The sequence below is a fragment of the Euprymna scolopes genome, chromosome 27, assembly GCF_053919585.1.
Source record: "Euprymna scolopes isolate OS-2025 chromosome 27, ASM5391958v1, whole genome shotgun sequence".
In the NCBI taxonomy this organism is placed as follows: Eukaryota; Metazoa; Mollusca; class Cephalopoda; order Sepiida; family Sepiolidae; genus Euprymna; species Euprymna scolopes.
This window is the reverse complement of record NC_136508.1, coordinates 109974472-110046560: the sequence shown is the minus strand read 5'-3', so window position 1 is coordinate 110046560 and position 72089 is coordinate 109974472. Positions and strand designations below refer to the sequence as shown.

Here is a 72089-nt window from a genome sequence, read left to right as displayed (position 1 = left end):
TCTTGCCAGCTTTCAGAGTACACTTAGCACACTTATCTTATTGATGTCATTGGAAAAAGTGTAGACAATTTTCAGTAGATGATCTAAATCCTTATCCGAGCTAGCATACAGCTTAAGATCATCCATGAAAAATAAATGCTTTATTACCTTGGAGGATTCTCTTTGGCGGCTGTAGCTTAGATTATAAGCACCTTGGTGTTTTATTTTCCTTCAGTCGAAGTTCTTAGAAATCAAGGGGCCCACGACCTGGGGCTAACACTTGAAGTCTTGTGTATTTTCATATGGCTTACTAAATGTGATTTTCGAGAACAAGAATATCCACAAATTACACAAGAATGTGGCTTTTCTCCAGTGTAAGTTCTCATATTAGTCACGATTTTTTTAAAAAATCAAGACGTTCTCTTTTTTTATTTATTTTACTTCAGTAAGTATTAAGAGATCAAGGGGCTCCCTCCTGGAGCTAACACTTGATTCTGTTATGATTTAAATTTATATCCGAGGGCTCTTTTAAGAATAGATGATGTTCCCTTTATGGCTGCTATTTGTATTTCGTTACAGCTTGTGAATTCTTATATGGGTCATTAAATGTGATTTTTGAGAAAAAGAATATCCACACACTTGACAAGAGTGTGGCTTTTTTCCAGTATGAGTCCTCATATGGCTCACTAAATTTGATTTTTGAGAACAAGAATATCCACAGATTTGACAAGAATGTGGCTTTTCCCCAGTGTGTGTTCTCATATGGTTCACTAAATGTGATTTTTGAGAAAAAGAATATCCACATACTTGACAAAAATGTTGTTTTTCCCCAGTGTGTGTTCTCATATGGATCACTAAATTTGATTTTTGAGAAAAACAATATCCACACACTTTACAAGAATGTGGCTTTTCCCCAGTGTGAATTCTCATATGGATGACTAAATTTGATTTTTCAGAACAAGAATATCCACACACTTGACAAGAATGTTGTTTTTCCCCATAATGAGTTTTTATATGATTCACTAAATTTGATTTTTTAGCGCAAGAATATTCACACATTTGACAAGAATATGGCTTTTCCCCAGTGTGAGTTCTCATATGTTTTACTAAATTTGATTTTTCAGAACAAGAATATCTACACACTTCACAGGAATGTGGCTTTTCCCCAGTGTGAGTTCTCATATGGCTCATTAAATGTGATTTTTGAGAAAAAGAATATCCACACACTTGACAAGAATGTGGCTTCTCCCCAGTGTGAGTCCTCATATGTTTCACTAAATCTGATTTTGTAGAGCAAGAATAATCACATCCTTGACAAGAATGTGGCTTTTCCCCAGTGTGAGTTTTCATATGTTTCACTAAGTCTGACTTCTGAGAACAAGAATATCCACACACTTTACAAGAATGTGGCTTTTCCCCAGTATGTCTACTCATATGTCTCACTAAGGTTGATTTGTGAGAAAAAGAATATCCACACACTTCACAAGAATATGGCTTTTCCCCAGTGTGAGTTCTCATATGTTTCACTAAGTCTGATTTTCTAGAACAAGAATATCCACAAACTTTACAAGAATGTGGCTTTTCCCCACCGGGAGTTTTCATATTAATCACAAACGTTTATGACAAGAATATCCACACACTTTACAAAAATGTGTCTATTTTTCAGTGTGAGTTCCTATATGTTTTAGTCAATCGTATCTGGCAAAAAGATTATATCCACACACACACATGTTCTACGTGCGGAACCTTACAGATGATAAACTACTTCGTCATATATTTCAACCAAGATATGTGTTTAATATGCTATTACAAAAAATTTATCGTTTATAAAGTGTTACTTTTCTAAAAGATATGTTTAGAGTTATAGTTTCCGATATTAAAGAAAATATGGATTTTTTAAGTCACATACTTTTATGATTCCTTATATTTGAACATTACACACATTTTTTCTCAAACATTTATATTACTTTCAAGTCGTGTTTTTTAATTTTTTTTTACATTTTCACCCCAAACAAGGCAAATTGCCACTTTGGTTTAGGGGGCTACTATCAGGGGCAACAACTACTGGGGTACTATTTAGGGATTTGGGCAGCAAGATGTTGGTTCACGTTACACTTGAACTTCTGCACGTCATTACTGTTGGGGAAGCAGGGACCTTGAATGGAATTCCAGAGTCTAGCGGTTCTGGGGAAGAAACTATTGGAGTAAAAAGATCTTTTACATCTAGGGATCTCTACAGTGTGGGGGTGGGATTTAGCAGCCTGTCGGGTTTGTCGAGGGTGCTCACGTCGTGGGGGCACAAGTGATTGCAGTCGTGTTATGATTTTACCACTGTTTAGCAAAATTCATTAAATAGTATTGTCCAGTATAATAAATTTTCTCACAGATGTTGCAGTAGTGTTCCAAATAAAGTAATAACTGTTTACAGCTTAATGTTTAAAGATCATGATTCTCCATTAAAATTGAAATAGGGTTCAATCCGGAACATCTGGAAAAAATAATGAAGTTTAATATTTTTATTATTTGCATTCACATATTAGTATTCTGTTTGATTATTGTTGTCAATATTAGTAGATTGGACCACAACATCTATTTTTTATTTAATCTAAAACATTCATATAAACACATCACAAAAATGACCGGATATTTTATAACTTGACAAAGAGTAAGTCGATACAAATGTTGATTAAGTTATTATCTAATTGAAATCATATGTAGTGTTTTGTTATGATTTTCATCATAGTTTTACATTTGCATAGGCATTGAGTATTGTTGCAACATATAGGCGGCTGAAAATAGCATAACAATCATCTCAGACAAAATGTTAAAAAATAGTCTTTAATCATATGTTTAAGCTTTACTTTGTCCCATCACTATGATCTATGCATGTTTTACAAGTAATTTCATAGAACGTGATGTGATGAAAATATATAGTAATTGTATGGTGAGCTCTTAGCCGGCAGGAGACCTCAGATTTAAGATGTGTGTAAAAGGGACTTAAAATCCGGCAACATCAACCCTGTGGACCTGGAATTTTCCCACTGCAGATTGTGACTCCTGGAGGGTTAAATAATTTCAGAACATTAAAAAGACTCCATTTTATAAAATGTGCTCTGATGAAAATACATAGTAATTGTACACTATCGCTGTAAATACTTTTATAACAGGTGTGTAACATATCAACGTGTTGAATGTTGGATCTTTCAATATTAGTGACTAAATATTTAAATTACTGTGAACAGAAAACTAATATTAAACCTAACCGTATTATCATGTAGTTTTAGTCACATATAGAACCCTTTCATTAACGTTCATCGTTATTATTTAGGTTTTTGCCAAACATTTTAGTACAATGCAACTGCTATGTAATTGTGAAACACAAGAAGTTATCTGTTATTTATCTGTCGGTCGAACTATCTCGATAACTTTGTGTATCTATCGATCTAGCTTTCTATTTTGATATCTACGTTCATCTATCGATCTTACTATCTATCTATCTTAGTATATGTGTATCTATCGATTTTGCTATTTATTTATATATCTATGTGTATTTATCGATTTTGCTATCTATTTATTTATTTATATATCTATGTGTATTTATCGATCTAGCAATTTATTTATTTATATATCTATGTGTATTTATCGATCTTACAATCTATTTATTTATATATCTATGTGTATCTATCGATCTTGCAATCTATTTATTTATATATCTATGTGTATCTATCGATCTTGCAATCAATCTATTTATTTATTTATCTATGTGTATTTATCGATCTTGCAATCTATTTATTTATATATGTGTATCTATCGATGTTGCAATCTATTTATTTATTTATACATCTATGTGTATCTATCGATCTTGCAATCTATTTATTTATATATGTGTATCTATCGATCTTGTAATCTATTTATTTATTTATATATCTATGTGTATCTATCGATCTTGCAATCTATTTATTTATATATGTGTATCTATCGATCTTGTAATCTATTTATTTATTTATATATCTATGTGTATCTATCGATCTTGCAATCTATTTATTTATATATGTGTATCTATCGATCTTGCAATCTATTTATGTATTTATATATGTGTATTTATCGATCTGTCAATCTATTTATTTATTTATATATCTTTGTGTATCTATCCTTATCTAGCTATCAATCTAACTGGCGAGTCAAACAAGAGATGAGATGCTTTGATAAAAGTTGTCAAAACATTATTTAAATAGAAAATGAACAAGCTGCATCGGAAGTTCTAAAAATAGCTGACTGGAAGTACGTGTTTTTTGTTACATGTTCTAGTTAGCTGAGAAAATAGTTGAGTTGGAATTTGGACGTCAAAGAGTATGGACGGTTTAACAAGTCGCCCCTTTCACCAGGGAGGGATCTGACGTGTCTCAAAAATGGAGACTAATAGAATTAACCACCCAAGCAAAGATACTCACTTTCCATTCTTCGGTGGTCGACACCTGGAAAGTGAATAAAAACTATATATAAAACCGACCATCATTTTGGAGTGAAATGTATTCATTCAAACAGTTTCCAGCTTCCCTCCAAGAACAGATGAAGTTTCAGGTGGACCAAAAGACCAACGACGCAGTTGATAAATTATGTTTAATACGTGTATGACACATATACACCCACATAAGAACATTTAGGTCACAAAGATTACTTGGGTTTAGAGAGTGAAGACCCCACAATAGATATTAGTAACATGACCCGTACACATGCTCAAACTCCATTATAAAACATAAAGTCTTGCTCTTCATCATCCCATCAAATTGTCATCATATTTGCTCATCATTTTACAAATGCTGTGGCGACACATAACTAGCAACACACCGGAAATGACCCGTCAGTTTCTCGCACACTGAAAATACAAGTACTATGAGTAAGTCTATTGGGCACTTCTGGAAGGTCACTTCCAAAAGTGCCCAATAGATATAAAATAGATATAAATAAATAGATAGCAAAATCGATAGATACACATGTACTTAGATAGATAGATAGATAGATCTAGTACTGAAACGTTTGGTTCCTGTAGTCAGCATTCCCTCAATTTTTGTAAGTAAACATCCACGTTGGCCATATGCACGTCCACATACTCATTTAGCTCCTGATAATCCATAAAAAGCCGCACTTCTGTTTGTTCTCCTGAACAACAGCCATGATTAGAATTAGACCCTTTGAAGGCCAAGTTCGTCCTCAGAATATGGTAGGAGCCAACAATTATCGATCCACACCTGAAATTTGTGATCATATTCCTCACAAATTAGTGTTCCTATTTACAATGCCTCCCCACGGGACATAGTTAGACACCAGGGTCGTTTTTTAATGTGGAGAAAAGGAACAAAAATAAAAATTGTCTCAGTCGTGAAGGATTTCTCCTCCACTCACAGAACAAGAAATTGAAGTGCAGCATCTGCAGAAGAGATACTACACTTTGATCTTTTCCTGAAGGCCAAGCTCAACATAAGTGGAGGTTGGTCACCAGTCCTTTTCATAATGTGGTCTACTTCTGCGCGTTCTGTTCATACTCTGCGGAGAAGTCAGGCTCGGTAATTGTCATTGCTGAAATGTAGAAAAGTAACCTCACCTGCACTAGACACAGCTATTCCTCCCAGTCACTTGATTGCATTCTGCCCAAGCAATAAATCAAATCCCAGTAAGTATCTTCCAACAACATCTAGATTTATTTAATCTAAAAAAATTATAGAAAACACATCACAAAAATGACGGGATATTTTCTAACTTGACACAGTAAGTCGATACAAGTATTGCTTAAGTTATTATCAAGTTGAAGTAATATTTAATGTTTTGTTATTATTTTCATCATAGTGAGAAGAGTTATATTTCTATGCCAATGCTTTACGTTGTACTAAGGTTCACTTGCACAATTCCTATTCCACAGCATGACTTGCAGACCAGTGACTGTGTGCATCCAGTATCCACTAGTGCTGTACACCCGGTAGTCCGTTGATGTGAACAGTGATAACCGGCAATGTGCCATTCACACCAATTTCGGAGATGAGATTGGCACTGAATTCTCGCCTGGAAAAATTGAGCAATGTGTCCTCACCGTGATAGGTTTTTAGGGCTTGACACCAACATCTCTTGCTCTGGAACTCTCGTGCAGTTCTTTATGATGGCCGAAATAGCTTGACACACCAAGTGAGCACCCCCTCCCCCCCAAAAATGTATTTATATCAAAAGTAACAGCACAGTCCTGAACAAATCTGTCCACTTGATCCCAAACAATACCGCCAAATCAACATGCCACGCCACTGAACACTATCGTGGAATCAACACAGATGTTCCTGAACAACACCGTCAACCAACACGACATGCCATGAACAATATCGCTTAATAAACACGCCAACAATATCACTGAATCAACACACCAACAATATTGTTTAGTGCCGTGGTGTGTCAATTTGGCGGTATTGTTCAGGATTGCGTGAACAAATTTGTTTAGGACCGTGCCATCACTTGTGATATAAAAATATTTCTTGGCGCTCTCTTTTCCCTCGTGAAGCTATATTAAATAGATTTGTTCAGGTTTAATTCAAGTTTCACAATTTTTATTATTTATTAAATTGTTAGGTGGAAGCACAAAATATTTACAAAACACCTTTCCCTCTCCATGTTAAGAATGGTTTTCAAAATAATAACATTATTATTTGAGCAAAAATGCATAAGTACCAATGATTTCTATTAAATACACAAACAAACATAATTAGAAAGGATATTGTTTTTGAATACATAGTAATATATGAGCAACATTTTATTTCATGTAATTATTGCATTGTTAATTCAACTTGTTGTAGGCCTCTTTGTGAATGTTGCCGTTTTGATTTTTTGGTTATTAATGATTTTCTAGAACATGAATATCCACACACTTGACAAGAATGTTGCTTTTCCCTCGTGTGAGTTCTCATATGTTGCACTAATATCGATTTTCGAGAAAAACAGTATCCACATACTTCACAAGAATGTGGCTTTTCTCCAGTGTGAATTCTCAGATGATAAACAGCGTATGCGCCGCCTGACAAGCACATCGGAATGACACACTCAATGCTTTTCACCCTACTCAGCTGATACATTAGTTTAACTTTCTACAACCACTCCACTATTGACTGTCCAGATTCACTGCCATCAAATATGAGCCATTATGGCCGAAATAGCTTGACACATCAAGAGAGCGCCCCCCCCATATGTATTTATATCACAAGTAACAGCACGGTCCTGAACAAATCTGTCCACTTGATGCCGAACAATACCGCCAAATGAACAGACCACGACACCGAACACTATCGTTGAATTAACACACATGTTCCTGAACAACACCATCTACCAACACGACATGCCATGAACAATATTGCTTAATCAACATGCCAAGAATATCGTTTAGTGCTATGGCATGTCAATGCAGTGATATTGTTGAGGATTGGATGAACGAATTTGTTTAAGACCGTACCATCACTTGTGATATAAAATATTTTTTAACGCTCTCTTTTCCCTCATAAAGCGATATTTAATAGATTTTTTTCAGGTTGAATTTGTTGTAGGCCTCTTTGTGAATGTTGCAGTTTTGATTTTTTGGTTATTAATGATGTAATGCGGTCTTACTGAAATTGTTTTACTGAAATACATTCACTTTAATTTATTTTTATAATAATCATTACATAATTAATGATTAAACAATAATTATGTTTTAATGATAATTTAATTTTTAAAAATTCTTTTACAATAATTATATTTTTATAATTAGTATTACATAATTAATAATGAAACAATAATTATATCTTTACGATAACTTAATTTTTAAAACATCTTTTAAAATAATTATATTTTTTACAATAATAATTACATACTTAATAATTAAACAATAATTATATGTTTTAACGATAACTTAATTTTTTTAAATTCTTTTACAATAATTATATTTTTATAATTAGTATTACATAATTAATAATGAAACAATAATTATATGTCTTAACGATAACTTAATTTTTAAAACATCTTTTAAAATAATTATATTTTTTACAATAATAATTATATACTTAATAATTAAACAATAATTATATGTTTTAATGATAATTTAATTTTTTAAAATTCTTTTACAATAATTATATTTTTATAATTAGTATTACATAATTAATAATGACACAATAATTATATGTTTTAACGATAACTTAATTTTTAAAACATCTTTTACAATAATTATATTTTTTACAATAATAATTACATACTTAATAATTAAACAATAATTATATGTTTTAATGATAATTTAATTTTTTAAAATTCTTATACAATAATTATATTATTATAATTAGTATTACATAATTAATAATGACACAATAATTATATGTTTTAACGATAATTTAATTTTTAAAACATCTTTTACAATAATTATATTTTTTACAATAATAATTACATACTTAATAATTAAACAATAATTATATGTTTTAATGATAATTTAATTTTTTAAAATTCTTTTACAATAATTATATTTTTATAATTAGTATTACATAATTTATAATGAAACAATAATTATATGTTTTAACGATAATTTAATTTTTAAAACATCTTTTACAATAATTATATTTTTTACAATAATAATTACATACTTAATAATTAAACAATAATTATATGTTTTAATGATAATTTAATTTTTTAAAATTCTTTTACAATAATTATATTTTTATAATTAGTATTACATAATTTATAATGAAACAATAATTATATGTTTTAACGATAATTTAATTTTTAAAACATCTTTTACAATAATTATATTTTTTACAATAATAATTACATACTTAATAATTAAACAATAATTATATGTTTTAATGATAATTTAATTTTTTAAAATTCTTTTACAATAATTATATTTTTATAATTAGTATTACATAATTAATAATGAAACAATAATTATATGTTTTAACGATAATTTAATTTTTAAAACATCTTTTACAATAATTATATTTTTACAATAATAATTACGTAAAATGTTAAATATTAGATAAAAAATAAAAAATAAAACGGAATTTTCTGGCAATTTTTTAGAAATCACATACGTTTTACGTAAATAAACACATTTTTCACAAAAAATTTAATGTCACATTGAAAAAAAAAAGTAATTTAAAGAGATTTTTTTAATCAAAGATGCAAACGTTTTTTAATCACGTATTAATTAGCGGAATCAATATTTTTTATTGGATTGCAATAAAAAGACCTTTATTTTCATGTTTAAGATTATTTTAAAAGCTATGCAAATAATATAAACAGTTATTGAATGGAATATTTTAAAGTTTAAAAGAAAGAAAAGAAAAACTTACCTTTCATTCCAGGGATTCAATACGAAAAAAAAAAAAAAAAATCGGGATGTATTCGTTTTTTCGTTTGTGTTCAAAACAGAAAATCTGTTTTGTTTGTTATAATTTCTTTAGTAAATTGATACAACTTTTGTTTTGTGTGTCCAATTCATTAAGAAATAAAATATATGAAAATATAAAAGAATCAAAATTAAAAGATGAAAAACACGATTTTAACTAGAAATTATTTAAAAAGAAAATCAACTGCTAAAGAACAATAAATTTAGGTTATCGTAAGACGGTGTAATCATTATTTTGTTCCTTGTGTAAAAACGTCCGTTGATAAGTTGTGTCGAATGGTTTTTCTATCAAGTTTAGATTTTTATCAATGATTAAGCATTGTTGTGATTTTTTTTTTGTAATTTTATCTTTTTTGAATTCAATTCATTGAAAAATAAAATATTTGAAGATATGAAATCATATTTTCTTTTCATTATTTTGCTATCGACCTCAAAATCAACAGAGAATGTAATGATTTGGTTCTTACTGATTGCGGTGTCATGTTAGTTCTGTGCAGTTCTAGGAGGTCCGTCCGCCAAAGTTTTTTTTCTGTCTTTTAGAAGGGGCTAGGTATTGCTAACTGCCTGATGCGATCTTATCGGGGAATACTGACAGGGCTACCCAGAGTGCCTCTCGTTGTCCGATTATGTTTGTTTCATTACGGGATGAACCTTATTAAAAAAGACATCAGAAGACAAGATACATTTAAGAGCAAGTCCATATATTTATTTATTACAAACCACAAGGGACGCAACTCTTGTATTGTTTTATATTAAAGAGTTGACCAAAGGGGACATAACTCATAATATGACATCCCTCTTTTCCAAAGAAAAATAAAACAAAAACAATAAAAATTACATAAGGAAGGAACCTTGACACTAGTACAATAGTGTGATTGTCCAACTAAGGGCTGTTCTCATCATAAGAAAATTTTTGGGGTGGTCTTATTATACGACCGGATCTGGATACTTTCTGAGATCCAGGATGAGTGTTCAGTGTTTTGTGGGGTGTATTTGTACCGGGTCTGTCATTGGTTGTGTTGGGGCTGGTATGCTCCATGGGTATACAATCCGTTGACGAATCGTTCGATTCTGGGGTCATCATGGGTGTGGCTGCATACGTTTTGGAGTTCAGCCTTGTTGCAGACTTATCCATTCTCAGATGTCTGCGGTTCCTGCGAAGTGACTTCCCCGATGGAGTCTGCACCGCATATGATCTTGGTTCGACACATGTCTGTGTGACGACTGCTGGAGACCATTTGCTGGAGTCTGGATCATATACGCGGACGTGTTGTCCTTCTTGTATCACTGGTAACTCTCGGGTGTGTTGGTCATAGTGAGACTTTTGGTAGGATTGCCTTTGATAGAGGCGAGTTGCTGTTTTTTCTTTTTGGGTCTAATTGTTGGGGCACTTCACTGGTAAGTTTCCCCACCAGCTTTCGGTTCTATAGCAATTCACCCGGTGACGGAATTGCATGGTCGATTGGGGTTGACCGTAAACACAGCAATACCATGTCTACATCACGACTACTTGAGGCAGCCTTTGCATCGCTGATTTTATGGCTTGTATACAGCGCTCGGCCAGACCGTTTAATTGGGGGTATCTAGGGGATGATGTGACGTGTTCAAATCCCCATTCACTTGCAAATTGTTTGAAAAGACTGGAGCTATAGTGAGGACCATTGTCGCTGATGACTCTTTCTGGGATCCCTTGTTCATCGAATATCTGCTTTATTAGTTTGACTACTTCCTGACTGGAAAATTCCTTTAATTTCCTCACAAAGGGAAACTTTGAGTAATAGTCCACCATCAGCAGGTAATTGTGACCTTCACTGTGGAACAGGTCAGTGGCCACTACTTGCCAGGGCCTTACAGGAATCTCATGTGGCATCAGAGGTTCTGCACTCTGGGCTTTTTGGTGCTGTTGACATATGGTACATTGTTGTGTGATGCTGTCTATATCTTTATTAATGTTGTGCCAAAAGACACAACTTTTTGCCCGCAGTTTGCATTTTTCCATACCCTGATGACCATAATGGATGTTTTGTAGGATTTCCTGCTGCATCACTTTGGGTATAATTACCCGATTACTCTTCATCAAAATTCCATTTTCGATGGCCAGCTGATCCCGATACGACCAATATGGCTGCAAGGTTTTGCTTATTTCCCTGGATGTATTGGGCCAGCCGTGCAGGATGGTTTCCTTACGTTCACAGAGTATAGGGTCGGCTTTCGTTGCTAGCTTTATCTGTGTTATTTTTTTAGCAGAAAATTGGACAAAGTCAACTCGGATATTAAGGTCGATCTCCTCGTTACTCCTTCTGTTGAGTAGTCGGGAGAATCCATCTGCCAGGGTAATTTCCTTACCTGGGCGATACATGATGGTCATGTCATATCCTTGTAGGCACAGCAGCATGCGTTGCAAACGAGGTGGAGCAGCAATTAGATTTTTTAAGCTGATCATTTCCAACGGCTTGTGATCGCTTTCTACTTGGACTTTGCTTCCATATAGTTTTATGTTTTGAAGCGCTCACAGCCAAAAAATTCAGCTAAAAGTTCGCTCTCTATGTTCACATACTTTTGTTCTGTTGCTGTTAGAACTTTTGATGCGAATGCAATGGGGGTTCCTTCTTGCAAGAGTACTGCACCTAGACCCTTGTTTGAGGCGTCTACCTGTAGGCTTGTCTCTTTCATTGGATCGAAGTAAGCGAGAGACATTTCTTTGCAGATCTCATCCTTTATTTTCTGCATAGCCTTCTGGTGACTGGTACTCCACTGGTACGCTGCTTCTTTTTTTAACAGATCTCTCATGGGTGCAGATAAGTCTGATAGGCGCGGAGGAATGGTGACAAGTAAGTGATGATTCCCAACACTTTTTGCAAGTCTTTGACGTTGGTAGGGTTGGGAAGCTGCTTTATAGCTTCTACCTTACTAGGATCTGGTTTAATGCCGTTCTTATCATAGATAGCCCCAAAAAAGCTTATCTGCTTTTGATCTATCTCACATTTATCACCATTAAAACACAATCCTTTCGTTTGTGCTACTTCCATAAGCCGGTGGACGTTGCTGTCGTGCTCCTCCTTAGTCTTTCCGAAGACGATAACATCATCTATTAGTCCACTTGTACCAGGTTATTTTTCCAGTATCATGTCCACTCTCTCCATAAATACATCCTGTGACATTACCAGACCAAAGGGCATTTTTTGGAAACAGTATCTCCTAAACGGTGAGTTGAAGGTCGTTAGTAATTGGGATTCTGCGTCAAGAGGTATGGACCAATATCCGTTTTTGGCATCTAGCTTGGAGAAATGTTGAACACCTGATAGCTTGTGTGCTAGCTCTTCCATGGTGGGAGTCTTGTAATGACATCTCATTATTGCCCGGTTCATATCCTTTGGGTCAAGGCATAAGCGAAGTTGTCCATTCTTCTTTCGAACATATACTATGCTGCTGACCCATTCAGTCGGATGTGGTAGTCACTTTTAAAATGTCCTATGCGATCGAACTGACTTGCATATACATGTTTTAATCCGCTGACGGAGTTGATGGGATCTTTCTTTTGTTGAATGGTGCAGTGGAGGCTTATCAGCTCCAAGTCTCTGAGAGAAGGTAATCCTATGATTGTAGGCCCTTCTGTTGTGACAACAAAGAATTTTAAAGTTTTCCACTTGTCTTTGTGTCCGCATCGTATGTAGATCGATTCATGCTGTATTATGTTGGAGCCGTCAGAATCGTGTGCTCTTTCTTTGTGGAGCCTGGAATGGGTTGTCCTAAGTCATCAACTCTGTTGGGAAACATGTTTCGAAAAATTCGTAGAGGAAGCGTATTCTCTTCTGCACCTGTGTCCACCTTTGCTTTGAGTATATGAGTGCCTGGTATATTGGGAAGTTTTATTTTAAGTTCCGTTGTTATTTCAGTACGCTCGTCTTTTGACTGATGAATCGCATTAAAGTTTAACTGCTCAAATTCTCTATACATCTCCTCTGGCTCAGATTTTACTGAGCAGATTTTACTGTTCCGCTTTCTGTATCTGTTTTCTTGCGGCTGCTTTTGGCTGTTCGTCGTTTTTGTTTGGCTGTATTTTCTTGTGCCCTCCTTTTTGTTAGTGCAGACTTTCGCCCAGTGGTTCTTTTTGCCACACGCTGAGCATGTGGTGTCCCGGGCTGGAGATTTTTCTTTTTCATGTTTATTTCAACAACGTCGACACTGGCTTGTTTTTATTACACTGATTTCCTGACAATCGCCTCGAATTTCAGCCATTTGCAACATGTGGTTAAGGGACGCTTCGTGCGTTCTACCACTATTTAAGGCCTCTGGGAGTGTAAGCTCCATGCTTTTCAAAAGTAGAAGTTTTTGTAACTCCGGGTGTCTGGTGCCAGTAATCATTTGTTCAATGAGACGTTCTTCAGTCTCTTGGTTATCCCTAAACCTGCATTTTTTTTTTGCCTGTAGTTTACATCTCGCCATGAAGTCGTCGATGCTTTCGGTATTCTTCTGTTTATATTCACGCAGATAGAAACGTGCAATACGAACATTGGTTTGGGGATCTAGACGCTCCTTAAATTTACGCCAAAATGCCTCCGGGTTCGTCCGGTCAGCATCATCGTCAAATGTCCAGGCATTATATCGCCGTAAACCTTCCTCACCAGACAGCAGTAGTATGTGGTCGACCTGCTTCTCGACGGGAATGTTTTTTACTGAGAAATATGATGCGCACGCCGCACCGTTGCTTGAAGAATCTGAACGATTCAAATAGATTCTCAGACCCCCAGTGCATAACGGGTTTCCTGGCATTAGAACTCATTTTACTTTAATTTAATTATTGTTTTTTTTATATTCTTATTATACTAATACCCCCTTTTTTAACTAAAAAAAACAAAGAAAACAAAACAATGACATGACTGAATGAAATTGGCGAACTTACTTTGTGGGTGGATTTCTTTTCTTTTTTTTTAAGAAAATCCCCGTAGCTGCCACCATCTCCGATTATGTTTGTTTCGTTATATGATACGGCATGAACCTTATTAAAAAAGACACCAGAAGACAAGATACATTTAAGCGTGATAATTCATGGAGCAAGTCCATGTATTTATTTTTACTAACCACAAGGGAGGCAACTCTTGTATTGTTTTATATTAAAGAGTTGATCGAAGGGGATATAACTCATAATATGACACTCCTCGGGTGCAGATAATACATTAAATTTTTTTTTTAGCTATTATCGCATGTAACTTTCGAACACTATTTTAAACACATTCAATCGTTAAATTCAATCGTTATAATAAAATACTACATTAAATCCGAGGAGCAACACCATCATAATCGCAACATTTTTAGAGGAGGTTGTACCCATTTTTCTCTCTAAATATTTAATCCTACTACCATCACCATTAAACATCGAAAGGAAATCTCCACATTCCACAGATTCTACTCCTACACCGTCCATAACTGCTTAATAGATACGCAGATGCATCATGAACTTTCCCGTAATAGAATTAAAAAAAAATAGACTCTCCCTTGGGGAAACTGCTGGTCTCTGATTGATTGCCTGCTAATTCTCTTATTCTGGAATTAGATAATTTAGACGAACACTACAGAACATTAAATATTGCGTCGCTAGGACATATATTCTTTTGCATGACATTAATATCAGTTATTGGACACTTAATTTTCAACATATGACCACAGTTTATGAATCTTCCACCTCGTTTATGTAAGTGTTTAGCTTCTCTACTAAGACTTAACCATATAAAAACACAAGTATAGTATTTCTTTCCTTCTTTCTTTAGTTGTTCCCCATTAATCAGGGTTTAATGATTAATATTTTCTTATTTTTGTTCTATTCATACATTTAATTATAGGGAAGTTACTTACGACTCAAATTAAATCCAGCCAAATGCACTTTCCTCTCAAAGGAAGCAAAATTTCTTGGTTGCATTGTGAGCAGTAAGGGGTTGAAACCCGATCCTGAATATGTACGCGCCATCATGGACATGAAGCCACCATCAACGAGGAAAGAGTTGCAAAGCCTTATTGGCCGTTTGATGTGGATTCGGCAGTTCATCGAGACAGGCTTGCAGGAACGGATCAGATCGGATACATTCTCCAGTATTATGCCCCCCATTCATGCATTAAACAGTATTAACAAAACATTTACATCCATGCATGAAACAGGACTAACAGCACATTCACATGGACGGCACAAGCTGACAACGCTTTCCCAAAAATTAAGAAACGATTATTCTCACCACCAATTATTTCATTTCCTGATTTCACTGGGTTCTTTGCTCTCACTACCGCTGCCAGTGACACTGCGTGTGGGGCTATAATAATGCAGGAGACCGATGATGGAAAAAAAATTGTAGCGGTTGCCTCACATATATTTAGCCCTACTGAACTCAACTGGTATACAACCGAGCGTGAGGCATATGCGATAAAGTGGTCCATATCAAAATTTGACTATTTTCTGCATAGCCGCCCTTTTGTGATTTTCACTGACCACAAAGCGTTAACATACTTAGATCGGCGTGAATTCAACAATGCCAAGATTCGATGATGGCAGGAAGAAATATTAGGTTAAAATTTCGTCCTGGAATTATAGAGGGAGAGTCAATATATCTGGGCAGACATGCTTAGCAGAAGCCATGGCCGGAAATCAACAAACTTCCAGTCGACTCTATTCCGGCAGGTAAAAATTTCAATTTTAAAAATTCTGATTTGTGTATATACATCTTGGTGTATAGATGAAATCGACAGTTTGCAACGAATCACGAAATCACATACAATGCAAAATGCTCGACTTCACAGACATGTTGCATCAGCATTTTTTGTCTATCGCTCCTCCTCAGCTATTTCTACTGAAAAAATAAATGATCATATGAACATTGCAGCAGCCGAACAACTGACAAACAAAACCTTAGCGAATATCATAAGAGCCCTAGAGATTGATGCCGCATGCAAAGACCCCCGAGGACCATCAGACTCGCATATACACGAAACACGTGCACGTGCACCAATTCTTTTTGGAACCTGGCACATCCGTGTTGATGATAAGGATAGCAATCGGACAACAAAACTGGTTGTGCCCTATAGACTCCGTGCCGAGTATCTCCACCCAGCTCATGATTTCATTAATCATCTGGCATCACTCGTATGCAGAAACATCTACTGGTGGGATTTAAGAACCGTGATATCCGAGCATATGTGGCTTCCTGTGACACCTTCACTATTCTGTACAGTTTCAGCAGACACCAGACTGCCATACCCTGTGCCAGGGACTGTGCAATTGTTGCTGCCGGTGGACTTTACAATTTACTCTTACGTCATCCCAGACGACCGCATGTAGTATCCTCTGATCGAGGGACACATTTTACAGGAGAAGTGTATAGGAATTTTTGTAAAATTACAGGAATAAAACAGAAGCTACACTGTCCATGGCGGCCGCTGTTGTATTGGGAGTCCCAGCTTAAATGCTATCTAGGTAGTTTTTAGAAATAAAGACTATCTAGGTAGTTTTTAGAAATAAAGAAAATAAGAATGTTTATTTTCTCATTAGCTTAGAAATAAAGAAAATAAGAATGTTTATTTTCTCATTAAATAGTTTAGCAGGGTTAGTTTTGACAGCTGTCAAACTCAGTCACCTTGAGTGACCCAGATGGAGTGCACCGGAAATTGGAAGGTGACACTAAATTCTGGGTAACTTCCGGTGATGACCAGACGGTTGAAAGAGGGTCTAGGCGGCAGATTAAGCGGACAGGAATTTGGGTGCCTCCCGAAAACAACCAGGATCCGAGATGTAGAATTTGCCTTGAATAAAGATTGAAATTTCAAGTCCATCTTGTTTGTTCATCAATGAATCTGTCTGCAGTGACCCGACTCCCAGCAAGATGGAGAACCAGCGAAGGCGAGAATATCATCGCTGGCCAAGGCAAATTCAGGTATGTTTGCATTGCATTTGTTTGCGCATACACGTCATCGGAAACATCCCTAAGGCAAGGCAAAAAGACATTAGAAGAATCACACCCACGCCCACATAAGAAGAACATTGATAAGAACACACCCACACACGTAGATATATATAAGGACCTTTAGGCATAATACGCAAAGACACACACTAATGAATGTACAGTAATGAATGTACTTCTAACAGATCCCTTTTAATATAACCCAATATGCAACACCGCAAAGCTCAGGAAATATTGAAAGGCAGCATCGTACACTGAAGAATGCATTGTATATGTTATGTGAAGAATGCATTGTATATGTTATGTGAAGAATGCATTGTATATGTTATGTAAAGAATGCATTGTATATGTTATGTAAAGATAGGAACTGCGAATGGACTGACATCATTGAGTCTGTTGTCTCTTCCATGAATGCAACCATCAATGGTGCTATTTGGGCATCCCCACATTATGTACTGACTGGGCGTCAACCCAACATAGGTTTGCCCAGATTGCTACACAATGAGACCATGAACCACAACCCCATGGCTTACGGCATGCAAATCATGCCTTACTTAGGCAGGTCTATCAACATGTCGCTCTGGCTAACAATGAAGCTGAACACAAGTTATATCGCAAACTAAATTCAGTAATATTCAAGCAACCAATACAAGTGGGTGACAAAGTCTTTCGTCACTGTCCTCAATCAGCGATTTCTCATTCGTCCTATCTGCCTTGGATTGGCAATTTTGAGGTTATAAAAACTAATGACACAGTAATTCAAGTGAGAGACAAAAATGGACAATCAGATTGGATTCACCGAGCACATATTCGTCGTCTTCCACCTCAACCACAACATTTATCACTTATTAACCTGCCAGTTCCATCACGTCTCACGCATGAACCTGTTCAGGAATGATGGATGCCACCACGATTCAGGGAAGTAGCACAGGGCTATGGATCGGGCGAGATATGCCAAACATTGTTCGAATCTGACGCAAAATCACAAAAACGAATGACACGTGACCAGCTGCTGGTTTGGTTTAAGGATTTTATCATGTACTATTGCTGTCACAAATTTACACACCTCTACGAGTAAATAAAATAAACAAATCCTTTACATCCGAAAAACAAACTCTCCGGAAAAACGCTTTTCTTGTCTTTCGTATTAATTCAAACAGTTCCAACATATGCCATGCATTTTCCCACGGTGATGACGACGATGACAATGCAAAAATTTACACATTTTTTATGAGTAAATAAAATAAACAAATCCTATACATATGAAAACCTCTCCGGAAAAACAAATGCTTCTCTCTCTCTCTCTCTCTCTCTCTCTCTCTCTCTCTCTCTCTCTCTCTCTCTCTCTCTCTCTCTTGAAGAAGAAGAAGAAGAAGAAGAAGGAACATGATGATGATGATGATGATGATGATGATGATGATGATGATGATGATATAATAATAATAATGATAGTGCAAAGTTGGTATGAGACAAACAGAAACAGCTGTTGCATAATTATGGACAAGATCTCATTTCGGTTTATTAAACTTTCTTTTAACACATTCTTAATGATTCAACATTGGTCTTATCGAAAATACAGCAGCAGCAGCAGTAGCACTTAACAGAAAACAAGAAAAACAATCAATTATGTAAAATACTTAATTCTGATTGGTTAAAAGCTCGCAGTTTGACTGGTTACTGTTCTTGCATATTGGTTATATTAGAAGGGATCTGTTAGAAGTACATTCATTAGTGTGTGTCTTTGCGTATTATGCCTAAAGATCCTTATATATATATATATATATATATATATATATATATATATATATATATATATATATATATATATATATATATATACGTGTGTGGGTGTGTTCTTATCAATATTCTTTTTATGTGGGTGTGGGTGTGATTCTTCTAATGTCTTTTTGCCTTGCTTAGGGATGTTTCCAATGACGTGTATGCGCCAACAAATGCTATGCGAACATACCTGAATTTGCCTTGGCCAGCGATGATATTCTCGCCTTCGCTGGTTCTCCATCTTGCTGGGAGTCGGGTCACTGCAGACAGATTCATTGATGAACAAACAAGATGGACTTGAAATTTCAATCTTTATTCAAGGCAAATTCTACATCTCGGATCCTGGTTGTTTTCAGGAGGCACCCAAATTCCTGTCCGCTTAATCTGCCGCCTAGACCCTCTCTCAACCGTCTGGTCATCACCGGAAGTTACCCAGAATTTAGTGTCACCTTCCAATTTCCGGTGCACTCCATCTCGGCCACTCAAGGTGACTGAGTTTGACAGCTGTCAAAACTAACCCTGCTAAACTATTTAATGAGAAAATAAACATTCTTATTTTCTTTATTTCTTAAAAACTACCTAGATAGTCTTTATTTCTAAAAACTACCTAGATAGCATTTAAGCTGGGACTCCCAATACAACACTGTAATCCAACTTCAACCAATCAAAAAACAGTCGTCCTGGGAGCCAGCTGATCGATATTTAAGGGAAGACCCAAACTTCCCCAGCAGCTTACCAAAGAGAAGAGAAGAACGGAGACAGCATTTTGACATCACCAACTTGGCAGACGACAAATCTGTACCTATGGTTTAGGATTAACAAAGCCGTGAAACGCATCTGAACAACTACCCCATCAAACGTGAGTTGAATAATATTTCCACGTCAAATAGATGACAAGGCTGTTAAATTGTCTTCCTTGAATATTTTCATTGAAAACCAAACTCTAAGCTCTTATTTTTCGACATTGTTAACACCTTCACCATAAAAGAATAAAACATATTGACATATTTTATCGACAAAAAATTGTTTATGCTAAGTTGTCTCCCTTGAATAATTTTCATTGAAAACGAGCTCTTATTCTCCGATGTTGTTGGAAACCACCCAACACAAGAATAACACCTATTGACATATTGTATCAACAAAATATTCATTACGTTACGTGGTCTTCCTTGAACATTTTTCATTGAAAAGTAAGCTCCTATTCTTCAATCTTATTAACAAAACAATACCACAAAAGAATAGCACATATTGATATATTTTATCAACCAAACATGTTGTTAAGTTGCTTCCCTTGTCAAAACCACCCAGCACAAACAATAACGTATATTGACATATTTTATTAAAAATGTATTATTTATGCAAAGTGGTCTTCCTTGAACATTTTTATTTTTTACAAAAATCAAGCTCTCATTCTTCGATATGTTATCAACAGCACCCAGCACAATGAATAACGCATAGTGACAAATTATATCAACAAAAAATTGTTTATGTTAAGTTGTCTCCCTTGAATATTTTTCATCGAAACCCAAACTCTTATTCTCCGATATTATTATGAAAACCACCCAGCAGAAGGAATAACATATATTGACGTATTTTATCAACAAGGAAGAACGTGAACAAAAATGGACTTTCTTTTATCGCCGATAAGGACTATGCTGAATGAATAATATTAACAGCAGGGACAAACTCTTGTTGAACTGAAAAACATTTTTTTTTTAGTTTCTTAAGTTTATTTAAAAATAAACGATTGAGCAATCAATCGCTTAAAATTAAACTTATATTGTTTGTCTGGTTCTTTCCTGTCACCATACGCTTATTTTTAATATAACACAGCTACTACACTTTAATCGTTTAGTTTATTTCTTGGTTCAAATTTAATTTTGTAATTTAACTGACTTTGCTGTTTGTGCAATTTTTTCCTCTTATTTGAGTTGTTTTTATGTGAAATATTCAGTTTTTAATTTTTTTATGTGACGATTGTTTGGATTATTCGGACTTTGGATGTTAACATTAGTTCGACTTATTCAAATAATAATGAAATGTTCTGTCTTAAAAAATAAATCTGATTTTGGTATTTAAAAATAAACGATTGAGCAATCAATCACTTAAAATTAAACTTATATTGTTTGTCTGGTTCTTTCCTGTCACCATACGCTTAATTTTAATATAACAATCTTAGAAAACAAACCTGGTTTTCATATCTTCATATTTTTATTTCTTAATAAATCTATATATCTATAAAAGTGAACGTGTCTGTCTGTCTGTCTGTCTGTGTACATTTCCCTACGCAATAACTCTGTCAATTTTTAGTCTATAGACTCGAAATTTGAAATACCGGGTACCGAGATTTGGGAAAATCGATGTGACGGGTGTCAGCCAGAAATTTGGCTGTTAAGGGGTCAAATTTCAACGATTTGGCCTTTAAGAACTCTACCAAACTCCTCCGACAATTTTGGGTCTAGACACTTGAAATTTTAGATATAGGTTCCTTGAACCTGGATCTAACGTAATAAAGTGATTTGAGCCCGAAACTATAAATTTTAAGGGGTCATAATAGGGGTCAAATTAAAAAATAAATTTACTCTTTTTTATTTTTTTGCTCAGCATACACCTCCAAACACCCGGGCAACGCCGGGCTGAAATGCTAGTTGTATATAAAAATTAATTTTACAAAATAAATATCTTCACATGGTACTTGTACAGTTTAGTTAAGACATTAAAAAATGAAAATATCGAAAAAAGTTTAAATTGTATGTATCCGCTATAGAAGTTCTCCGAGAAAAAAATTTTTTCAATTAATTTCATCAAGTAGTTTTGTTTGTTTGTTTGTTTTTTTTACAGCGGAAACCCACGTTTTTTTCGAGCGCGTTGAAGGCATCCATCTTGGATAAAAAAAATAAAAAAAATTGTTTGAATTTTAGAAATGACAAAGGGAGATAACTTCAGTTAAAGCGCTGACACCCCTCCCCATCTTTAATAACTAGCTGTGTAAATTATCTTCCACCGTCTTTCTTTCCTTTTTCTTTTCTTCTTTCTCCTGTTTCGGTTCTTCCTTCCTTTCTTCTTAACCCTTTTCCTGCCCCCTTCCCTAGCTTCCCCCTTTTTTATGTCACCTGACTCCCTTATGCCCGTTGATTGGATGAAGAAGTGGATAATAAAATTTCTTCATAGCTTTTCTTCCTAAAAATCGAACATTTTGCTCAGTATCATAGAAAACTGTTTTTTCGCTGTAAAAAAAACAAACAAACAAACAAACAACAACAAAACAAACAAATAAACAAACTACTTGACGAAATAAAGTGAATTTTTTTTTCCGGAGAACTTCGTTCCATAACGTATTTAAACTTTTTTCGATATTTTCATTTTTTTTATGTCTTGGCTAAACTGTACAAGTACCCTTCATATATATATTTTTTAATTTTTTAATTTTTTTAATTGTATAATAAACAATAAATAATATAATAAACAAAACTTAATTTTACAAAATAAATCGAAATAAACCTTAAGTTTGACAAATAAATCGTATTAAAAAAAATGAATTTTACAAAATAAAATCTTCATAATTTTTATTTTTTAATAAATGATATTTTAAAAAATAAATTTTACAAAATGAATTGCAACAAACCTTAAGTATTGACAAAAAAATCTCAACTTGATAGAAAAACAATTCGACACACTTAACTAATACACGGACATACACGCAAAACATAAATTTACTAAAGAAATCCAAACAAGCCATTATTAGCAAAAATTATCTTAACTAGATAGAAAAATAATTCGGCACACTTTTTTTTTTACACGAGGAACCAAATAATGATTACACCGTCTTATGTGACTTAAATCCATTGTTCTTTAGCAGTTGATTTTCTTTTTAAATAATTTCACGTTTAAATCGTGTTTTTCATCTTTTAATTTTGATTCTTTTATATTTCCATATATTTTGTTTCTTAATGAATTGGACACACAAAACAAAAGTTGTATCAATTTACTAATGAAATTCTGACAAACAAAACAAATTTACTGTTTTTAACACAAAAGAAAAAAACGAATTCATCATGATTTTTTTTTATTGAATTCCTGAAATGAAAGGTAAGATTTTTTTCTTTTCCTTTTTAACGATTTAATCAATGACTTTTAAAATAATTTTAAACATTAAAACATTTATTTTTATTCCAATCACATAAATAAAAAATATATTTTACAATAATCCCCGATTAGAAAAAAAAAATCAGTGCCTGTTAAGATAGTCGACAAATCGATTTTTTAAAAATATCTCGTTATAAGCATGTCGAAAATATTAACATATTCACAAATTACGAAAACTCATCAAGTTGAACAACTGCTATTGTATTTTTAGTTAAAAAAAAGTCTATTACTGTAGACTACAAATGTTGGTTTAATCTAAACTCTGTATTCAGACTGTGTTAACACTTCATAATCTATTTTATGATATCTATATATAAAAAAATGAAATTTTACCTAATTTTCCCAAAAAGTTACTTTTACGTATAAATAACTTATTATTTGATGAATATTCGTAATTTTTGAAAATATGACTATGTTCGGTGCTAATGCAGAGAGTGATATCCGCGCTATTTTTAAAATCGTATTTCCACGTTTAATTAAATTTTTATGATGTTTTTTTTTTAATTCAATTGTAAGGTTACAGTACAGAATAGGTACAAACCACCCTCCCGTCCCCATGTTAAGAATGACTTTTAAAATAATAACGTTATTATTTCAGCACGGATCTCACTCTCTGTATGAACACCAAATAGTTATATACAGTTAAATACGTAGTAATGCTTTTGCTTAAACGACATATCTTAAAAAATCGATCCATTAACTCTATCTTGAACAGGCACAAAAAATCTCCTAAAATTATATTATGTACTTATTTACTATGCCTTCCACGGGACAGAGTTAGACACTAGGGTCGTTTTTTAATGTGGAGAAAAGGTACAAAAATAAAAAATTGTCTCAGGCGTGAAGGATTTCTCCTCTAACGAAAGAGAACAAGAAAATGAAGTGCAGCATCTGAAGAACAGATACTACACTTTGATCTTGACCAAAAGGCCAAGCTGACATTTAGATTTAAAAAAAAAAATTTTTCTTTTTTTTCTGTCTACATTAGCTATTATGTCGCTGTAATAATAGTAATAATAATATTAATAATAATAATAATAATAATAATAATAGTAATAATAAATAATAATAATAATAATAATAATAATAATAGTAATAATAATAATAATAAATAATAATAATGATAATAATAGTAATAATAATAATAAATAATAATAATAATAGTAATAATAATAATAAATAATAATAATAAATAGTAATAATAAATAGTAATAATAATAATAGTAATAGTAATAATAATAGTAATAATAATAATAGTAATAATAATAATAAATAATAATGATAATAATAGTAATAATAATAATAAATAATAATAATAATAGTAATAATAATAATAATAAATAATAATAATAAATAGTAATAATAATAATAGTAATAGTAATAATAATAGTAATAATAATAATAGTAATAATAATAATAATAATAAATAGTAATAATAATAATAGTAATAATAATAATAGTAATAATAATAGTAATAGTAATAATAGTAATAATAATAATAATAGTAATAATAATAATAATAATAATAATAGTAATAATAATAAATATTATTATGTCGATGGAGAATTCCGCTGGATTTTTTTATGTTTTCTCACATATTTAAATTTTCGAATGGCGATTTATTTTTTTTTATAAAATTTACATAAAATGAACACATTTATTGGCCATCACCAACTAGCAGAAACTTAATATAAAAAAAATATTTGTAAATCTTTACAATCTAACAAAACGTAGTTTATTCCTTAAAAAATAAGTTGACTTTAATTTTGGCAACTACGTTTTAACAGCTTTAAAATATCCGCAAAAAGGATAAAATAATAAATATTTAAGCTTTTAAGGTGGGTTATGTGTAATAAATTGCGAACAGACGGGCTTACCTAACAAACGCTCGAGGTGTGCACTCTGCAAAGCGGGCACGTCCAAAGAAAAATGGCAAGATGGCGGCGGCCGGTTGATATTGCCAAGTAATCACACAAAATCTCGTGTTCTCTCGCACACACAAGAGTTCAGCTTAGCATAAAAACGGGTCACTGTGAGCAAGAAGGGGGAAGGAAAAACGTAGTCAAGACAAAGACGACGCTTCTGACAACTGAGAAGAAAAAAGAAGAAAAAGAGCAAGAAGTAGAAGAGGAAGAAGAGAACGATACATGAGAAGACGAGGTGTGTGCGGTTTTGAGTAAATCGAAACAGACAGAAAAAAAAACTCTGATTACAGGTTATAACTTTCCCATATATATTTAACATAAAATGAGCACCCACTTCATGACCGGTTAGCAGTCAATAATATCTGTCATTTTTTTTTTTGTAGGAGAGAAGAGAGTTTTCAGGGTGGGGGATCACTTTCCTATATATATTTAACATAAAATGAACACCCACTTCATGACCGGTTAGCAGTCAATAATATCTAATTTTTTTTGTTGGAGGGAAGAGAGTCTTTAAGGTGGGGGATCACTTTCCTATATATATACTTAACGTAAAATGAATATAAGGTTTTGCTTTTTTATGTTTCCTTATCGATGGGGATTAGATCATATGTGTTGTTAACTATTCTGTACTTCTTCTTTTTTTTACATTTTCACCCCAAACAAAGCACATTTCCACTTTGATGTAGGGGGGCTACTATTAGAGACATAAGGTACAGGCGTACTATATGGGTAGTTGGGCAGCAAGATGTCGGTTTACATTACACTTGAACTTCTGCATGTCAGTACAGTTGGAAAAGTAGGAACCATGAAGGGAATTCCAAAGTCTAGCGGTTCTGGGGAAGATACTACTGGAGTAGAAGGCTCTCTTATATCTAGGGATCTCTACTATGAAGGGGTGGGATTTAGCTGTTTTTCGGGTTTGTCAGGGGTATTTACTTCGAGGGGGTACAAGTGCTTGCAGTTCGTTGGAGCATTCACCGTTAAAGTACTTGTAGAATAGGCAGAGGGATGCTACATTTCGTTAATGGAACAAAGGCGAAAGTTTAGATGATAGTTCAGACCTATCAGGTTGGCGACTCACTTTTGAACTTTGTCTAGGAGTTAGAGACTAGTAGCAGATGCACCAGCCCAAATATGACAACAATACTCCATACATGGGCGAATGGTGGCCTTATAGAGGTACAGGACACTTTCAGGCATTAGTAGCTTTCTAGCACGCTAGAGAGAACCTACCTTTTTCGCAGCGGTCCTGGCAATGCTCTCAATGTAATTGTTCCAACTCATGTTTCCCGTGAATGTACGGCAGAGGAGTTTAAAACATGCACTTAATAATTTAATAAACAAAAAATTCCATAAAAATGTTATCGTTAAAATTTATTTTATTGCAATCCAATAAAAAACATAAAAAAATTATGAAAACTCATCGAATTGAACAACTGTTATTGTATTTTAATAAAAAAAAAAGAAAAGTATATCACTATAGATTGCAGATGTTGATTTAATCTAAACTTTCTGTTCCGAGAGTGTAAAGTCTTCATTGTCTACTCTATGACATCTAAGAAAAATGCAATTTTACCTAACTTTTTGAAAAAGTTACTCTTACCTATAAATAACTTTCCGCTCGGTGAATTTTCATAATTTAAAAAAAATATTACTATTTTCAAAATTACAGTTAAGTACGTAATAATGTTTTTGATTAAAAAAATATTACTATTTTCGAAATTACAGTTAAGTACGTAATAATGTTTTTGATTAAAACGACATATTTTTAAAAATCGATGTATCAACGCTATCTTAAAGAAGCATAAAAAATCTCCTAAAATTTAATCTGACATTTATATTTTTGTCATATATATATATATATATATATATATATATATATATATATATATATATATATATATATATATACACGAGGGGCGTGCAATAAGTAATGCCTCTAACCCACTTCCCATAGAGTGGAGCAACGAAACTTGGCACAGTTATTAGTCTTTCTCTACATAGTAACCACCCAGTGTTATGCATTTCTTCCATCGTTTGATGCAGCTCTGGAAACCGTTTTTGTAGAACATCCCAGGTTGGTCCTCTAACTACGATCTGACTTCAGAAATGAAGGTTGCACCATCTAGGAAACGCTTTCCTTTCAAAAACACCTTCATGTCTGGGAAGAGGTAAAAGTCAGAGGGTCCAAGGTCAGGAGAGTAGGAAGGATGGGGGAGGATTTCATAACCACACGTCCGTGATTCTGATTTGGCAACATGTGAGTTGTGGACTGAAGCATTGTCCTGTAGGAGGAAGGTACCTTTGCTGATCTTGCCCCGCCTCTTGATTTTGATAGCTTCCCTTAATTTCCTCAAAAGTGAAGCATAATAGGCTCCTGTAATTGTGGTACCCTTTGCCAGGAAATCTGTCATCACTACTCCGTCCTGGTCCCAGAAGACTGTGAGCATGACCTTGCCAACAGAGGGCTGCACCCTTGCCTTCTTTGGAGGTGGTGAGTCCAAATGCTTCCACTGCATTGATTGGGCTTTGGTCTCTGGATCATAGTGATGGACTCAGGTTTCATTCTGTGTAATCAGTCTTTTGAAAAACTTTGACTCATCTTGGCACATCTCCAAATTCATCCTCGAGCACTCGACATGTTCTCGCTTCTGGAATGGTGTAACCTGGGAATCCATCTGGCAGACACCTTATGCATATGCAAATGGTCATGAATGAGTTTCCACAGACCTTGTACTAATCTTGACATCTTGGGCTATTTAGCGAATAATAATGCGCCGATCTTCCAAAATGGCAGCCTCAACTTGACGGCCAGATGCCTCATCAACGGCAGAAGGGGGCTACCAGACTTTCCACAGACTTCCGGATTTGTTTGAATTCACGATGCAAGCGTTTTACAAGGTCACATGATGAGGCATTATCACTGTAAGTTCATTTCATTTCATCAAAAGTCTCCTCTGGTGTGCGTCCTTTGAAATACAAAAGCGGATCACTTTTCGACATTCAATAGGCTCCATTTCACACCTGATTCTGTTCAAACAACTGTAAAACAGAAAGCACAATTAGTTCAGAACTGTAATTTGCCACATAACCCATAGAGATATAAATCATTGCACATGCAAATTTTCAGCTAGATCAGACAACTGGAAGTGGGTCAGGGTCATTACTTATTGCACGCCCCTCGTATATATATATATATATATATATATATATATATATATATATATATATATTGTCTACACTGCCTATTATTTCGCTGTGGAATTCCTTTCGATTTTTAATGTTTTTTTCAATGTTTAAAATTTTAGAATGGGGATCACTTTCTTTTACGAATTAACATACTAATAATAACATATTTATTAGTCATCACCAACTAGCAAAAAATTAATATAGAAAAAATAGTTGTAAAACTTTACAATAGCAATCAATAATATCTGTAATTTTTTTGTTGGAAGGGAAGAGAGTGCAGCTTTTTTTTTTTTTTTTTTACAAGGGTGTCACCACTTATCAAGGCCCAGAGGCCACTCGAGGATAAGGGTTAATAGGTATACATTAGTCATTGTGATTTTAGCATAGTAAACAGTGGGAATTTTGAAACTTGGATTACTTAGGGGGACGATTCAATTAGAACTTGTTCAAATTGGACTTTTTCTTTTTTTTTTCATAGGTATCAACTCATTATCAAGGCCAAGAGGCCACTCAAGGATAAGGGTTAAAGAGTGTACAGTAGAAATTGGACGATATAATAATCATTAGTAATGAAAATTTGTTAAATTTGATAACTTATATGGAACGGCTCATCAAGAACTTATTTACGTTAGACTTGAACACAACTATATTGTAGTCAGCCGGAAAGCAGGAAAACGGAAGACAATTCCACAGGCGTGCAGTTCTAAGAAAGAAGCTTTGTTCATGGAATCTACGTTTAGGTTTAGGCACAGATAAAGAGTGGGGGGAATTATTGATAGTGTTTACAGCTAGACGAGTGTTTCTTGTGAAAGTTTTGCGAGGGGGGACCATAGATTGAAGCTCAGTCGAACACTTTCCATGAAAATAACGATACATCAGAGACAAACTCGCAACATCTCTTCTGTGAGATAGAGGTTGCAAGGAAGAGAAAAGGACATCTCCTACGAGGCTACGAAGTCTATTTTGAACTCTATCAAGGCAGGCCAAGTCCTTTCTAGCAGCTCCTGCCCAGATGTGGCAACAGTATTCCATCCTTGGACGTACCTGGCTCTTATATAGATAGAGAATTGCATCAGCAGTGAGATATCTACTGGATCGATAGAAAGATCCCACCATTTTTCCAGCGGCCTTGGCAACAGATTTGATGTACGTGTTCCATTTAAGATCAGGAGTAATGGTCAAGCCCAGAAGCTTGTCAAAACTTGAGGCCTCCTGAAGACGAGAGCCATTCATTTCAATTGATGCCAGATGTGGATCAGAATGTTGATGATGTAAAGAGAGAAGCTTGGTTTTAGATGCATTAAAAGTAACCACCCCCTCCTTTCCCCATTGTACTACATGCTCAAGATCAGAGGAGAGAGAATTGGAGAGAACTTGGTCGTTGACTGTCTTAGATAAATGGTAGTGTCGTCAGCATAAATGTCTACAAATGATGTAAGGATGTGATTTGGAAGATCATTAATGTAGATCAGGAAAAGAGTTGGGCCCAGGATGGACCCCTGAGGGACACCGGCATTAATACTGTGGGCTTCTGATTTTTGCCCATCAACTACTACTCTTATGAACCTATCAGAAAGAAATGATTTAATAATTGAGAAGACATTTCCAGCTATACCATAGCTAGAGATCTTATGAAGTAAACCTTTATGCCATACCCTATCAAAGGCCTTAGATATGTCAAGAGCAATTGCCCTAGAAAGGTTGCCTCCGTCGAGAGATTTGCTAATCCTATGAGATATAACTGTAAGCACATCTGCTGTAGATCTAGCAGAACGGAAACCATATTGAGTGTCACTAAGAAGGTTATTTTTGTTGAGATGGTTGATTACTTCTGTATTTAACACAGATTCCAGCAACTTACTCATGGCGCACAGGAGACTTATTGGCCTGTACTGAGAGGGGGATGAGCGATCACCTGAATTCTTTAATACAGGGCATACAGATGAAATTTTTCAGGGAGATGGGAAACTATTCTCCTTAAGACAACGTTTAAATAGTTTTGTAAGTATGGGCGCTAGTTCAGGTTGAAGTTTTTTGAGTACTATAATTGGAATACCGTCAGGGCCAGTTGCTTTACTGGAATCAAGGTTTTTGATTAGCTTGGCAACATCACGTACAGATATACATATATCACATAGTGTGTTTTCAGATACAGGAGGAAATATTGGGGGTTGGCGGCCTTGATCGCAAAAGGTAGAATTAGCTGCAAAATTCTTGACAAAGAGTTTGGCTTTGTCTGATGCTGACGAGATTACCTCAGGTCTATTGATGATAGTTGGAATGGAGCGCACACTTCTGTTCAGAATTCTGTTTGCTATTTGCCAAAACTGGTGGGAACCAAGCCGCTGCTCAGCTACTTTGGACTTAACAGATTGAGCATGCAACCATCTTGCGCTCTTTATTACTTTCTTACAATGGTTGCTGGCAGTCCTGAAAGTGGCTTTAGTTTCCATACATCTATTACGTTGGAAACAGTGGAAAAAGTGATTTCTGTGCGCAATGGCAGCAGCACATTCTGGAGAGAACCATGGCTGGCTGTTAGGTTTTTGCTGAAACTTTTTTGAGGGTATGAAACGATCAATACCTACAATTAACCATTCCGTCAGGTCTAATACTATAGAGGACACATCCTTTTTAAATATGGAATGCAGAGGGAGATCAGTTATAAATGTCCGGAAGCTATCCCAGTCAGCCTTAGTGTATCGATATACTGTACGATGGAGAGGTACGTCTGGGGACTTATTACATTTCATTTTTATCTTAATTGATACAACAGAGTGGTCGGAAGATCCAAGAGGCGACAGAACAGAAACTGAACATAGTTCAGGGCAAGTTGTGAGAAAAAGGTCTAGTAGGCCTGCATACTGGCCGTCATTGTCGGGCACACACTCATATAAGTTTTTGCTTTCTTATGTTTTTTCGATAGGTATTAAATCCTATATGTTGTTAACTATTCTGTACTTCTACTTAACAATTTTATAAACTGAAGATACCCTAAAAATGTCATTGTGACATTTATTTGGTGGTTTCTACCAGTATTTTTTTTAATTATTGATTTTTAAATAGTTTTAACTTCCATTATAGCTGTTTTTATCAGCCAATTTTTCTAATTCTAATGTGAGATTCAGCACAAATTTTTTAAAAGTAAATAAACTCTTTGAAATAAGTTAAATCATAAAACAAACTTATTCAAATAGGTAGAAGAGTTACTTATGTTGCCTTTGGTAACAATCATTGGTGATGTATTTGATTTTTACACCTTTTTCGTTTTTGGCTAAGATGCCTAATTAATTTTTTGCAATTGTTAGGTGAAATTACAAATTAGTTAGCAATGCCCCCCTTTCTCATGTTAAGTATAGCTCTGTAAATAATACCATTATTATTAGTAAGTAGGATGTCCTTTTTCAAAAAAATAGAATATATGAGTACATGTCCCTACCGGAATTAAAAATTTTAAATTAAACTTCCTTCATTTTTATAGAATTTAAATAAAAAATAAATGGAAAAGATGGCACTTTTTAAATATCAAATATGAATTTGAATATTAACATTTAAAAAAGCCAACAACAATATTTTTACAGTATCTTTTGTTTATAAAATTATTGGTGAAAATATCCTTTTTATTTAATACAGAACAAAAAAAGTGCATAACAAATTTAACCCCCTTTATTTTTATAGAATGTAAAACAAAAAGTAAAAGGGCACTCTTTTTAAAATATCAAATATTATTTTGAATATTTGAGAAAGACAACAACAATGTTGTTACTATACATTCCTTAGCCTTTTGGCTAGGAGCAAAGTGTAGTATATGTTCTGATACTGCACTTCACCTTTCCTGACCTCGATCAGTGGAGGAGAAATCCTTCTAGATTGAGGCAAATTTTATTTTTGTTCCTATCTAGAGTGCCCCTTTTTGGGGAGATGGATTTTCCCACATTATAAACCAACCTTATATCTTACTCTGCCCTCGGGAAGAGGCAAGTAAATAGGAACAATATCTTTCTCTAATAAATTAGTTGGTGAAATTATCAACTAGTAAAAATACGTGGGCTTTTATCCTCCTTAAAAACGTAAGCGAAATATATATTAGCCACCCCCTCCCCTAATAACTGCTGCAAAAATTAGAAATGGCGACTAATTACATGCCTGACTGGCCATGAATTAAGTGTTCATTTATGTTTAATTCATATAGGAAAGTGGTCTCCTACTCTAAAATCTAAAATATTTTTTATTTACTTCAGTGCACATATGTTGAAGTATAAAAGCCTCAAAATTTGAGCTGCCAAAGTCTCTAGCAAACTATTAAGCCAATTTTTAGTCTAAACATTTGAAATTTACATAATGGGTATTCAGACAGGCAGTAAGCATTTTAATCAGTTTTAAGGCGAAAATACCGCTGCCAAAAGGTCAAAGTTGATAGAGTTGACCATTAAAGATTCTAGCAAACTCCTCGTAAGGAGTGTAATAGAACGTAATATGACTTGTGTGTAATAGAACGTAAGATAACCTCTAATCTGTAGTGGAATAGGTACACAAATGGATGGTCACATTCAATGCTGCCAAGACTAAAGTTGTTTCCTTCAATAACTACAAGAAATCTTCTCTACCACCAATAGCAATAACCAATGACTTTATCAAGACTAAAGTTGTTTCCTTCAATAATTACAAGAAATCTTCTCTACCACCAATAGCAATAACCAATGACTTTATCAAGACTAAATGTATTTCCTTCAATAATTACAAGAAATCTTCTCTACCACCAACAGCAATAACCAATGACTTTATCAAGACTAAACGTATTTCATTCAATAATTACAAGAAATCTTCTCTACCACCAATAGCAATAACCAATGACTTTATCAAGACTAAACTTACTTCCTTCAATAATTACAAGAAATCTTCTCTACTACCAATAGCAATAACCAATGACTTTACCAAGACTAAATGTGTTTCCTTCAATAATTACAAGAAATCTTCTCTACCACCAATAGCAATAATCAATGACTTTATCAAGACTAAATGTGTTTCCTTCAATAATTACAAGAAATCTTCTCTACCACCAATAGCAATAACCAATGACTTTACCAAGACTAAATGTGTTTCCTTCAATAATTACAAGAAATCTTCTCTACCACCAATAGCAATAACCAATGACTTTACAAAGACTAAATGTGTTTCCTTCAATAATTACAAGAAATCTTCTCTACCACCAATAGCAATAACCAATGACTTTATCAAGACAAAAGTTGTTTCCTTCAATAATTACAAGAAATCTTCTCTACCACCAATCGCAATAACCAATGACTTTATCAAGACTAAAGTTGTTTCCTTCAATAATTACAAGAAATTTTCTCTACCACCAATAGCAATAACCAATGACTTTATCAAGACTAAACTTGTTTCCTTCAATAATTACAAGAAATCTTCTCTACCACCAATAGCAATAACCAATGACTTTATCAAGACTAAAGTTGTTTCCTTTAATAATTACAAGAAATCTTCTCTACCACCAATAGCAATAACCAATGATTTTATCAAGACTAAAGTTGTTTCCTTCAATAATTACAAGAAATCTTCTCTACCACCAATAGCAATAACCAGTGACTTTAACAAGATTAAAGTTGTTTCCTTCAATAATTACAAGAAATCTTCTATACCACCAATAGCAATAACCAATGACTTTATCAAGACTAAACGTGTTTCCTTCAATAATTACAAGAAATCTTCTCTACCACCAATAGCAATAACCAATGACTTTATCAAGACTAAACTTGTTTCCTTCAATAATTATGACCTTCACCTTCACCGAGGTGAACGATTTATATGACCTTCACCGAGGTGAACGATTTATATGACCTTCACTGAGGTGCGCGACTTGACACACAAAAATAAACCGCCTCTTAATCACCTGCTAACGCACGCGTCACTGTAACGTCCAATGACAACAACAACAACAACAACCTTCTCACTCGACCTGCCTTTATACCACTATCTCAATCCCTTCTCTTGCGCATGCGCCTGTAGATTCCTGACAACCTCGAGACTTCCGCTTATAAAAACCCAAGTTTTGTTGTCGCGCATGCCTATACAAGGCACAAACACGAGGGCGTTTGTTGTGTTGGTAAGTACTACACTCCTCCCTTATCTTATGATCACATAGAGTGCACTCCGGGGGGTGGCCTCTTAGTTAGTTGTCTTCTGCGAAGGGTGGTATTTACACTCTCGGATTCAGGTTCTGGTTCTGGTTCTGGGTGTGGTTCTGGTTCTGGTTTTGATCCTGCCTGATCAGACGAACTACAACTACCACTCTCTTGCTCGGTTACCTCACTCATTAGCAGCTCATCATCTGATGATTTATCGCTCTCTGTAGTTGTGGGATGTACTTCACTAGCTGGGCGAAGATCGCGCACATGGCGTGGGGTTCCATCAACAAGGACCGACTGCTGGCTGACCACTCCAGATATTCGTCCTCGCTTGAACTTGGTGGTGCACCAATTTCCAGGGGGTCTAACCCAAACTGGATCCCCTACCTTGGATTTCTTATGACTCTCCTCGTCAATTGGTTGGACAGTGTCAATGCCCTTTATCCTAACACGGTATTTGTGTATGACATTGGCCGGTGCTGTTGTTAGTGTCTTCCCATCATTTGGTGTGATGTTATATTAATACATGGCCTCCATAATGGTGCATTGCTTTCTGGCAGCACTTCTCTTGATGCTACGATGGCTCCTCTCAGCAATGCCATTCCCTGATTGCACATGAGCACATCGCAGTCGTAGTCGGACACCCAGTGGTAGACGCAGAGAGAATCCGTGTAAAAGTGTAACTTCTTCGACTGCCATTGCAGTGCCAGATTTAAACCCTTTACAACAGCATCCAGTTCTGCCAGGTTGATGTGTTGAGCATCATTCACGGGTCGTAGCCAGCATGCGTCTTCAATTACATTTCCACGTTGCTCCAAGAACACTCCCAATGCCAAAGAACTAGCGTCAATCCACACATTCACAGTGTCCCCATCGACACACCATTCTCCACGGGCAGGATCCTCCTTGTTAACTTTCTCTAGGGTTTCTGTCGTCATCAGAGTTAGAAGAGCATCATCAGATACATCATCCCAACCTGTAATTACTAAACTTGCCCTGTGTTTGATGACGCCAACAGCTGCTCGGAGCCAGCCACACGCTGGTAAGTGACCAATAAGTTTCCCACACAAGGAAAAAATAGTCCGCCGCGTAATAACATCAGGGATGGTTGGAATCTCACTGCCACGCCTCCATCGTAAGGTACCGTCTTTCCCGCAAACGTCCAATCCTAATACCCGTGCTCCATCTCTCAGACGTTCGGGATCCTTGCACTGCAACCCGAATTGAGCTAACTTTTCTCTGACGTGCGACGCAGATTGTATGTCTTCATTGATGTACACATCATCAGTATAGGCTGATGTTGCGTTCTCAGTGGTCTTTTCCTGGGACAACACTGCATTTACGATGGTCTTCATGATTTGCGGTGCGACATTCAGCCCAAAGCCAAGCCGAGTAAGGCAGTATCTCTGACCCCGGAACCACACTGTCTGGAACGGCCACAATGTCTCATCCACTCGCACCTGCAAATAAGCCTTCCGCAAGTCTACTATAGACACATTGGAGACCTTCTGGCGCCATTCTCTCAGCTTGCTGGCGCACACGTCAGCATCGGCAGTGTACGTCTCAATGTATCTATTGAGTTCACGATAGTCCAGCATCGGATGAACTTTTGATTTGTTATGCTGGACTACCGCCATTAAGGGAATCAGACCCTTGGGTGGTCCCAGCTTGTTGGGGTAGGGGATCAGCCATCCATCCTGGATCTATGCCTCAAGTTCCTTCTCGTATTCATTACGGGCCTCGTCGGGTATCGAGTACTCTGCAATGCTATTCTTGAGTTTGGTTGGCGCCCTTCCTTCCGTCCACTTCCATGATGCAGTCCATGCTTTTTAGTGAGGGTCATAATCCACCTTAAAATCAGGCCGATCAATGTGAACTGCAGCACACACTGGGGTTTCCAAAAATCGCACAGTCCCATCTCTTCTGATAACCACTCCCCCCAGTGCCTTAATAGCATAATATCCCAACAGTACATCGAATCCCAGCAAATCCCCTTGCATCACCAGCACATTAATGCTTGCGGCCACACCAGAGTCTGTGTGGACTTTGACAGTTCCGGCTCCACAGCAAGCTTGCGTATTGCCACCTATTGTGGTTACTTTGATGTTCTGCTTTGTCCAGTTTCGACACAACTTGGCACTCATGATGGTGTGTGAGCACCCGGAGTCGAGAAGAGCTAAACAAAGCACTTGGTTCACGTACACATTTCTTGTCGGTTGCGCGTCAATTAAATCTTGTCCGGGGAACAGGGCGGTGCTGACGTCCTGCCCCCTGATGCATTTCCCGCACAATTTTGGGATAAATGTCCATAACTACCACATTGGAAACAGCGCGGGCACCCCCGCCCCTTGTTAGTACAATTTCTTGCAATATGGCCTCGCTGGCCACAGCAGAAACATCTCCCATTGGTCGTGGGTCTCAAACTGGGACTCTTTTCAGCATTAGTCTTGGCTGCCTGCGCCATCATTACAACCGGTTCCCTCAGGTCCTCCTCATCTCTGATAATGGCTCGAGCGCGTTCTAACAAATGTTCCATGGGCGTTACAGATACGATGGTGGAAGCCCTCAAAAGTTGCTTAACATGGGTGGGAAGGCCGGCCACAAACGCATACGCCAGTGTTTGCTCTGACACTCCATTGCCAAATAGAACTGCAAGTTTCTTCAGCTCCGCGAAGAAGACGTCCACGGTTTCTCCTGGCATGAGCTTCCTAGTGGCAAATGTTTCATAGGCCGTACAGGGATCCATGGCAAATGCCTTGTATAAAGCATTTTTTATACAGGTAATATCAGCCTTCTCCACAGCACTCAGTTGCTGATATACACTTAGGGCGCCTCCAGCCAATCTCAAGGGAATCACGGTATTCACCCCTTTTATTTCACAGAGGTTGCAGGTCAGCTCGACCCTTTTGACCCAGTCGACAGCAGAAGTGGATCCGTCGAATTCGGGTATCAGTTTTAAATCAAACTTTGCCCCTGCCATAGTTGTCCAGGAAAAGAGACAAAATGAAATCGCCGAAATAGCTTATGACCTTCACCTTCACCGAGGTGAACGATTTATATGACCTTCACCGAGGTGCGCGACTTGACACACAAAAATAAACCGCCTCTTAATCACCTGCTAAAGCATGCGTCACTGTAACGTCCAATGACAACAACAACCACAACCTTCTCACTCGACCTTCCTTTATACCACTATCTCAATCCCTTCTCTTGCGCATGCGCCTGTAGATTCCTGACAACCTCGAGACTTCCGCTTATAAAAACCCGTTTTGTTGTCGCGCATGCCTATACAAGGCACAAACACGAGGGCGTTTGTTGTGTTGGTAAGTACTACAATAATTACAAGAAATCTTCTCTACCACTAATAGCAATAACCAATGAATTTATCAAGACAAAAGTTGTTTCCTTCAATAATTACAAGAAATCTTCTCTACCACCAATAGCAATAACCAATGACTTTATCAAGACTAAACTTGTTTCCTTCAATAATTACAAGACATCTTCTCTACCACCAATAGCAATAACCAATGACTTTATCAAGACTAAACGTGTTTCCTTCATAATTACAAGAAATCTTCTCTACCACCAATAGCAATAACCAATGACTTTATCAAGACTAAATTTGTTTCCTTCAATAATTAAAAGAAATCTTCTCTACCACCAATAGCAATAACCAATGACTTTATCAAGATTAAAGTTGTTTCCTTCAATAATTAAAATAAATCTTCTCTACCACCAATAGCAATAACCAATGACTTTATCAAGACTAAAGTTGTTTCGTTCAATAATTGCAAGAAATCTTCTATACCACCAATAGCAATAACCAATGACTTCATCAAGACTAAACGTGTTTCCTTCAATAATAAAACATCTGCTACTAGTCTCTTGCTGCTAGTCAAGGTTCAAAAGAGAGTTGGCAATCTGATAGCTTCTGAACTGTCATCTAAGCTTCAGCTTCTGTCCCATCGACGGAATGTAGCATCCCTCTTCCTGTTCTGCAAATAATTTAATGCTGACAAACCGCAAGCACTTGTACTCCCTCTACTCCAACCCGACAAGCAGCTACATCCCACCCATTTACACTAGATGTTAGGGAGCCTTCTATCCCAGAACCGCTAGAGTTTGGAATTCCCTTTCAGGTCCCTGCTTCCCCAACTATACTGACATGCAGAAGTTCAAGTGTAACGTGAACTGAAATCTTACTGTCAAACTCCCTACATAGTACACCTGATGCTTATATAACTGATAGTAAGCCCCCCTACATTAAAGTGGACTTGTTTCGGGTAAGGGTGAGGGTAAGGGTTGACTTGTTTGTGGTAAAAATGCAATAAATACTTTTTAAATATGACTTGAACGTAATAGAACGTAATATGACTTGAACGTAATAGAACATAATATGACTTGAACGTAATAGAAAATAATATGACTTGATCATAATAGAACATAATATGACTTGACCGTAATAGAACATAATATGACTTGATCATAATAGAACGTAATATGACTTGATTGTAATAGAACATAATATGACTTGAATGTAATAGAACGTAATATGACTTGAATGTAATAGAACATATTATGACGAACGTAATAGAACATAATATGACTTGAATGTAATAGAACATAATATGACTTGAACGTAATAGAACATAATATGACTTGAACATAATAGAACGTAATATGATTTGAATGTAATAGAACGTAATATGACTTGAATGTAATAGAACATAATATGACTTGAACGTAATAGAACATAATATAACTTGAATGTAATAGAACATAATATGACTTGAATGTAATAGAACGTAATATGACTTGAATGTAATAGAACGTAATATGACTTGAATGTAATAGAACGTAATATGACTTGAATGTAATAGAACGTAATATGACTTGAATGTAATAGAACGTAATATGACTTGAATGTAATAGAACGTAATATGACTTGAATGTAATAGAACATAATATGACTTGAATGTAATAGAACATAATATGACTTGAATGTAATAGAACGTAATATGACTTGAATGTAATAGAACGTAATATGACTTGAATGTAATAGAACGTAATATGACTTGAATGTAATAGAACGTACTATGACTTGAATGTAATAGAACGTAATATGACTTGAATGTAATAGAACGTAATATGACTTGAATGTAATAGAACGTAATATGACTTGAATGTAATAGAACGTAATATGACTTGAATGTAATAGAACATAATATGACTTGAATTTAATAGAACGTAATATGACTTGAATGTAATAGAACGTAATATGACTTGAATGTAATAGAACGTAATATGACTTGAATGTAATGGAATGTAATATGACTTGAATGTAATAGAACGTAATATGACTTGAATGTAATAGAACATAATATGACTGTAACGTAATAGAACATAATATAACTTGAATGTAATAGAACATAATATGACTTGAATGTAATAGAACGTAATATGACTTGACTGTAATAGAACGTAATATGACTTCAATGTAATAGAACGTAATATGACTTGAATGTAATAGAACGTAATATGACTTGAATGTAATAGAACGTAATATGACTTGAATGTAATGGAACATAATATGATTTGAATGTAATAGAACATAATATGACTTGAATGTAATAGAACGTAATATGACTTGAATGTAATAGAACGTAATATGACTTGAATGTAATAGAACGTAATATTACTTGAATGTAATAGAACGTAATATGACTTGAATGTAATAGAACATAATATGACTTGAATGTAATAGAACGTAATATGACTTGAATGTAATAGAACATAATATGACTTGAATGTAATAGAACGTAATATAACTTGAATGTAATAGAACGTAATATGACTTGAATGTAATAGAACGTAATATGACTTGCATGTAATAGAACGTTACATGACTTGAATGTAATAGAACGTAATATGACTTGAATTTAATAGAACGTAATATGACTTGAATGTAATAGAATGTAATATGACTTGAATGTAATAGAACGTAATATGACTTGAATGTAATAGAACATAATATGACTGTAACGTAATAGAACATAATATAACTTGAATGTAATAGAACATAATATGACTTGAATGTAATAGAACGAAATATGACTTGACTGTAATAGAACGTAATATGACTTCAATGTAATAGAACGTAATATGACTTGAATGTAATAGAACGTAATATGACTTGAATGTAATAGAACGTAATATGACTTGAATGTAATAGAACGTAATATGACTTGAATGTAATAGAACGTAATATGACTTGAATGTAATAGAACATAATATGACTGTAACGTAATAGCTCATAATATAACTTGAATGTAATAGAACATAATATGACTTGAATGTAATAGAACGTAATATGACTTGAATGTAATAGAATGTAATATGACTTGAATGTAATAGAACGTAATATGACTTGAATGTAATAGAACGTAATATGACTTGAATGTAATAGAAGGTAATATGACTGGAATGTAATAGAACGTTATATGACTTGAATGTAATAGAACGTAATATGACTTGAATGTAATAGAACATAATATGACTTGACCGTAATAGAACGTAATATGACTTGAATGTAATAGAACATAATATGACTTGAACGTAATAGAACGTAATATGACTTGAACGTAATAGAACATAATATGACTTGAATGTAATAGAACGTAATATGACTTGAATGTAATAGAACGTAATATGACTTGAATGTTATAGAACATAATATGACTTGAGCGTAATAGAACGTAATATGACTTGAATGTAATAGAACGTAATATGATTTGAATGTAATAGAACATAATATGACTTGAATGTAATAGAACATAATATGACTTCAACGTAATAGAACGTAATATGACTTGAACGTAATAGAACATAATATGACTTGAACGTAATAGAACATAATATGACTTGAACGTAATAGAACATAATATGACTTGAACGTAATAGAACGTAATATGACTTGAATGTAATAGAACATAATATGACTTGAACGTAATAGAACGTAATATGACTTGAACGTAATAGAACATAATATGACTTGAATGTAATAGAACGTAATATGACTTGAATGTAATAGAACGTAATATGACTTGAATGTTATAGAACATAATATAACTTGAGCGTAATAGAACGTAATATGACTTGAACGTAATAGAACATAATATGACTTGAATGTAATAGAACATAGTATGACTTGACTGTAATAGAACATAATATGACTTGAATGTAATAGAACGTAATATAACTTGAACATAATATGACTTGAATTTAATAGAACGTAATATGACTTGAATATAATAGAACATAATATGGCTCTAATGTAATAAAATGTAATATGACTTGAATATAATAGAACATAATATTATTTGAATGTAATAGAACATAATATGACTAAAATATAATAGAATGTAATATGACTTGAATGTAATAGAACGTAATATGACTTGAATGTAATATAACGTAATATGACTTGAATGTAATAGAACATAATATGACTTGAACGTAATAGAACGTAATATGACTTGAATGTATTAGAACATAATATGACTTGAATGTAATAGACCGTAATATGACTTGAATGTAATAGAACGTAATATGACTTGAATGTAATAGAAGTAATATGACTTGAATGTAATAGAACGTAATATGACTTGAATGTAATAGAACGTAATATGACTTGAATGTAATAGAACATAATATGACTTGAATGTAATAGAACATAATATGACTTGAATGTAATAGAACGTAATATGACTTGAATATAATAGAACGTACTATGACTTGAATGTAATAGAACGTAATATGACTTGAATGTAATAGAACCTAATATTACTTGAACGTAATAGAACGTAATATGACTTGAATGTAATAGAACGTAATATGACTTGAATGTAATAGAACATAATATGACTTGAATGTAATAGAACATAATATGACTTGAATGTAAAAGAACATAATATAACTTGAATGTAATAGAACGTAATATGACTTGAATGTAATAGAAAATAATATGACTTGAACGTAATAGAACGTAATATGACTTGAATGTAATAGAACGTAATATGACTTGAATGTAATAGAACATAATATGACTTGAACGTAATAGAAAATAATATGACTTGAACGTAATAGAACGTAATATGACTTGAATGTCAAAGAACGTAATATGACTTGAACGTAATAGAACGTAATATGACTTGAACGTAATAGAACATAATATGACTTGAACGTAATAGAACATAATATGACTTCAACGTAATAGAACATAATATGACTTGAACGTAATAGAACATAATATGACTTGAATATAATAGAACATAATATGACTTGAATGTAATAGAACATAATATGACTTCAACGTAATAGAACGTAATATGACTTGAATGTAATAGAACGTAATATGACTTGAATGTAATAGAACATAATGACTTGAATGTAATAGAACACAATATGACTTGAATTTAATAGAACATTATATGACTTCAACGTAATAGAATGTAATATGACTTGAATGTAATAGAACGTAATATGACTTCAACGTAATAGAACATAATATGACTTCAACGTAATAGAACGTAATATGACTTGAATGTAATAGAACATAATATGACTTGAATGTAATAGAACATAATATGACTTGAATTTAATAGAACGTAATATGACTTGAATGTAATAGAACATAATGACTTGAATGTAATAGAATGCAATATGACTTGAATGTAATAGAACGTAATATGACTTGACTGTAATAGAACGTAATATGATTTTAATTAATAGAATGTAATATTACTTGAATGTAATAGAACATAATATGACTTGAATGTAATAGAACATAATATGACTTGAATGTAATAGAACATAATATGACTTGAATTTAATAGAATATAATATGATTTGAATGTAATAGAACGTAATATGACTTGAATGTAATAGAACATAATATGACTTGAATGTAATAGAACATAATATGCCTTGAATGTAATAGAACATAGTATGACTTGAATGTAATAGAACGTAATATGACTTGAATGTAATAGAACATAATATGACTTGAACATAATGGAACATAATATGACTTGAATGTAATAGAACATAATATGACTTGAATGTAATAGAACATAATATGACTTGAATGTAATAGAACATAATATGACTTGAATGTAATAGAACATAATATGACTTGAATTTAATAGAACATAATATGACTTGAATATAATAGAATGTAATATGACTTGAATGTAATAGAACGTAATATGACTTGAATGTAATAGAACATAATATGACTTGAATGTAATAAAACATAATATGACTTGAATGTAACAGAACGTAATATGACTTGAATGTAATGGAACGTAATATGACTTGAATGTAATAGAACATAATATGACTTGAATGTAACAGAACATAATATGACTTGAATGTAATAGAACGTAATATTACTTGAACATAATAGAACATAATATGACTTGAATGTAATAGAACATTATATGACTTGAATGTAACAGAACGTAATATGACTTGAATGTAATAGAACATAATATGACTTGAATGTAATAGAACATAATATGACTTGAATGTAATAGAACGTAATATGACTTGAACGTAATAGAACATAATATGACTTGAACATAACAGAACGTAGTATGATTATAATGTAATAGAACGTAATAAAATTTGAACATAATAGAACGTAATATGACTTGAACGTAATAGAACGTAATATGACTTGAATGTAATAGAACATAATATGACTTGAACGTAATAGAACGTAATATGACTTGAACGTAATAGAACATAATATGACTTGAATGTAATACAACGTAATATGACTTGAATGTAATAGAACGTAATATGACTTGAATGTAATAGAACATAATATGACTTGAGCGTAATAGAACGTAATATGACTTGAACGTAATAGACCATAATATGACTTGAATGTAATAGAACGTAATATGATTTGAATGTAATAGAACATAATATGACTTGAATGTAATAGAACATAATATGACTTCAACGTAATAGAACGTAATATGACTTGAACGTAATAGAACATAATATGACTTGAACGTAATAGAACATAATATGACTTGAACGTAATAGAACATAATATGACTTGAACGTAATAGAACGTAATATGACTTGAATGTAATAGAACATAATATGACTTGAACGTAATAGAACGTAATATGACTTGAACGTAATAGAACATAATATGACTTGAATGTAATAGAACGTAATATGACTTGAATGTAATAGAACGTAATATGACTTGAATGTTATAGAACATAATATAACTTGAGCGTAATAGAACGTAATATGACTTGAACGTAATAGAACATAATATGACTTGAATGTAATAGAACATAATATGACTTGAATGTAATAGAACGTAATATAACTTGAACATAATATGACTTGAATGTAATAGAACGTAATATGACTTGAATATAATAGAACATAATATGGCTCTAATGTAATAAAATCTAATATGACTTGAATATAATAGAACATAATATTATTTGAATGTAATAGAACATAATATGACTTGAATATAATAGAATGTAATATGACTTGAATGTAATAGAACGTAATATGACTTGAATGTAATATAACGTAATATGACTTGAATGTAATAGAACATAATATGACTTGAACGTAATAGAACGTAATATGACTTGAATGTATTAGAACATAATATGACTTGAATGTAATAGACCGTAATATGACTTGAATGTAATAGAACGTAATATGACTTGAATGTAATAGAACGTTATATGACTTGAATGTAATAGAACGTAATATGACTTGACTGTAATAGAACGTAATATGACTTGAATGTAATAGAACATGATATGACTTGAATGTAATAGAACGTAATATGACTTGAATGTAATAGAACATAATATGACTTGAATGTAATAGAACATAATATGACTTGAATGTAATAGAACGTAATATGACTTGAATGTAATAGAACGTAATATGACTTGAATGTAATAGAACGTAATATGACTTGAATGTAATAGAACGTACTATGACTTGAATGTAATAGAACGTAATATGACTTGAATGTAATAGAACGTAATATGACTTGAATGTAATAGAACGTAATATGTTTTGAATGTAATAGAACGTAATATGACTTGAATGTAATAGCACATAATATGACTTGCATGTAATAGAACGTAATATGACTTGAATGTAATAGAACGTAATATGACTTGAATGTAATAGAACGTAATATGACTTGAATGTAATAGAATGTAATATGACTTGAATGTAATAGAACGTAATATGACTTGAATGTAATAGAACATAATATGACTGTAACGTAATAGAACATAATATAACTTGAATGTAATAGAACATAATATGACTTGAATGTAATAGAACGTAATATGACTTGACTGTAATAGAACGTAATATGACTTGAATGTAATAGAACGTAATATGACTTGAATGTAATAGAACGTAATATGACTTGAATGTAATAGAACGTAATATGACTTGAATGTAATAGAACATAATATGACTTGAATGTAATAGAACATAATATGACTTGAATGTAATAGAACGTAATATGACTTGAATGTAATAGAACGTAATATGACTTGAATGTAATAGAACGTAATATGACTTGAATGTAATAGAACATAATATGACTTGAATGTAATAGAACATAATATGACTTGAATATAATAGAACGTAATATGACTTGAATGTAATAGAACGTAATATGACTTGAATGTAATAGAACATAATATGACTTGAATGTAATAGAACATAATATGACTTGAATGTAACAGAACGTAATATGACTTGAATGTAATGGAACGTAATATGACTTGAATGTAATAGAACATAATATGACTTGAATGTAACAGAACATAATATGACTTGAATGTAATAGAACGTAATATTACTTGAACATAATAGAACATAATATGACTTGAATGTAATAGAACATAATATGACTTGAATGTAACAGAACATAATATGACTTGAATGTAATAGAACATAATATGATTTGAATGTAATAGAACGTAATATGACTTGAATGTAATAGAACGTAATATGACTTGAATGTAATAGAACATAATATGACTTGAAGACAATAGAACATAATATGACTTGAACATAATAGAACGTAATATGACTTGAACGTAATAGAACATAATATGACTTGAACATAACAGAACGTAGTATGATTATAATGTAATAGAACGTAATAAAACTTGAACATAATAGAACGTAATATGACTTGAACGTAATAGAACGTAATATGACTTGAATTAAATAGAACATAATATGACTTGAACGTAATAGAACGTAATATGACTTGAACGTAATAGATAATAATATGACTTGAATGTAATAGAACGTAATATGACTTGAATGTAATAGAACGTAATATGACTTGAATGTTATAGAACATAATATGACTTGAGCGTAATAGAACGTAATATTACTTGAACGTAATAGACCATAATATGACTTGAATGTAATAGAACGTAATATGATTTGAATGTAATAGAACATAATATGACTTGAATGTAATAGAACATAATATGACTTCAACGTAATAGAACGTAATATGACTTGAACGTAATAGAACATAATATGACTTGAACGTAATAGAACATAATATGACTTGAACGTAATAGAACATAATATGACTTGAACGTAATAGAACGTAATATGACTTGAATGTAAAAGAACATAATATAACTTGAATGTAATAGAACGTAATATGACTTGAATGTAATAGAAAATAATATGACTTGAACGTAATAGAACGTAATATGACTTGAATGTAATAGAACGTAATATGACTTGAATGTAATAGAACATAATATGACTTGAACGTAATAGAAAATAATATGACTTGAACGTAATAGAACGTAATATGACTTGAATGTCAAAGAACGTAATATGACTTGAACGTAATAGAACGTAATATGACTTGAACGTAATAGAACCTAATATGACTTGAACGTAATAGAACATAATATGACTTCAACGTAATAGAACGTAATATGACTTGAACTTAATAGAACATAATATGACTTGAACGTAATAGAACATAATATGACTTGAACGTAATAGAACATAATATGACTTGAACGTAATAGAACATAATATGACTTGAATATAATAGAACATAATATGACTTGAATGTAATAGAACATAATATGACTTCAACGTAATAGAACATAATATGACTTGAATGTAATAGAACATAATATGACTTGAATGTAATAGAACGTAATATGACTTGAACGTAATAGAACATAATATGACTTGAACATAACAGAACGTAGTATGATTATAATGTAATAGAACGTAATAAAATTTGAACATAATAGAACGTAATATGACTTGAACGTAATAGAACGTAATATGACTTGAACGTAATAGAACATAATATGACTTGAATGTAATAGAACGTAATATGACTTGAATGTAATAGAACGTAATATGACTTGAATGTTATAGAACATAATATGACTTGAGCGTAATAGAACGTAATATGACTTTAACGTAATAGACCATAATATGACTTGAATGTAATAGAACGTAATATGATTTGAATGTAATAGAACATAATATGACTTGAATGTAATAGAACATAATATGACTTCAACGTAATAGAACGTAATATGACTTCAACGTAATAGAACATAATATGACTTGAACGTAATAGAACATAATATGACTTGAACGTAATAGAACATAATATGACTTGAACGTAATAGAACGTAATATGACTTGAATGTAATAGAACATAATATGACTTGAACGTAATAGAACGTAATATGACTTGAACGTAATAGAACATAATATGACTTGAATGTAATAGAACGTAATATGACTTGAATGTAATAGAACGTAATATGACTTGAATGTTATAGAACATAATATAACTTGAGCGTAATAGAACGTAATATGACTTGAACGTAATAGAACATAATATGACTTGAATGTAATAGAACATAATATGACTTGACTGTAATAGAACATAATATGACTTGAATGTAATAGAACGTAATATAACTTGAACATAATATGACTTGAATGTAATAGAACGTAATATGACTTGAATATAATAGAACATAATATGGCTCTAATGTAATAAAATGTAATATGACTTGAATATAATAGAACATAATATTATTTGAATGTAATAGAACATAATATGACTTGAATATAATAGAATGTAATATGACTTGAATGTAATAGAACGTAATATGACTTGAATGTAATATAACGTAATATGACTTGAATGTAATAGAACATAATATGACTTGAACGTAATAGAACGTAATATGACTTGAATGTATTAGAACATAATATGACTTGAATGTAATAGACCGTAATATGACTTGAATGTAATAGAACGTAATATGACTTGAATGTAATAGAACGTAATATGACTTGAATGTAATAGAACGTAATATGACTTGACTGTAATAGAACGTAATATGACTTGAATGTAATAGAACATAATATGACTGTAACGTAATAGAACATAATATAACTTGAATGTAATAGAACATAATATGACTTGAATGTAATAGAACGTAATATGACTTGACTGTAATAGAACGTAATATGACTTCAATGTAATAGAACGTAATATGACTTGAATGTAATAGAACGTAATATGACTTGAATGTAATAGAACGTAATATGACTTGAATGTAATAGAACATAATATGACTTGAATGTAATAGAACATAATATGACTTGAATGTAATAGAACGTAATATGACTTGAATGTAATAGAACGTAATATGACTTGAATGTAATAGAACGTAATATGACTTGAATGTAATAGAACATAATATGACTTGAATGTAATAGAACATAATATGACTTGAATATAATAGAACGTAATATGACTTGAATGTAATAGAACGTAATATGACTTGAATGTAATAGAACATAATATGACTTGAATGTAATAGAACATAATATGACTTGAATGTAACAGAACGTAATATGACTTGAATGTAATAGAACGTAATATGACTTGAATGTAATAGAACATAATATGACTTGAATGTAACAGAACATAATATGACTTGAATGTAATAGAACGTAATATTACTTGAACATAATAGAACATAATATGACTTGAATGTAATAGAACATAATATGACTTGAATGTAACAGAACATAATATGACTTGAATGTAATAGAACATAATATGATTTGAATGTAATAGAACGTAATATGACTTGAATGTAATAGAACGTAATATGACTTGAATGTAATAGAACATAATATGACTTGAAGACAATAGAACATAATATGACTTGAACATAATAGAACGTAATATGACTTGAACGTAATAGAACATAATATGACTTGAACATAACAGAACGTAGTATGATTATAATGTAATAGAACGTAATAAAACTTGAACATAATAGAACGTAATATGACTTGAACGTAATAGAACGTAATATGACTTGAATTAAATAGAACATAATATGACTTGAACGTAATAGAACGTAATATGACTTGAACGTAATAGAACATAATATGACTTGAATGTAATAGAACGTAATATGACTTGAATGTAATAGAACGTAATATGACTTGAATGTTATAGAACATAATATGACTTGAGCGTAATAGAACGTAATATGACTTGAACGTAATAGACCATAATATGACTTGAATGTAATAGAACGTAATATGATTTGAATGTAATAGAACATAATATGACTTGAATGTAATAGAACATAATATGACTTCAACATAATAGAACGTAATATGACTTGAACGTAATAGAACATAATATTACTTGAACGTAATAGAACATAATATGACTTGAACGTAATAGAACATAATATGACTTGAACGTAATAGAACGTAATATGACTTGAATGTAAAAGAACATAATATAACTTGAATGTAATAGAACGTAATATGACTTGAATGTAATAGAAAATAATATGACTTGAACGTAATAGAACGTAATATGACTTGAATGTAATAGAACGTAATATGACTTGAATGTAATAGAACATAATATGACTTGAACGTAATAGAAAATAATATGACTTGAACGTAATAGAACGTAATATGACTTGAATGTCAAAGAACGTAATATGACTTGAACGTAATAGAACGTAATATGACTTGAACGTAATAGAACCTAATATGACTTGAACGTAATAGAACATAATATGACTTCAACGTAATAGAACGTAATATGACTTGAACTTAATAGAACATAATATGACTTGAACGTAATAGAACATAATATGACTTGAACGTAATAGAACATAATATGACTTGAACGTAATAGAACATAAAGTGACTTGAACGTAATAGAACATAATATGACTTGAATATAATAGAACATAATATGACTTGAATGTAATAGAACATAATATGACTTCAACGTAATAGAACGTAATATGACTTGAATGTAATAGAACGTAATATGACTTGAATGTAATAGAACATAATATGACTTGAATGTAATAGAACGTAATATGACTTGAATGTAATAGAACATAATGACTTGAAAGTTAATAGAACATAATATGACTTTAATTTAATAGAACATAATATGACTTCAACGTAATAGAATGTAATATGACTTGAATGTAATAGAACGTAATATGACTTCAACGTAATAGAACATAATATGACTTCAACGTAATAGAACGTAATATGACTTGAATGTAATAGAACATAATATGACTTGAATTTAATAGAACATAATATGACTTGAATGTAATAGAACGTAATATGACTTGAATGTAATAGAACATAATGACTTGAATGTAATAGAATGCAATATGACTTGAATGTAATAGAACGTAATATGACTTGACTGTAATAGAACGTAATATGATTTTAATTAATAGAATGTAATATTACTTGAATGTAATAGAACATAATATGACTTGAATGTAATAGAACATAATATGACTTGAATGTAATAGAACATAATATGACTTGAATTTAATAGAATATAATATGATTTGAATGTAATAGAACGTAATATGACTTGAATGTAATAGAACATAATATGACTTGAATGTAATAGAACATAATATGCCTTCAATGTAATAGAACATAGTATGACTTGAATGTAATAGAACGTAATATGACTTGAATGTAATAGAACATAATATGACTTGAACATAATAGAACATAATATGACTTGAATGTAATAGAACATAATATGACTTGAATTTAATAGAACATAATATGACTTGAATATAATAGAACGTAATATGACTTGAATGTAATAGAACGTAATATGACTTGAATGTAATAGAACATAATATGACTTGAATGAAATAGTACATAATATGACTTGAATGTAACAGAACGTAATATGACTTGAATGTAATGGAACGTAATATGACTTGAATGTAATAGAACATAATATGACTTGAATGTAATAGAACATAATATGACTTGAATGTAATAGAACGTAATATTACTTGAACATAATAGAACATAATATGACTTGAATGTAATAGAACATAATATGACTTGAATGTAACAGAACATAATATGACTTGAATGTAATAGAACATAATATGACTTGAATGTTATAGAACATAATATGACTTGAATGTAATAGAACATAATATGATTTGAATGTAATAGAACGTAATATGACTTGAATGTAATAGAACGTAATATGACTTGAATGTAATAGAACGTAATATGACTTGAATGTAATAGAACATAATATGACTTGAATGTAATAGAACATAATATGACTTGAATGTAATAGAACGTAATATGACTTGAACGTAATAGAACATAATATGACTTGAACATAACAGAACGTAGTATGATTATAATGTAATAGAACGTAATAAAACTTGAACATAATAGAACGTAATATGACTTGAACATAATAGAATTTAATATGACCTAAATGTAATAGCATGTAATATCACTTGAGCATAATGGTCATGTTGTGTAGTACTGTATCACTACACAGCAATATATACTTTTGACAGAGGTTTCATCACAATGTGTGTATGTTTTATGTGACATATCACTAAATGTGTTACTAATGTCTATAGTTGTTCTTCTATTTTTGAACCTCCGCTTGTTTATTCATATTCTGTTATCTACTAGGTGATCTTGCCATTTTCTTATTTCTTACGTATTTGTAACGTAATCCCCCATTGAGGAGCATTAGAACTATGCTGAGGTAGCTGATCATTCCCGGGTGACGCCAGATAACCCGACGATTTAAGATAGAGAAGATAATATTGATATATTTTAATTCACTTTCAAAATGGATATATTTGTTTTTTTTTGTTTGGAAGACCTGAGATATTTTGTTATTTGGGAAAACTCAACAACAGGAAATGTGAGGATGTTAGACGAATATATTGTACTGGCTGAGTGATGGCTGATGACCTCGAGGTTATGGGATTTTTAATCTTGAATGGGGTCTCAGATCGTTGGGGCTTAGCATGATCTGATTGGCTGGGGAGACTTCCACCCCACCAACATCGGGTCGATACGCTCTAAATTAAGCAGATTGCTTGTTGAATTGAGGGGGAACAGATGGTATAAACCCGCCGTTCCCTGGAGAGTGGGCCCCTTCACTTTCCTCATCCAACCGTCTGTCACTGTCTGTGAAGGGATTTGAGACTGTGAAAAAAATCTTACAAAAACTGAATGAGATTGTAAAAACATTTGTACATAATTCTGCGAAATTAAGCTCCTCTAGATAGACTGCATGAGTTTGTCTTTTTTCCTGCCTGCTGCTTCGATATTCGCTTTCAGCATACCAGATTTCATGTAACAACCTCAGAGAAGATTAGACTACACGCGCCGAGAATTCAGATAGACTGGGGTTCTTAAGCACCTTCTCTCAAGTGAGTGGTTACAATTAGTGTGTGTGGGTGTCAACATATAACATAAACACGTGTATTCAAAGACATACAATGATTCTGTCAGCCTTTGGGAGGTCTTTCTCTCATCTTGAGGGAATTGAGTCTCTTGATAAGAAAATGCACGTGATTAACTCAAGATCAAGGTTTGGCTTTTATATTTCTTTATTTTCTCCCAGGTATTACACTGAGCAGAGGAGCAATCAACGATCTTTGCCTGGAGCGAGGACAGTTCTTTCATGTTGCACATCTGAGATGCTTCCCCAACGCTCCTCACAGAAGAGTTGCTGTTGTTGCAAACTTCCCAAAACCCGTCTTAAACCCACTGATTTCTGGAAATGTTTAACCAGATGTACAAATTCCTCTCAAAGTTGACAAAGATGACAAAAAACTTACGTAAAACAGAATATGTTTTTGATTTACATGCCATGATGTAGCATTCGGGTGTAATCTAAACATCTGCAAGGTAAATAATTAATAACAATAATAGGTTGAACTGCGAAACAATCAATTTACACAAAATATGAAATGGAATAAGGCAGTGAGGTATTTTTCAGTTGAATGTCTGAAAAGGAAAATTGATTCTTTTTTAGCAGACCAGTAATGCATAAAAATATAATGTTAGTCAATTGCATCAATAACGAATTTGTGAACTTTTACTTTTAATAATGAACATAAAATGTTAAATTTTACTACATGAAAAATATCGTTTTAAATTTGTTTCATATTTGCAGAATTTGAAGCAATCAAAAGAAACCTATTATTGGATTTGAATGTTCTTGACTTTAAATGTTTGTACACATTTTTAAACATCTAGAAAATTGTTCATATATATTTATCTCCTTTGAAATTTCTGGAAACAGAGAAATCGCAGTCTTTTAAATCAGGTGACGTATTTTTTATCAAATCTAATGTGCTAATAAAATGTAAACACATATTTACAAATATATAAAAAATATTTAGAGACCAACAAAGAAGAACAAACAACAAAAAAATATATAAAAACAAAGACGAAACAAAAACAAAAAGAAAAGAAACAAGTGTTGTGTCATACATTTGCAAATGCTTTTCATGCTACGACAATGATAAATATAACTCTAAACTATCCACTCCAAGTTTAAGAGCCGTTGCTCAAAAGGACAATGTACTACAATAAGGTTGATTGGCATGCCCGCAAGTTTTATAACAAACCCAAGTTTAAGAACCATTGCTCAAAATATATTATTCTTCCTGTGGAACAGGGTGTAAATGCGATTGTTGAATGTTTCAAAGTGGCGATTTAAGCACATGTTCCCACAAGTTCTATAACAAACCCAACTCAGCCACTGGTTTACTTCTATTTGTGCTTCCATTACTAACATGCAGCATGCACTCTGCAGATTTATCCGACATAAGTCCAGTAAACAGGCAAAAGATTATAGAAGCTAAAAGTAATTGTGAGAAAGAAATAGCAACAACTAAGAGAGAATATAGCGACATATAGTAAACAGACAAAGAGAAACCACCCGAAAATGCAATGAAGCGCATAGGAGCTCGTCACTTCTAGAAAATCTATAACAGTGTAGTAAATAATTGGTAATTAGTAATTCCTCACTATCTAACAATATTGGGTTGTTTGCACAGCAACTGCAATCGTTATTCTTTTCTGTTGGTTTGCCTGAGTTGAGACCTAGCAAACCATCCCCTCTATGATTTTTCTTTGCAAACAGAAACCACACATATGATCTGAAAATCACCCCTTCCCAAGTACATTATATCATAAAAACCCAGACACCTCAAAAGCATGTGTACCTGATCTCATCCCTGTTGTGTTATTAAACAAATGCTCTGTTGAGGTAGCTCCAGTTCCTTCTAAACTTTTTAACAAATGCCTTAACAAATCTAGCTTTTCTGACTGCTAGAAAATTGCTTATGTCGGACTAGTTTACAATAATTCTAATGAAAGACCTGATCCATAAAATTATCACTCCATGAACCCCCCCCCTTTTTCACCATAATATTTGAATCCATAATTTAGCAAGCTCTCGTATTACATTTTACAGTTGCTAAATTTTTATCAAAATATTTGAGTCCATAATTTAACATATTGCACCTTACAGTTGCTAAATTTCTATTGAAATAAAAAAAATGGATGTAGGCAAGCCCATTTTACTGCAGGTATTCTAACTGTAATCTCTGAATATATATACCATGCACTGGATAAGGCAGTGAAAGTAAGGCAGTAGCCCTAGACATATCTAAGGCTTTTGACACCTTTTGGTACCTCAAAACAATATGATATAAATGTGGGTGTACCTCAGGACCTTTATTATTTCTGATATTCAAAAATGACCTTTCTGATAAAGTTGTCTCTGAGATGAGGACAAAATAGATGGTTAAATTCAATGCTGCCAAACTAAGCTTGTTTAGTAAATACAAAAAATCTTTCCAACCACCATTAGCTATTATTGCTAATGATACATTACCTGAAAGTATGGTGTTCAAACTCCTTGGCTTAACATTATCATCATCATTATCCCAACCATTATCAATGGACCAGAGGTCATCTCGTCAGCATCAGACAAGGCCAAACTATTTGCAAAGAACTTTGCAGCTAATTCTACACTATGCGACGAAGGCCATCAACTCCCCATATTTCCTCCTATAACACAGAACAAGCTAAGTAACATACAAATATCCGTGCATGAGGTCGCCAAGCTAATAGATTTCAGTAAAGCAACTGGCTCTGATGGCATCCCAATTATAGTGTTAAAAAAGCTTCAACCAGAACTTGCTCCCATACTTACGAAACTATTTAAGCGCTGCCTTAAGGAGAAGTGCTTTCCGACTCCCTGGAAGACCTCATCAGTTTGCCCTGTATTTAAGAATTTAGGTGATAAGTCCTCTCCCTCTCAGTACAGACCAATAAGTCTCCTGTGTGTTATGAGTAAGTTGCTGGAATCCATATTAAATAGAGAAATAGTCAACCACCTCAGCAGGAATAACCTTCTTAGTGACACACAATATGGTTTCCGTTCTGCAAGATTTCCGCAGATGTGCTGATGGTTATATCCCACAGGATTAGTGAATCTCTTGACAAAGGCTTCCTTTCTAGGGCAATTGCTCTTGACAAATCAAAGGCCTTCGACAAGGTATGGCATAAGAGTCTACTTCACAAGATTTCCAGCTACGGTATAACTGGAAATGTTTTCTCAATCATTGAAGCATTTCTCTCCAATAGGCTCATAAGAGTAGTGGTAGATGGACAAAAATCGGAGGCCTGCAATATAAATGCTGGAGTCCCTCAGGGGTCAATCCTGGGCCCAACTCTCTTCCTGATCTACATCAATGACCTCCCTAAACACATACTTAAATCATTCGTTGACATCTATGCTGATGACACGACCATCTACGGCAACACATCAAAGGCTGTAAATGACAAAGTTCTCTCTGATTCTCTCTCCTCTGATCTCGAGCGCGTGGTTCAGTGGGGGAAGACGTGGCTGGTTACCTTTAATGCATCCAAAACCAAACTCCTATCCTTACATCATCAACGCTCTGATCCCCACCTGGCATCAATTGGGATGGATCGCTCTCGTCTGGGTGAGGCCCCGTGTTTTGACAAGCTTCTGGGTTTGACCTTTACTCCTGATCTGAAATGGAACACGTACATCAAGTCTGTTGCCAAGGTCACTGGAAAGATGGTGGGATCCTTCTACCGCTCCAGAAGATATCTCACTACTGATGCAATTCTGTATCTATATAAAAGCCAAGTACGTCCAAGGATGGAATACTGTTGCCATATCTGGGCAGGAGCTGCCAAAAAAAGCCTATCCTGCCTTGACAGAGTACAAAATAGACTTCGTGGCTTAGTGGGGGATGCTCTTTTCTCTACCCTGCAACCTCTCTCCCACAGAAGAGATGTTGCGAGCCTTTCCTTGTTTTATCGTTATTTCCATGGCAGGTGCTCGTCTGAACGCCAATCTCTGGTCCCCCCCCCTCGCCAATCTTTCATGAAAAACACCCGTCTAGCTGAATCCACTGTGAAAAATTTTCCCCACTCTATATCTGTGCCTAAATCAAAATGCGGATTCCATGAACAAAGCTTCTTTCTTAAAACTGCACGCCTGTGGAACTCTGTTCCGTCTGCCTGCTTCCCTCCGGACTACAACTTGGATGTCTTCAAGTCCAATGTTAACAAATTCCTAATGAACTGCCCCCTTAATTAAATACTTCATCAAATCTCCACACTAACGTAATGTACTTGCAATAACCCTTATCCCTGAGTGGCTTCCGGGCCTTGATCACTGTGTAAAAAAAAAAACATTCACAAAGAACATAAGCTGGAACAGATACATTGCTAGAAAGTTACACCTGAAATATCCTATACCTCTAAAAGGCCACCACTCGCTAATATATGGAGTATTGCTGTTACATTTAGGCTTGTTCATCTGCGACCAGTCTCTCACTCCTGATTCCAAAAAAAGTCGCCAACCTATAAGCTAGGCTTTAACTACTGTGTCCTTGAAGAAATGTTTCACCCCTCTGCTTGTTTTATAAGTATTTTAATGGTAGATGCTCCAATGTATTACAAGCCTTTGTACCTCCTCGACATAAATACCTCTGACAAACCTGACAAGCAGCTAAACCCTACGTTTACACAGAAGAGATCCTCAGATACTATAATAGTTTCTAACCCAGAATTGTTAGATTTTCCTTTCCAGGTTCATGTATTCCCGACTGTACTGACATACAGAAGTTAAAGTGTAATGTAAACAGACCTTGCTGCTCAACGCCCTACATAGTATCTCTGCAGTTTATGGCTTAGTTTGTGGTCTCTTAGCACTGTACCTTGTTTTGGATGAAAATGCAATACAAAACTTTGCATCTAGCTGTGTATCATCGGCCAGTTGCATATGTGTGTGGTGGTCCAGTTGCATGTGGCAGTGTAGGATGGGTCACTTGCATCTGATGTTGTAGCGTGGGCCAGTTGTGGTCAGCGGTTTATATATGACGACAATGTAATGGAGCCAGACGATTTTCACGAGGTAGAAGTAGAAGCACATGCTCCCTGGGATGTCCCACTTCTGCGATGGAGTACTCAAGAAAAATGACTATCACTAGGATGTCACCTATGCGATTATGAGATGATGCAGGGTGTAATAACAGTGTGAAGCAAATAGACAGCAATAAATGCCAATGGTTGGTGCATGTCCTCTGTAGATATGTGCTGGCATTCAAACCTGAAACCTATCAGATTCAAAGAAAAGAAGTGTTTGCTGTTTGGAATAAGACAAAAAGAAAAGATTTGAGATGAAATAGAACACTGATTGTTAAGAAGAATTCTGAATACGGCTTCTTTTATTTTACTCTTGTTTGTTGTGCAAAAACACAACTTTTACATCATATGAATTTACGTGACTAACACAGGGATTAATACTAGAGAAATACTATGACACTTTTTCAAATTATCATAGATTTACTATATGAACCAGGCAAACATATTTTGAAAAGATATCTCCATAGATTCTTCAATCTACATCAAAATAGATTACAAATTTTTATGAAAAAAAATATTTTGTTTGCATACAAGTATTACATGAAGAATTACTAATTAAATTTTGTTTTTCAACAATTTTAATGAAGATTTAACTTTCTTTATGATTTACCGACCAACCCTAAAACCACAGTTCTACATTTTGTAATGCAGAGCTAACCCCCTTTCCTCAGTAGAGAAAAACAAGCATGTTTTCAACATCTGATGAAGGCGACAGGGTGCAGTGACTGAAACGTTGTGCTAAAAACACCCAGATCATAAAAATAATTAATCAATATTAATAATAATTAATCAATATTAATAATAATTAATCAATATTAATAATATTTAATCAATATTAATAATATTGAATCAATAATAATATTGAATCAATATTAATAATAATTAATCAATATTAATAATAATTAATCAATATTAATAATATTGAATCAATATTAATAATATTGAATCAATATTAATAATTAATCAATATTAATAATAATTAATCAATATTTATAATAATTAATCAATATTAATAATTAATCAATATTAATAATAATTAATCAATATTAATAATAATTAATCAATATTAATAATAATTAATCAATATTAATAATAATTAATCAATATTAATAATATTGAATCAATATTAATAATAATTAATCAATATTAATAATAATTAATCAATATTAATAATTAATCAATATTAATAATAATTAATCAATATTAATAATAATTAATCAATATAAATAATAATTAATCAATATTAATAATAATTAATCAATATTAATAATAATTAATCAATATTAATAATAATTAATCAATATTAATAATATTGAATCAATATTAATAATTAATCAATATTAATAATAATTAATCAATATTAATAATAATTAATCAATATTAATAATAATTAATCAATATTAATAATAATTAATCAATATTAATAATAATTAATCAATATTAATAATATTGAATCAATATTAATAATTAATCAATATTAATAATAATTAATCAATATTAATAATAATTAATCAATATTAATAATAATTAATCAATATTAATAATAATTAATCAATATTAATAATATTGAATCAATATTAATAATTAATCAATATTAATAATAATTAATCAATATTAATAATAATTAATCAATATTAATAATAGTTAATCAAAACATGAGCATTCACATCTATTCTCAAATATTCAGAATGTAAATTCATTTTGTTTATAAACAAATATTACATGAAGAAGTACTAATTATATTTTGTTTTTTACAATAACTAATTTGACATTTTAATAAGTATTACATGAAGAAGTATTAATCACATTTTTTTTACAATAACTAATTTTACTTTTTAATGAGTATTACTTGAAGAAGTACTAATCACATTTTGTTTTTTACAATAACTAATTTTACTTTTGAATAAGTATTACTTGAAGAAGTACTAATCACATTTTGTTTTTTACAATAACTAATTTTACTTTTTAATAAGTATTACATGAAGAAGTACTAATTATATTTTGTTTTTTTACAATAACTAATTTTACTTTATAATAAGTATTACATGAAGAAGTACTAATTATATTTTGTTTTTTACAATAACTAATTTTACTTTTTAATAAGTATTACATGAAGAAGTACTAATTATATTTTGTTTTTTTACAATAACTAATTTTACTTTTTAATAAGTATTACATGAAGAAGTACTAATTATATTTTGTTTTTTTACAATAACTAATTTTACTTTTTAATAATGATTACATGAAGAAGTACTAATCACATTTTGTTTTTTACAATAACTAATTTTACTTTTTAATAATGATTACATGAAGAAGTACTAATTATATTTTGTTTTTTACAATAACTAATTTTACTTTTTAATAAGTATTACATGAAGAAGTACTAATTATATTTTGTTTTTTACAATAACTAATTTGACATTTTAATAAGTATCACATGAAGAAGTATTAATCACATTTTTTTTACAATAACTAATTTTACTTTTTAATAAGTATTACATGAAGAAGTACTAATCACATTTTGTTTTTTACAATAACTAATTTTACTTTTTAATAAGTATTACTTGAAGAAGTACTAATCACATTTTGTTTTTTACAATAACTAATTTTACTTTTTAATAAGTATTACATGAAGAAGTACTAATTATATTTTGTTTTTTTACAATAACTAATTTTACTTTATAATAAGTATTACATGAAGAAGTACTAATTATATTTTGTTTTTTACAATAACTAATTTTACTTTTTAATAAGTATTACATGAAGAAGTACTAATTATATTTTGTTTTTTTACAATAACTAATTTTACTTTTTAATAAGTATTACATGAAGAAGTACTAATTATATTTTGTTTTTTTACAATAACTAATTTTACTTTTTAATAATGATTACATGAAGAAGTACTAATCACATTTTGTTTTTTACAATAACTAATTTTACTTTTTAATAATGATTACATGAAGAAGTACTAATTATATTTTGTTTTTTACAATAACTAATTTTACTTTTTAATAAGTATTACATGAAGAAGTACTAATTATATTTTGTTTTTTTACAATAACTAATTTTACTTTTTAATAAGTATTACATGAAGAAGTACTAATTATATTTTGTTTTTTTACAATAACTAATTTTACTTTTTAATAAGTATTACATGAAGAAGTACTAATTATATTTTGTTTTTTACAATAACTAATTTTACTTTTTAATAAGTATTACATGAAGAAGTACTAATTATATTTTGTTTTTTACAATAACTAATTTTACTTTTTAATAAGTATTACATGAAGAAGTACTAATTATATTTTGTTTTTTTACAATAACTAATTTTACTTTTTAATAAGTATTACTTGAAGAAGTACTAATTATATTTTGTTTTTTTACAATAACTAATTTTACTTTTTAATAAGTATTACATGAAGAAGTACTAATTATATTTTGTTTTTTACAATAACTAATTTTACTTTTTAATAAGTATTACATGAAGAAGTACTATTTATATTTTGTTTTTTTACAATAACTAATTTTACTTTTTAATAAGTATTACATGAAGAAGTACTAATTATATTTTGTTTTTTACAATAACTAATTTTACTTTTTAATAAGTATTACTTGAAGAAGTACTAATTATATTTTGTTTTTTACAATAACTAATTTTACTTTTTAATAAGTATTACATGAAGAAGTACTAATTATATTTTGTTTTTTTACAATAACTAATTTTACTTTTTAATAATGATTACATGAAGAAGTACTAATCACATGTTGTTTTTTACAATAACTAATTTTACTTTTTAATAATGATTACATGAAGAAGTACTAATCATATTTTGTTTTTTACAATAACTAATTTTACTTTTTAATAATGATTACATGAAGAAGTACTAATTATATTTTGTTTTTTTACAATAACTAATTTTACTTTTTAATAATGATTACATGAAGAAGTACTAATCACATTTTGTTTTTTACAATAACTAATTTTACTTTTTAATAATGATTACATGAAGAAGTACTAATTATATTTTGTTTTTTACAATAACTAATTTTACTTTATAATAATGATTACATGAAGAAGTACTAATTATATTTTGTTTTTTTACAATAACTAATTTTACTTTTTAATAAGTATTACATGAAGAAGTACTAATCACATTTTGTTTTTTACAATAACTAATTTTACTTTTTAATAATGATTACATGAAGAAGTACTAATTATATTTTGTTTTTTACAATAACTAATTTTACTTTATAATAATGATTACATGAAGAAGTACTAATTATATTTTGTTTTTTTACAATAACTAATTTTACTTTTTAATAAGTATTACATGAAGAAGTACTAATCACATTTTGTTTTTTACAATAACTAATTTTACTTTTTAATAATGATTACATGAAGAAGTACTAATTATATTTTGTTTTTTACAATAACTAATTTTACTTTTTAATAAGTATTACATGAAGAAGTACTAATCACATTTTGTTTTTTACAATAACTAATTTTACTTTTTAATAATGATTACATGAAGAAGTACTAATTATATTTTGTTTTTTACAATAACTAATTTTACTTTATAATAAGTATTACATGAAGAAGTACTAATTATATTTTGTTTTTTTACAATAACTAATTTTACGTTTTAATAAGTATTACATGAAGAAGTACTAATTATATTTTGTTTTTTACAATAACTAATTTTACTTTTTAATAAGTATTACATGAAGAAGTACTAATTATATTTTGTTTTTTACAATAACTAATTTTACTTTATAATAAGTATTACACGAAGAAGTACTAATTATATTTTGTTTTTTTACAATAACTAATTTTACTTTTTAATAAGTATTACATGAAGAAGTACTAATTATATTTTGTTTTTTTACAATAACTAATTTTACTTTTTAATAAGTATTACATGAAGAAGTACTAATTATATTTTGTTTTTTACAATAACTAATTTTACTTTATAATAAGTATTACATGAAGAAGTACTAATTATATTTTGTTTTTTTACAATAACTAATTTTACTTTATAATAAGTATTACATGAAGAAGTACTAATTATATTTTGTTTTTTTACAATAACTAATTTTACTTTTTAATAAGTATTACATGAAGAAGTACTAATTATATTTTGTTTTTTTACAATAACTAATTTTACTTTTTAATAAGTATTACATGAAGAAGTACTAATTATATTTTGTTTTTTACAATAACTAATTTTACTTTTTAATAAGTATTACATGAAGAAGTACTAATTATATTTTGTTTTTTACAATAACTAATTTTACTTTATAATAAGTATTACATGAAGAAGTACTAATTATATTTTGTTTTTTTACAATAACTAATTTTACTTTTTAATAAGTATTACATGAAGAAGTACTAATTATATTTTGTTTTTTTACAATAACTAATTTTACTTTTTAATAAGTATTACATGAAGAAGTACTAATTATATTTTGTTTTTTACAATAACTAATTTTACTTTTTAATAAGTATTACATGAAGAAGTACTAATTATATTTTGTTTTTTACAATAACTAATTTTACTTTATAATAAGTATTACATGAAGAAGTACTAATTATATTTTGTTTTTTTACAATAACTAATTTTACTTTTTAATAAGTATTACATGAAGAAGTACTAATTATATTTTGTTTTTTTACAATAACTAATTTTACTTTTTAATAAGTATTACATGAAGAAGTACTAATTATATTTTGTTTTTTTACAATAACTAATTTTACTTTTTAATAAGTATTACATGAAGAAGTACTAATTATATTTTGTTTTTTTACAATAACTAATTTTACTTTTTAATAAGTATTACATGAAGAAATACTAATTATATTTTGTTTTTTTACAATAACTAATTTTACTTTTTAATAAGTATTACATGAAGAAGTACTAATTATATTTTTTTTACAATAACTAATTTTACTTTTCAATAAGTATTACTTTAAGAAGTACTAATCACATTTTGTTTTTTACAATAACTACTTTTACTTTTTAATAAGTATTACATGAAGAAGTACTAATTATATATTTTTTTTTTTACAATAACTAATTGGACATTTTATAAGTATTACATAAAGAAGTATTAATCACATTTTGTTTTTTTACAATAACTAATTTTACTTTTTAATAAGTATTACATAAAGAAGTACTAATCACATTTTGTTTTTTTTACAATAACTAATTTGACATTTTAATGAGTATTACATGAAGAAGTACTAATTATATTTTGTGTACAAACAACAACGAACTTTTTAATTTTCAATAAGTATTACATGAATTATAATTATGTGCTTTTCGAATTATAGTTTGCTTTTAACTAATTTTACTTTTTATAAGAATTACATGAACTATTTATTTATTTCTATGAATTTAATGACTTTTTAAATAGTATAAATAAAAAGTTAAATATTATCACATGAAATCTTTTTTATATTTTACATGAAAAGTGTATTTTACTTTTCACCAATAACGAATTGTTTACATTTTAATAAGAATATGTTTAAAAATGAAATATTATCGCATGAATCTGTTTTATATTTTCAGAGTTTGCAGCAATCGACAGAAATCAATTATATGATTAGAATGGATCTTCATTTTTCATTGATGATATAAAAAACTCATAACATATGCGGAAATGTCCACATATGAATTTCGTGAAAATATTAGTCTTCTACGTGTATGGATTCTTTTACATATAGTATTACCATCAATGTAAAAATTCTTAAATAAATGTAGGTTGTTTTTATTTGTGAAAAGTCATTTTATTGTGGAACATTCGAACACATACTACAGACTAATAATTTCATAAAATTGTGTTTTTTCTCATTGAAATTAACTGTTTTATTTTATGCAAATAATATGGAAAACAAACTACATTCTTGTAAAGTATGTAGTTCCTGTTTTAAAAAGAAGTCACATTTATTGCAACATATGCGAACACATACAGAAGACAAACAACATTCTTGTGAAATATGTGGTTCTTCTTTTTCAGGGAAGTCACATTTGTTGCGACATATGTTAACACATACGGGAGACAAACCACATTCTTGTGAAATATGTGGTTCTTCTTTTGCAGAGAAGTCAACTTTGTTACGACATATGTTAACACATACAGGAGAAAAACCGCATTCTTGTGAAGTATGTGTTTCTGCTTTTACACAGAAGTCACATTTGTTGCAACATATGCGAACACATACAGGAGACAAACCACATTCTTGTGAAATATGTGGTTCATCTTTTGCAGAGAAGTCAACTTTGTTGAATCATATAAAAACGCATACAGGAGAAAAACCATATTCTTGTGAAGTATGTGGTCCGTCTTTTGCGCAGAGGTCAACTTGGTCGCAACATATGCGAACACATACAGGAGACAAACCACATTCTTGTAAAGTATGTGGTTCTTCTTTTACACGGAAGTCACATTTGTTGCGACATATGTTTATACATACAGGAGACAAACCACATTCTTGTGAAGTATGTGGTTCTTCTTTTGCACAGAAGTCACATTTGTTGCAACATATGCAAACACATACAGGAGACAAACCATATTCTTGTGTAGAATGTGGTTCTTTTTTTTCACGGAAGGCTAATCTATTGCAACATATGCAAACACATGCAAAAGTTAACTTTAGTTAAGCATATCCTTAACTTTAATCATATTAATATACAGAAGACAAACATGTATGAAATGCGGAAGACAAATATGTTGGATTTATAATAACGATTTTCTCCCCCTAGATTAGAATTATAATAGAATTTATATTTTCTTGGATTCAATACTTTCAATATTAACTTTCATAATCCAGAGATAAATATTTAATTACTGTAAAGTATCATTTACTGGTTAAACGATGGTCTTCAATAAAGTATAATATATTATGTCTTTGCAACGAATTTACTTCTGACTTAATATATTTGCACTACAAGCTAATCAACGAATATAAAGTAATCAAACCACACTGTATATTTATTTATTCTTTTCACTGAATAGTTCATATTTGAGTGTCCGAATAATAGATCACCTTAAGGCGTATCAGTTACACTGGGTATTTCCTGCTGGCAGAGTGATTCCACTAGTCAGTTTTTTCCACGTTAGACGCTCTTGTGCCAGACTTTGCTTCATGTACATCTTATGAAATAACCTCGCAAAATAGTGTATTTTTTGCTGGTCACAAACTAATGCTTCGCCTAATTATCAATGTTCTTTTCGTTTCAAAATGTTTTCAGTGCCAAATCAGATAGACAAATGTTTATAAAAGCGAATCAAAATCACAAATACAGAAAGTGAAGACTTGCTTTGTTGACACGATGATTGGAAAAACAGAACATTTTCATCTTTGTTTTTATGTCTATCCTCTGAATCCCCCTCTCTTGTTAGAAGTATTGGGGGGACACAGTCCATTTAATTTTTCCTATCAGTAGTTTTATTTGAAAAGGGGTTTAGCAATCACTTTAGGGATTATGCAATTTTAGGAGCCGGCATTCATTTTAGACTGTTAAAGTGACCCATACAGAAACTTTTTAAGGTGTGTCGTTAACGTTATGGAATTCAGACAATTAAATCACTTAAACTAGAAAGGTTTACAGATATACATTCTTATTAAACTCGGACAATTACCGAGTACATAAATATGCATTTTTATTGCTCGTTGACAAATATGAAAAGTCATATAACATCACAATACAGATACTCACTCAGAAGTGGTTGAAGATGTTTTGTATTGTAGTGAGACAATGTCCACACCCAGGTAAACCCTTACATTTCTGTTTAGGCCAAAAGCATCTCTCTCTGTAGGCGTGTTCTCTGGTTGATGCTCAAACTCGTTCTTTCTTATCTCTGTGTCAAGGGAACTCATTCCCTCAGTATCTATATAAACCGGTGTTCTTTTTCTTAATTCCCCTACAATACTTCCCCCAAATACAGAGTACCTGAAAAAATATGAACATTTACTTTTATCCTATTCTGCTGGCATGATGTTTGGTGGTTTGAATGACATCTCTCTGTGTATGTAAAAAAATATCGGGATTGCATTAAAATCCAATGTACTTGTCTCATTATTTAGGATTAGGGTTCCCACTTTCGTAGATTGGCTCTACCATATAAGGTAGGATAAGGGTTCCCCTTTCGTAGATTGTCTCTTCTGTATAAGGAAGGATTAGGGTTCCCAATTTTCTCATGTATCGACAACGACCACCACTTATAATAATAATAATAAATAAATGATGAAAAATTAATCATGAACAGGCACCAAGGGACTTCTTCACAGAGTCTTTATATTGTTTCTTTGATGCCCCTCTCTCATGGTGGCCAGTGGAGTCTTCCCCATATAGGGATATTTTGGACAGGCGATGATCCTTTATTCTGGAGATGTGCCCAGTCCAGCGTGGCTGTGACTTCAGCAACATGGCTTCGATGATGGTGATCTCAACCTGTTCAATGACCTCAACATTAGTGACATAGTCACTTCAGTGAACGTTGAGTATGGTACAGAGACATCACTGATGGAAACGCTCGGGTAGTCATAGTTGGTGATGGTAGGTTGTCCATGACTCAGAGCCATATATGAGGGTGGAGAGTACTACAGCTCTGTGTTGTGTAATGTCACCCAAAAAAGGGGTCTGTTGCGTAATAAGAACTATATCACCTTACCGGATATATGTTGTGTAATAGTGTACCAACATCATAGTGTGATATGTCTATTGTACTCATCCTGATGTGTGTACATATCACTAAATGTCTATGGTGGTTCTTCACTATATGAACCCTAAGTTGTGTTGTTGTGGTGGTCCATATATGTTCCAATGCTATGATCGTGTAAATCTCCACATCCGGGCGTGTGTTTGTGTGTGTGTGATCCATATACTTTTTGAATGCCTTATTTTTATGCATCACATGGAATTCATCATGTTCTTGGAGGGGAGGCTGGAACCTGTTTGAACTTCCAAGAACGCTGATTGTATTTTATATAGTTTAATTCATTTTCTTGGTGCCAATCGCAGAAGAATGGAAAGTGAATATCTTTGCTTGAGGGGTTAATTCTAGGTCTCTATTCTAAGACATATCAGTTCCCTCCTCGGTGTAGGGGAGACGACCTGTTAAACCTTCCTTCCTCCTCAACGTCCAAATACCAACTCCCATGTCATCTTCAGCTAACCTGATCCACATTACTCATACGTAGATCCGATCAGCTGATAAGATATACTGCTAAACTTGTCTATGATCTAGCTTTGTTATATTTTGATAGCCTTTTATTAACATCCTTCATATTCATCTCTTGTTTATCTCTCCAGTTAGATAAATCGAGATGGATAGATACAGAAATAGATAACTAGATCGAAAGATATATCAATAATAGACAGATAAATAGATAGATCGACAGACAGATAACTAACAAATACTTTCTTGTGTTCGACCTACTACATAACCTCTGTACACACTGATTTTTGTGCTCTTCACTTGTTTGTTTTCCAAACTCTGTTGTACAGTCTTCCAAAATCGATGTTGTCGATTTTCCTGTCGAGCTTGATATCTGATGTGATGGTACATCCCAGATAGGTAAACTTGTGAACGGTCTTCAGCTCAGTCTCGCCAGTGGTGATATGGGGGCGGTACTCTACTTGAGGAGCTGGCTGATGGAGGACCCATCTTTTTCAAGATGACCTCGAGTGCAAATGGCTGGGCAGTATCTGCGAAGCAAGGTGTGAGGCGCTGCAAGGCTGTTTGTGTGTGGGCCACGAGGGCAGTGGCGTCGGCAAAAAGGAGATCTCAGATCAGTTGCTTGAGAGTCTATGTGGGCTTGCAGGTTTCTGATTTTGAACAGAGGGTTAGGTTAGGACTACATTTATTATCGTCGAGGCGATAATAAATATAGTCAGAATCACCATCGTCAAGATCTTCGGATGCTTGCTTGAGCATCATGCTGAAGAAGATGCTGAACAGAGTTGATGGAAAGACATCCCTGTTTCTCGCTGTTAACGATGAGGAAGGATGCTGAGAAGTTGTTATTCAGTCTGACCTGACCGCTCTCATTCTCATGCAGCCGAATGATCATGCTGAGGAGCTTTGTGGGGCAGCCGTGATACTCCATGCTCACTTCGTCAAATGCTTTGGTCAGCTCCACAAACGTTACATAGAGTCCCTATATTCTTCACGGCACCTCTTGGAGTTGTCTGAAGACGAAAACCATTTCTGTGGTGCCCCTGTGTGCTCTGAAGTAACATCAGCTTTCTGGGAGGTGGTATTCTGCGATGGAAGGTTCAGGAGCACACGGACAAGAATTTTACCTGTGATGGAGAGCCGGGTGATCCCTCGGGAGTTAGAGCAGACTGACTTCCCCCTTGTTTTTGTACAAGGCAACAATAACTGCATCACAGAGAGCCCGTGCGAGTTATCCTTGTTTCTATCAACTGACAACTGTGCAACGCTGGCCCTCCATATTTCCATGTCTCTGGTGGGATCCCATCGATTCTTGCCGTCTTGCCGCTCCTCAAGTTATGGCCTCAGTGAGTTCTCTGGTAGAAGATTCATCCAATTCAACTTGGGCAGGCAGTTTAGGAATGCAGAGGATAGCTGAGTCCTGAATGACCTACTCAGCTCTAAAGAGGGCCTGGAAGTGCTCAGACCAACTTATTAGGATAGATGCTCCATCCGTGAGAAGCATCTTGCCGCCTGCATTATGTAGAGGACTCTGGACGTGGCATGTAGGGCCATACTGTCTTGAGATTTTCATAAAAACCTCTGTAGCCACCAGCGTCCTTGTACTGCTGAGTTCTAACTGCGAGGTTGGAACACCATTCGTTCTGTATCATCCTAAGCTTGGACTGGAAATTGCTGCAAATGTGAGGGAAGGCCACTCCCCCGAGCGAACAGGATGGCTAAGCCAGGTTGGGTGATGAGCCGAACTCTTCCGCGACAATAATTTCTATATCTCTTCGTTGTTATCATCAAACCAATCCCAGTTCTTTTTAGTGGAAAACCCCAGGACCTCCTCATCTGTCCGCCGGATGACAGTTTTCAGTTGATCCCAGAGTCGAGCATGTGAGGGAGCTTCATCTTGACCGCTGACGTTTTTGAGCTTGGACTGCAAGCCTGTCTGGAAGACAACTTTCACTTCAGCTCATTGTAGTGTTTTCCTGAGTGGACCTCCCTTGCTTGGTTTGTTTGGGTTTGAAATACAGCTGGATTTTGCAACGGACATGGCAGTGGTCAGTATGGTATTCTGCACTGAGCATCAGTTGGGTGTGTAATACATCTCTTTGGCGTATTAGAATGTAATCTATGATATGTAGTGGATTTTTATGGTGATACTATCATGGTCTAGCAAGCTGAGATGGTGAGAGCGAGCCCCTATAGCTTTATGCTTTATATAAGCAATTGAGAAACTAACATAAAAATCATTATTCATTAATAACTATTAAATTTAAATTAAAAATAAACAAAAAATTATGGTATTGCTTTATATGAACACTTAATAAACTAATATAAAAATTATTATGTATTAATACCTAGTAAAATGAATTAATGAACAAAAATAAATTTATTAATCATCTGTTAACTTTATTCAACTGAAAAATTAAACAAAAAACAAAATTTGCAAAATACTTGAAACATGTAATAGGACTGACAATGGTTTATTATAGTAGACCAGAGAAAAGTATATGTTGTAGTATATTGGTCTATATACATATATGTAACGTGCATATATATATATATATATAATATTGATATGTTGTATAGCGTTTATGTAACCATGCTCGTGTAAATGTGTTTCTTGATGTATGTATAATGTTTTCTTCTGTTTTGTTATTACATATCATCGGTTGTTTTCTGTATGCGGGTGTATACACACATATTAATACTGTTCACAACTGCTACAAATTGACTGCAACAATTAACATATGCGAGATAGTTCTTTTAACAAATGACGAATTGATAAGAGAAACATACCACATCTATTTATTCCTCACTCTCTGAGTGCAAGAGATACATATTCCCCAAAAGAAAAAAAAACTATAACACTAAGTTTCATTTTCATGCCTGTCACTTCCTTCAGAGTTGCACATAATTCTTTTTGTATTCTACATCGTTTCTAGTTAGATCATCTGCTTTAAGGATTCGCAAAGGCAATCCCCCTCCACATCTGATTCTGACAATTCTGACTAATTTACTCTCATTATTAAGTGAGTATATAACTCGTTTCTTTGTTCATCCTCTTACACAACCGGTCATGTCATCTTATTGTTTATATTAAACTGTATTTTATATTGATTAATTTGTCATCCACACGTCCTTTGTTTATTTTTATGAACTAAATTTTAACTGTTATATTTTATTTTGCAACATTCTTCTCTATCGCCGCTGTCTGGGAGTCACAAAATGGAATGTTTGGTAGTGAGACAGTATATTCATCTGTATTTTTCAATAGCGTAGTGTATTACTCATTTTTGCTATAGAGTGATATAAGTTATTGCGTCAGTTTGTATATAAGTATCTTCAGTCAGAAGACTGAAAGGTAGTCTATGTCGAAATTTTGCGATACTAGAATCGATCCAACTTTTACATTCCGGACGTTATTCCTGGCTCTGGCATTTCACCCTTGTTTTCATAACTTAGA

General features: G+C 32.4%; 1 long non-coding RNA gene across 1 annotated transcript; it reads left to right on the top strand.

Moving 5' to 3' along the window:
* The first annotated feature begins 22958 nt into the window (after positions 1-22958).
* Positions 22959-66365, top strand: LOC145248672 (uncharacterized). Its single transcript, XR_013863389.1, has 2 exons — positions 22959-23190; positions 65020-66365. It is a non-coding gene; the product is annotated as an uncharacterized LOC145248672 (long non-coding RNA).
* Positions 66366-72089: the final 5724 nt, after the last annotated feature.